Source organism: Humulus lupulus, chromosome 1, assembly GCF_963169125.1.
Source record: "Humulus lupulus chromosome 1, drHumLupu1.1, whole genome shotgun sequence".
Taxonomy (NCBI): domain Eukaryota; kingdom Viridiplantae; phylum Streptophyta; class Magnoliopsida; order Rosales; family Cannabaceae; genus Humulus; species Humulus lupulus.
In genome coordinates, this window is record NC_084793.1 from 75,645,562 (window position 1) to 75,717,650 (window position 72,089).

Here is a 72,089-nt window from a genome sequence, read left to right on the forward strand (position 1 = left end):
TGTAGATGGTTCCTCAAATGAGCACAACTCTGGAGGACATCGCATTCATTGTGCATTAAGATTTGAATTTAATGCCTCAAATAATGAACTGTAATATGAGGCCCTGCTCGATGGACTTCGACTTGCTAGAGACGTAAAAGCTTTATCAGTGGATATTTATAGTGATTCACAGTTAGTCGTGAACCAAATCATGGGGGAGTACCAAGCTCGAGGAATGAAGATTGTTGCCTACCTAAGCAAGGCTAAAGACATTCTTGCACAGTTTAAAAAGTACACCATACCGCAGGTATCACACGACCATAATTCAAACACTGACGCTTTATCCAAACTAGCAAGCACTAAGGATGCAAACACTCTTAACATAATACCAGTTGAGCACCTTTCCCAATCGAGTATTAATGAAACAAAGACACGTTGTTGTTGGACGATTCCCCATCTTGGATGACCCTGATTGCTACTTATCTAAAGCAGGGGATTTTGCCCCAAGACAGAAATGAAGCGTGAAAGATATCACGACAGACTGCTAGATACGTAATTATTGATGGAGTGATGTATAGACGGGGGTACTCAACGCCTCTACTATTAGGATTAATGCCCTAAAATCATGTAAGTACATTTTATTGATTTAAATAAAAGTACATTTTTTATTATGTGTGAATATTATAATTATTGTTTGGATTAATTATATAATAATATCAAGAAAATTTCTTATTTATTCATGAGAATGTGATCTTGTATTAGTACGAGAGAATTAAGATCATATATAATGAATAAAATAGTAAGTAACGTATTAAAGTAAGGAATCTTTAATGAATGATTACTAGTAAGGTTTACTAAGCATACTGGATGCAAAGTAAAGGTGTTGTATATAATAGAGATTATATGTGACAGGACCGATGAGGATTAATTATCTTTATAAACTTACTGTTTGACATTAGATGATTATTTGTAGATCAGTCTAACTCCTTAGTATTCATGAGCTCATGTTTGTGTTTATTGGATCTTTTGATTCACTCATTTGTGCTAGACTGACAGGAGTTCATGAATACTCAGGAGTTAATGAATCAAAAGATCCAATAAACACAAACAAGAGTTCATGAATACTCATGAGTATTCATGAACTCTTGAGTATTCATGAGCTCCTGTCAGTCTAACACAAACGAGTGAATCAAAAGATCTAATAAACACAAACAGAAGTTCATCAATACTCAGGAGTTAGACTGATCTACAAATGATCATCTATTATGATAAGAATTAAATATTTATGTCAAACGGTAAGATTAGAAAGATAATTAATTCTCATCGGTCTTGTCATATATAATCTCTATTATATATAGCACCTTTACTAAGATATCTATCCACATCAGCAATCCAAATCTAGATCACTTGCATCCAGTATGCTTAGTAAACCGTACTAGTAACCATTCATTAAATATTTCTACTTTAATTTGTTACTGACTATTTTATTCATGATATATGATATTAATTCTCTCGTACTAAAACAAGATCATAATCTCATGAATAAATAAGGAATTTTTTTGATATTTTTATATGACTAATTCAAAAAATAATTATAACATTTAAATATAATAAAATTGTACTTTTATTTAAATCAATAAAATGTCTTTACATGCTTTTAGGGCATTAATCCTAACAGGGTATTTTTGGCCAACAATGAATAAAGATTGATTGGAATACATGCGAAAATGTGACAAGTGCCAAAGATTCTCCAAGATACCTCAAGTAGCTCATAATGAGCTTAAACAAATGCAAAGTCCATGGCCTTTTTCTGTATGGGGGATAGATTTGATCGTGCAACTACCTACAAGAAAAGGAGGAGTCAAATTCGCAGTTGTTGCAGTGGATTACTTTACTAGGTGGATTGAGGTGGAACCACTGGCAACTATAATTTCGAAGAAAGTACTTGACTTCGTAGTAAAGAATATTATATGTATATATGGTCTACCAAAAAATATTACTTCAGACAATGGTACTCAATTTGACAGTGATCTATTTACGGACTTTTGTGCAAGACATGGTATCCCGAAAAAAAATTATGCAGTTGCTCATCCTCAAGCAAATGGACAAGTTGAAGCTGTCAATAAAACTTTGAAAGATACAATGAAGAAGTGACTCAAGCAAGCTAAAAGCAATTGGTCAGACATTTTTCCAGAAGTACTATGGTCATACCGTACAACTGCTTGTACATCAACTGGTCATACACCATTTTCATTGGCATGTGGGTATGAAGCAATGATGTCAGTCGAGTTGACCCCCCCCCCCCCCCCCCCCCCACCCCCCATCACATAGACGAAGTACATATGGCCAAGCTCAAAATCATCAATTGTTAGCTGAGACTCTTGATCTGATCAAATAACGATGAGAGCAAACACAGTTGCGGGTAGTTGCTTACCAGCAAAAAGTTGCTCGATATTTTAACTCTCAAGTCAAGGATAGAAAGTTTGTCACAGGAGATCTAGTCTTGCGACTTCCGAAACACAAAGGATCCTGCAGCAAGAGTTTTGGGGCCTAACTGGGAAGGAGCGTATCAGATTGTAGATGTTTTATAGCCAAGCACATACAAACTTGCTCGATTAAACAGTGAACTGTGTAAGGACCAATATTTTCAGTATTACAAATTAGGTCCAGTCGTGTCTGGAATGGTCTTATGTTGTGTCTGGAGTTTATTCATTTTAGTAAGTGTCCACGTCAGCCTGTGTGTACAACAAGGTTGTTAGTGATTAACAATTGTTGGTTGTTTCTGGTTTATACCTCATTGTAGCTAAGTATATATACTGGCCTAGTTAATTAGTTACAACTAACTTCTCAGATCGGATTGTTGGATAATGTGCTTTGTATTACTCTTTTCTTTGTTCTGCATGATGATTCAAGGTTTTTGTGCAAGCTCTGAAGTCAAGTTGTGACTGCTGAAGGGATTTCAGCTGAGTCTTGACGCTATAGATCTGAAGGTGTTCAGATCTGAAATATTGTTGAAGGGAGTTCAACATTGAAGCAAGGGGATCTTGCATCTATAACCAAGGGATTTGGTTATTTAGGGTAAAAAGCTTCACTGTATATTGAGAAAGATTGTATATTTTATAGGTTTAATCTTGAACTGGTTATTTTAAAATTACATCTTGATATAGTGAGAGTTATTACCCTGGTTCAGGGAACCCAAGCACTAGTCGGCTGGAATGTGTTTTCAATGCAGATGAAGCTTGTAATTTCATGTGTTGATTCCTATGATTTAGTTTTTAATGTTCAAGCATAAATCAAGATAAAATCAATATGAATATTGTAAAATTGGAAAGATAGGTAAAAACTTAGGTTTTTCAAACTGGTCGCAAGATATTGGAATGGCGGACATCTAAGAAAGTATTATCAATGACATTGGTCGCTAGGCACGTATTTGCCCATTTCGTTCAACCAGTGTATTTCTTGTTTTTGTTATTTTTGGTTGTAAAGGCATGAATTTTCCATTTTTGTAATAACCAATTACTTTCTAGACTATTTGTTTGTACCTGGTCGTACGGCACGTTTATGCCCTTTTCAAATGACCAGTCATTTAATAATATTCAATTCAAGATGTTTTCATTCAAAAGCATTTTATTGCTCGTACAAATTTTTTAATTCAATAGACACGATTTTGTCTGTTTTATTACAAATTATTTACAAGGGAGTGTGCATGAAACATTCAAATTTTGCCAATTTTTGTTATTTTAACAAGTATTGCTTAATATGTGTGGTTTTTCTTAAAAAGTATAATGCTTTATGAATATTATTGCAAGAAACAGGTTTAGCTTGAACAGGCCTGGTTATTTGGCAAGTGACCAAGGACTTACCTCCTCAATCACTTGGGGGCATATAGGGTATACATAACCTCACATAAGCAAAAGAGTAAAAAGCATAACAAGTAATACTTTAAAAAAATTATGATTTATATAGTATTGTGCTTTGTTCAAAAAGAAGATAGAAATTGAAAACATTGCTTGTTCACACGAGCAGGAAAGTTAGAAAACTTATATAGCAATTAAGTGTTATATCTAGTCAAAATTAAACGAGCAGCATAGTGTATGTAATGCAAGAAAAACATTACACAAAATACCCGAGGTTTAAAGTTGCTCAGACAGCCAATGTTTTTACACCATGAACATTATTGCTCGGGTGATCCAAAGTAAAAATAAATAAATAAAAAAAGGCAACATCATTGGTCAACCACATCCTCCTCGACCTCGTCACGAGACTGGTCTCCATCTGGATTCAAGGAGATTTCTTGCCCAGGGGTCTCAGGAGTAGCAGCCTCAACAGCTTCAGCAGCCTCGCGAGCAGCACACTTCAAGGTCTCCTTCTCTTGGAGTCCAGCAAGCAAGTATTCAAAATTTTCCTCCGTATTGTTTTTACAAATCATGAAAAAACAATTGAAGGCAGAATTTTTAAATCTAGACATATCTGAGTACTTCTCTTTTTGCTGAGAAAGTTCCTCCTCGAGCCTCTTTATTTGCTCCTCGTGGTCCTTCTGCCTCTGCTCATGCTCCTCGAGGAGGCGAGTTTGCTTTTTCTCCTTCTCTTGGAGTGCCTTAACGACTTTTCTTTTCCCCTTGATCTCAGTGATCATCTCCTTTAGATCCTTCTCAACCTCCTTAGCCGCCTCCTAATTTTTTTTATTGGCCTATTTGAATTTCCCCAAAGTGGCCTTGGTCTTCTTTAGCTTGTTGGCAGCCCCTTTTGCTCGAGGTCGAGTGTGGGTAAGCGTCATAACACCCTGCAAGATTAAAAAAGTCAGATTCGAGCAAAAAACTTAGATAACATATACAAATAAAAAAATGTGCTAACCGATAGAATATCTTAAATGGCCCGACCAAAGGCCTTGTCTACAAAGACCTCCTCGAGGGTGGAAAAATCCTCAGCACTAAGGCGGTGCTGAGCAAGCTTGAGCATGTGAGTGCAGATCACCTCAACTGGGGTTTTGAGGCGCTGAACTATTTCTGGAGGGGTAGTGGGGTCAACCACCGAGGCTACTTGAGAGCTGCTCGCCAGAGGAGGAGTTTGATTCCTTGGAGAAAATTGGTCTGCAGGAGAGGTTGTCTCTACTAGAGGATTCTCTTGCCTGGGTTGTTTTGTTGCAGGCTTCTTGCTCGACCCAGCACCAACAGTGGTCTTTCTTTTTGGTGACTTCTTGCTCGGGGGAAGGAGGAGAGGTTGAAGCGTATAGCTTGAAGATCTTATAGTCTTACATGACTGTAATCAAGAGTAGATATGTTAGAAAAATTCAATAAAATATAAAAGAAACTTGAGCAACACAGTTAGAAAAAAGATGGTACCCATACCTACACTACTATTTGACAAAGGTAAATTAAAAAGTCTACGTCTACACTTAGCTACAGGAGAAGTAATGCAATTTTTAAATTATTACCTGGGGGTCGTCCTCGTCATCATTAGAGGAAAAAGACATGTCTAGGGGATCTTTGACCAGAACTTGTTTCCCGTTTCCTCTAACTTCAGGGGGTGATGTAGCCCTAGAAAGATGAGCATCCTCCTACTCCCTGATGCTCTCCTTGTTGGAGTAGGGGCCAACTGGTGCTGCTCGTTCTGCTCCGTTTCTTCACCTGCTTCCTGCTCGACAACCTTTCCACAAGTAGCACTTTCTGTGGTGGCGTCTTTGTTGGTCTGATGGGACTCGAGCAGGCCAGCCAGCCTAAGGTTTGCATTATTTACTAACAGCCTACAATTTTTCTCGTCTTGCGTAAGGCTGTCTAGCAGAACTGCTCGAGTGAGCATGCCCAAATTCAGAGGAGGTCGTTCCCATAAGCCTGAAACAATGAAGGGAAATTAAGCTAAGTATCAACTTATAAAAGAAAAACAAAAAGGAGAAATAAGAAAAGTTCATTACCTCCTTGTTGAATGGATAGATTTTTTGTGACCAGGTTAGTCGTCAGAAATTACTCTGTGAAGTATGCGCCCACATTACTCCTAAATGTTGGCTCAATCAGGAACACATTGGTTGTGTCCCTGTGGCAAAGATAGAAAAATCCAGTATCATGCTGACTCGGATTGGATTTAAGATCAGACAGGTAATGGACTTCGTGGGGAGTTGGAGGATCCCATTAACAGAGGTGGTAGAGGATATATAATGTTGAAAGCATTAGGTATCTGTTTGGAGTAATTTAGAAAGGCGCAGTACCAAAGTACTCAGATATGCCCCTGAAGTACTCGTGGAGTGACAGTGTGGCGCCAACTTGTATGTGGAAACGCGACCAAGCGCTAAAGGCTCCACCAGGCAAGTTAGCACGTTGGCTGGCCTGAGGAGTCACCATGTTAATCCCTTGGATATCGTACCTCTCAAGGTTACCTTCAATAACACAAATCGAAAGAGTACTTGCTGGGACAACATGTCATGCCACGTTTTTCTTCTTCCGAGGCTTGATCTTTGCCCAGATTCTGATGATGTTGGTTACCTCCACAGCTGGTGCAGCCCTTTCAGGCTGCTCGTTCTGCCCTTGTTGCTGGGCATTATTCCCACTGGTCGCTTGCCTTGCGACGTGGGGGTCTGTCCTGGTCGGGGACAAATTAAAAATCATATTGGTAGGATTGCTCCCCAAGTTGAGCAGTAGTTTCAAGAGTATCACTCTTGAGATCAATATCTGGTCAATTCTGATCCACATCATTGACCAACATTTGGAGTAAATCTGGGTCAATTGAATAATCACTTCCCCAGTGATCGCATGCATACATCTAGTAGCAATGAAAGGGAAAGTGAATTATTCGATCAGCATATGTGTGCCTAAACAGAGTGTGCTACTCGAATAAACACAATTCGTATTCGACCAGGTGTGAAAATGGATCCAAAAGGCAGTTTAAAAGGTTTTTCTAAAAATTTGCCACTTACTTTTTGGAGGGAAAATTCCCACTATTTTTCAAAAATCAAAAATAAAAAATTTCCTTCAATTCTACAAATTTTCCTAGCATCAAACATACAATCATACAAGCCTAAAGCCTGTAGTTTATTTTCCTACTTCCCAAAACCCATTTTCCTAGACAATCAGCAATTTTTCAAGAAAAAATTTAAGGTTCTCACGGTTTGCTCAAGAACACCAAGAACTCAAAAGTGAAAATTTCAAAATAACCACAGAATTCACAGAAAATTACAACAAAAAAAAACTATGAGAGAGTGATCTGAAACCTTACTTGTTCGATGATCTTGAAGAAAAACTTAATGCGAAGTCGAATTGAAGAACCAAAAATTGGGAAACAAAATTTTCGGGTTTCAGAGAGTTTTTGAGAGAGAGAGAAAGTCTGGAAATTTTGAAGAAGGTGCAAAGAATGAAGGAGCAAGGCTATATATAGCCCCTGCCCGCATGCGAGCAACTGACGTCATCAAGGAGAAATTCATCGTGGATTTTTTAGAAGATGTGATGTCAGTTCCATGGAAAAGTGAACCATTGCCTCTTTTTATTAAAAGGAAATCATCATTTCCCTATTTGATTTGACTACTATATGCATTGGAAAAGAAAAACCGCAACTTTATCAAAAGGTATCATCATTGCTTGCAAAAGTGGTACTTCATTTTTTGGTGTGTTAGAATTCAAAAAAGCACCAGCCTAGTTAAAACATGCAAATTTATCTAGTGTTGGTCTCACTAAGATAAACTTTGGGGGGGAACATGATGACATGTCATATGAGGAGGACATGTGGCAATAGAAAGCATTAAAATTTCTAAGAGCTGGTCGAGATGAATGGGCTGCTGGAGTGTGCTCAATTAGCATGAAGGAAGCTATTCGTCGTGCAGAGATTGAGGTTACACAAAGCTTGTTGTTCGAATAGCAAGGAGCTGGTCGAATGCACAACAACTTCATAAAGTTGCTCGAAGGGAGACCTACTCGAAGTACAAACCATTCAACCAGAATAATCCAGATTTCATGAGATATTTATGTAACTGATATTTGAATGTAGTTTTTGTATTATTTTAAATATGTAATCAGTTGTAATAATCCTACACTACACATGTAGGGCCTAGATCATTTTTTAAGGCCCCTGGCCCACTAGGAGACTCTATAAATAGAGATGTCTTATAGTCATAATTTTCCTATGCGCACTTTATATACTAAATCCATATCAAATTGTATTCTTTCTCAGGCTTAGGAAATTCAATTAAACCTTGTCTTTCTTGATCTTGAGCCTGAGACCTTCTTGTATAATAAAAGTGCAAGTGGACGTATGTCATTACCAACTCTTGGGGTCAAACCACTATAAATTATTTGTGTTGTTTTACTTGAATTCGACTCTATAAATTATTTACTATCATTCAAATTGACTCACTGTCGTTGACCAAAACGCTGGTCAACAGTATCATTTCAAAGAGTTGTCATTCAGTGGTTTATGTGTGAATTTTAGATTCACTGTATTACAAGTTTTATTATTGATTAATTTATTTTTATTTATTTTTATTTTATTTATAGAATTCAAGGAAGACGCTTTCTTTTTGTATGCATTTCTTTCTCCTTATACTTTTTTTAAGGGTCCTTGGACTTGGGTATATGTGTGTTTAATGTTATTTTTTTGCTAAAGTCAAGTATTATTTGCACATGCATGCTAATATTTATAATTTTGGTTCATTCTTTGAAAATAGTAACACAAGAAATTTTGAAAAACGTGACTTATCATCATCGATATATATAAATTAATTAATTAAAACCAAATCTCTTAAATTGTGTAATTATACTCTAACATTCTCTCCTTTTTTTCCTATTTTTAATTCATTCTTTAGAAACATTTCATACTTATGATATTAATTAATTAATTTAAACCAATTAAAATCAAATAAATTATTGTCTGGTTATATATGATCATGTGCTTAAACAATTGAGAGAAAAACTTTTTTCTGTTTTTATTCTATTTTTTATAATTTATGGTTGATAATAATAATAATAATAAATATAATAATAAATGTTTATTCAAATTTTTATGCTTTTTTATTTAAACATGAATAGTTTTACAAAAATATATTTTAACTACATATATAATTTAAATTTGAATTCTAATTTGATTTATTTAAACGATATATAATTTGAATTCAAATTTGATTAGATATTTAATTACGAAAACTATTTAATAACATCATTTTTTCACATTTTTTTATTATACTTTTCTAATATATGGTTATTAATTAATTAAGGGAAAATGTTTCTTTTTTTATTTTAATAATTATTTTTATAGATGTAATTAAAAATATCTATATATTATCATAATAAATAAATAATCTATCTATTTATATTTTAACCTTTTGACAAAATACAGGATCCAAAAGTCAGCTTTTAATAATAAAGGTTTTAATAATAAAGGGTCCAAACAGGTAATCAACCAAAATACATGTGGTTCAAATAATCTATCTATATATACTTATTTTTAACATTTTGACAAAACACAAGGTCCACAAATTAATTTTTAAAAATAAAGGGTCCAAACAGTAATCGGCTAAAATACAAAATTCAAAATGGTGTGAACCCTTACAATTAAACATAAATTATATAAATATATATAAAAATTCTTTTTTATAAAAAAAATAATTAAGCTTTTGAATAAATACATGGTTCAAAGGTTAATTTTTAAAAATAAATTGTCAAAACAGGTAATCGGCCAAAATACAGTGTTCAAACAATCGATCTATCTATTCATATTTTTTACCTTTTGACAAAACATGAGGTCTAAAAGTTAATTTTTAAAAATAAAGGGTCCAAACGGGTAATCGGTCAAAATAACTCTTACACAAAACATAAATTTTCTTATATATTATTTAAACTTTTTATAAAAAAAAAAATCACGCAAAGCGTATAATAATAATAAATAAATAAATAAAAGCATGTGTACAACAAGTAGTTTGAACTTTATTTTCGATACTTTGATTATTTAGAATTTCTCGAAAACCTACAGGAGGTTTGCTATACAATAAACACTATCATGAAGAAAAAAATTGTGTTGAAGACACCCTCACGTGTCCATATAAGGAGCATGTTGTGCGGGTAGGGTGAAAAGGAATCTCTATCCCACAATCTCCCAAAAAATATATATATTATATTTTTTTAATCAATACAAAAGACTGCACGAAACGCAGTTATGTTTTTTAGTATTTATATAAAGGAAAGTCTCAAAGAGGTGATGTGTCACTCTAAAATCTCTTCGTAGCACTCTATCTATTTTTTTATTTATTTTTTTCTTATTTTTTTTATAAGAGGTCCCCAAGGAAGTGATGTGGCACTCTAAAATCTCTCCAAAATACTTTATCTATTTTTTCATTTTCTTCTTATTTTTTTATTCTATTTTTATTTATTTCTGTGTGTGTTTATTTTAGATATTCGTACTCTGTCGTATATTATATTTATTTCATTCAAAAGGTGTCGTATATTGTACATACGACCGTTGGCTAATTTCACAGGTCAGCATTTTTGTGGTTTCATTGAGCGTGTGAAATCAAGAAACACACTTTCATCAGTTTTATGATGCCACCAAAACCCAGTAAGAGAAAGAAGACGGCTCCCAGGGATTCCACCACTCAGGATCCCATCGATCCCGTTAACAAACCTCAGGTGGAGGTTGGAGATCAAACTGATGCGGAAGATCCACAAGATGGTCACCAGGAGGAGATGGCGCAATTTTTGGCGAGGCAGGAGGCCTTTGCTGTAGAAATAGCCCTCGGGCGTCTATGGAACGACAACAGCGGGAGATAGATGAGCAGGTCCAAAGGATGATCCAGAGGGAGCAAGAAGCCGACAGAAGGCACCAGGAGGCTGATGTGGCCCTAGAGGCGGCTACCCAGTTAGCTCAAGCTAATGCTGAAGTTGTTGCTTAGGAGATGAGGGAGGCTCAGACCAAAGCAATAGGGATGCAAGACAACAATAACAGGGAGTCCCAAGGGAGGATTCGAACCCCAAGGACGCTCTCAGAGCCAATTTCCCAGAGACAGGATGAAGAGGCGCAGTCCAAGACTGGCTCCTCCATGACTAAGAAGAATAACACTTCCTCTCGGAGTAAGATTTTTACCAACCCGAAGGCCCCCTCTCAGGGGGACAGACAAAACAGTACAGGAGAGGAAGGTCATACATTTGAGAGGCGTGACAAGAACAGAAATGGTCGCTCAAAGTCTCAGAGTCATGTAGGAGGAGAGGCTCGGGGACAGGATCGCACCGGCAAGAGCAAGGCGGACCTACCACCCCTACACCCTCAGTCTCACAAGGGAAAGGAATCGATGAACAACACCAATACCGTATTCGATAGGCTTAGAAAAGATGCACAACCTCAGGATCTGAGGGAGGCCATCAACCGGAGGACCAGCGCTCAAGAGAGGGTACCAGGGACGTCTACCCCACCTGGAGCAGCGATCCCACCAGCAGTGCAAGCTCAAATAGATGCACTCACCATGGTTGTTCAGGGCCTGACAAAGAAACCTTTTGACATCGAGTTGGCTCATAGAAGTGGGAGTCCCTTCAGTACCAAGATCCAAGCAGCTCAACCACCACCGAAATACAAGACCCTGAAACTTCCAACATACACTGGGAAAGAGGACCCAGTACGATACATTGGAAAGTTTGAGGATCAAATGGAGTTACTCGGTGTGAAGCATGATTATAGGTGCAGGGTATTCCCTACCACTCTCTCTGACTCAGCTCAATAATGGTATTGGAAATTCAAACCTGGATCCATCACTTTCTGGGAGTAGTTCAAGATGGAATTTTTCAAGGTCTTCAGTGTCGGACAAATTCAACCAGTTTATGTCAATCAGCTAGCTGACATCAAGCAAGGGAAGAATGAATCCCTGAAGGACTACATCCAAAGATTCATGTGGAAGGAAAGCCGAGTATCCACAGTAGGAGATGAAGGGAAGTTCGTTTCCATCTCGGCAGAAATAATTTATCGTAGTCCCTTGTGGGATAGCATACACAGGAACCCCATCAACACCTTGCAGGAGTTCTTGGATCGAGTAGACAAATACATGAAGCTAGATGACGCTGTCATGAAGGAAGAAAAAGGCATAAACCATCCGACCACTATCAAGGCAGGCAAGAACAATGCAAACCCTCAGGGCGGTAGTGGGGGCAACAGTAAAAAGAAGAGTACCTCAGGGGTCGAGCAGAGTGGAGAAAAGAAGGCTAAGTCAGCACCAACCGACAAACAGCCTAAGCATCATCCCTACCAGCCCAGGTTCACCAACTATACAGTTCACGCAGCAATGTCTATCTGGCATCTGTCTTTGAAGTTCCCCACAAGCGCATGGCAAGGATGCGTACAGGGTAACCAAAGGGAGGTATGGGAATGCTATAATATGACAGTAGTCAAGGCAAAGAAAGGATCGTGTGTAAACAACATGGTAGTAACCTGCTGCGAAGGGAATGAAGGAACCGATGAGGTTGTCAACATGGAAGTTAACGTTGAAAGAAACACTCTTTTGGAGTCGAGGACTCCTTTTAACGAAGATTTGTTATTATAGCAAGTTTCCCAAAGCTAGGGAAACGACATCGATCCTCGCTTTGGGGATGAAATCATGGGGGTAGGACCAGTTTAAGATCTTGACAAAGTCCTACTAGATGAGGAGGACCCGACTAAAGTAATCAAAGTCGAGAAGGAGCTAAAGGTGGAAATTAAGGCACGGTTGGTAGAATTTTTGAAGAAGAACCAGGAAGTCTTTGCTTGGTCACATAAGGACATGGTTGGAATTTCTCTGTCCGTAATAAGCCATGTCCTCAATGTGGACAAAAACTACCCACCGGTGCAACAAAAAAGGAGACTGCTTGACAAAGACCGATCTCAAGCCCTGAAGGAGGAGGTCAAGCGGCTTAATGAAAACGGTTTTATAAGGCAGGCCTACTACCCAGATTTGGTATCAAACCCCGTGCTGGTCCCAAAACTAAACAGGAAGTGGAGGACATGCGTGAACTTCACAGATCTGAACAAGGCCTGCCCCAAAAACTGCTTCCCACTACCCAGAATAGACCAACTGGTCGATGCAACTGCAGGACATGAAATACTCTCATTCATGGATGCATATTCTGGGTATAATCAAATAAGTATGCACCCTCCTAACGAGGAACATACCAGCTTCCAGACAGACAAGGGATTGTACTGTTATAAGGTAATGTCATTCGGCTTGAAGAACGCAAGAGCCACCTACTAGCGTTTAATGAATGGCATGTTCCGAGATTTGATCAGCAAAAATATGGAGGTATATGTCGATGACATGTTGGTCAAGTCCAAAGAAGTTTTAGGGCTTGTTCAAGACTTGGAGGAATGCTTTGCAATACTTAGAAAGTATCTCATGAAGTTAAATTCTCTCAAGTGCTCATTTGGAGTTGGTTCTGGTAAGTTTCTCGAATACATAGTCAATTCACGTGGAATCGAGGCTAACCCCGAGAAGAAAAAAGCATTGATTGACATGAAGTCACCTACCACAATCAAAGAAGTACAAAGCTTAACAGGGAGAGTACTTGCCCTCAGTAGGTTCATATCAAAGTCTACGGATAAGTGTGTCCCCTTCTTTAACTTACTGAGGGGCAGCAAGAAGATTCAATGGACCGAGGAATGTGAGAAAGCCTTCCAAGCCTTGAAGGAGCATCTCACTCAACCTCATGTCCTATCGAAGCCAATAGATGGTGAAGTACTATTCATCTATTTGGCAATCACCGAGCATGCAATCAGCGGTGCTTTGGTGAAAGAAGAGAATAGGGTACAACACCATGTGTACTATATCAGTAAAAGGCTAGTAGGTGCAAAGTCTAGGTATCCCCCCTTTAAAAGCTAGCCTATTGTTTAGTAATCGCCTCTCGAAAGTTGCGCCCATACTTCCAAGCTCACTCGATCTGAGTCCTCACCAATCAATCGCTACGACAAGTTCTTTAGAAACCAGAGGCCTCGGGACGATTACTCAAATGGGCGGTGGAGTTAGGACAGTTTTATATCACTTATCATTCGAGGGCGGTGATAAAAGGACAAGCATTGGCGGACTTCATAGTCGAAGGCACCAACCTTGAAAACCCTTTCTACCAATCGGAGAATGGAGATACCGAGAACGAAGGAGATACTCCCGTATGGAAGCTATATGTCGTAGGAATCATATTGATTACTCCAGAGAATCATAGAATCCACTGCGCTCTCAAATTTGGATTCAACACTTCAAACAACGAGGCTGAGTACGAGGCATTGCTAGTAGGATTACGCTTATCTCTGGAGGTGCATGCACAATCTCTGAAGGTATTCAGCTATTCCCAACTAGTAGTATACCAGGTTCTAGGGGAGTATCAAGCCAAGGGACTTAGGATGGTGCAATACCTGAACAAGGTGAAGGACTAGTTGGCACAATTCAGGAGATACTCGATTACACAAGTCCCGAGGGAGTAGAATGCCAATGCTGATGCCTTGGCCAAGCTTGTCAGTGCCAAAGACGCAGACACCATGAATGCCGTTCCCGTCGAATACTTGGCGGAAAAAAGCATAGCCGAACAGGAGGCAAATGTATTATTTTTAATTATCTATGTAACAATCATTGTGCTTCAATGAAGGAATGAATTTAATTTCTTAAGTTTCACTTAATTCTTTAAATTTCTTTCAATGAGGGACTTGTCACTTTAGACTTGCCAACCCCATCGTGTCATGTTCAATTCTGGTCCTTGATGGACCTATCGATCCATACAATCCAAAAGAAAGACAGGTTCTAGGACCTTGTCATCAAATTATCGGATCATGTTCAATTCTGGTCCTTGAGGGACCTATCAACCCATACGATCCAAAAGAGAGACAGGACCTAGGACCTTGTCATCAAATAATCGGATCATGTTCGATTCTGGTCCTTGAGGGACCTATTGACCCATAAGATCCAAACAAGAGACTGGTCCGAGGACGTGTCGCCATTATGGATCATGTTCGATCCTGGTCTTTGAGGGACCTATCAACCCATAAGATCCAAACAAGAGACTGATCCAAGGACCTGTCGCCATTATGGATCATCTTCAATCCTGGTCCTTGAGGGACCTATCAACCCATAAGACCCAAACAATAAATTGATCCGAGGACCTGTCACCATTATGGATCATGTTCGATCTTGGTTCTTAAGGAGCCTATTGACCCATACGATCCAAAAAAAAGACTGGGCCTAGAACCTTGTCACCAAATTATTTGATCATGTTCGATCCTGGTTCTTGAGGAACCTATCGACCCATACGATCAACAAAAGAGACTGGTCCGAGGACCTATCACCATTATGGATCATGTTCGATCTTGGCTCTTGAGGAACCTATCGACCCATACGATCAAAAAAAAGAGACCAGTCCTAGACCTTGTCTCCAAATTATTTGATCATGTTCGATCCTAGTTCTTGAGGAACCAATCGACTCATATGATCAACAAAAGAGACTGATCTGAGGACCAGTCGCCATTATTTGATCATGTTCAATCCTGGTTCTTGAGGAACCTATCGACCCATACGATCAACAAAAGAGACTGGTCCAAGGACCAGTCGCCATCATCATATCATAATCGAATCTAGTCATTGAGGGATCGATCGATAATTTGATCTAAGACTCGTTACAGGCTCGATTAGCCCATCTAGACCCAGTTGGTCCAACTTAGACACTTCTGTCTACAATCATTATAACGAGTACACAAGAGATTGCATAGATCGTGATTGACACTTGCTACACAATCTACATCTATGTATAGGTATCATTGCTACTGAGTATGAAACCATCACCCGACTACCAATGAGGGACAAGCATTTGTTGCTTGCATCATTGGGTGAAAATGATAGTACTATGTGTCTAAACGCTCGAAGCAAGGCATGGTCAAGTAGCAAGTGACCAAGGCTTTTAAACCCATGATCAATTTGTGGGGCATATAGTACATACCGATCGGGGTATACTCAAGCAATGAGGACGTGACCTTAAGTACTAAGCAAGCTCAAGTTTTTCTAGGACATTTGTTCAACATATGATCCGAAAGTGCAAAAAACAAAAAGAAAAAGGCATTGGTAGGGAGACTCCTAGCCATGTCCCTTATAGGGTGGTCAGCCTATCACCCATGGGGTGGTCGACCTGACTGTTTTGTTCATGGTACTTGGTGAAGTATCGTACTACTCACATTACCATGGTGGTTAGCATGAAAAACGTAAAGGAGTAAGGTTAGTATGGCACGTGAAATACATGTGTTCAGAGTATACTGATACCTGAACCAATGAGGGTTGTGAGTTGATATACTTAGTAAGCATTGGAAATAAAAAAAAAAATTCAATCAATACACTGAGTACTCATAACAAAAAAGAATAAAGGCATAAAATGTCATATGTAAAAATTGTCAAGTACAAGGTGTCCCACCAATGGCACGAAAGGAAAGATAGAGTAAGAGACCAAAAGAAGACTAACTAGGGCGAGGAGTATCATCTGAAAGACCACCCTGAGCCTCGGCAGTCTCACAAGCCAGACACTCCTTAAACTCTTTCGCTCGTGTCTTCTTGGGAAGGAAATCCAAGTTCAGATCTTTGTTGGACTTCCAGATCAAGTAGAAGCAAGAGAAAGCAGTCTCTAAATACTCCTCTCGAGCCTTGTCCCGGGCAGCCTTGACCTCTTGCTCCTTCTCGATAAGAACATCCTTCTCCAGTTGGTCCATGTCAGCAATCAGCTTCTCTTTCTTAGATTCAGACTGTTTGAGCTGATTGGCAAGTTTCCCCTCCATCTGGGTTACCCTGAGGGTCAACTCGGTTACTTCCTGCTGTTTGAGCTCCATGGTACTGCAGAGAGTGCTGATCTCTTCATCTTTTAAAGCAATGTTCGCATCCCTAGATCCAAGAACGTGCCTAAGGTCCAGCACCTCATGGCAGACAGCTTCAAGCTTAGAACGAAGATTGGAAAATGTAGAGGTATACTCTACAGACCTATCACGGACATGGGAGACCAACATCAATGCCTACAAAAAACATATAAGTGTTAGATAACATCGGCACACAAGCTAACCAGACAAAAAGAAAACTGTAGAGGACTTACACTCTGAATGTCAAGGAGTGACTTCGTGAGGATGGTGCTCAAGTCCTCATTCTTAATCCCATTAAAATCTGTTGTCGTCTGCTCTAGATGGGACGCTCGGTCCATGATGGCACCTAAATTCTGTATGGCCGACTGGTGTGGCTCAGATAAGGGAGTAGGCGCAGAAGAGGAGGCACCCGCATCAATGATACTGGGAGGAACCGGCGTAGGCAAGAATGGCTCTACCTCTGTAACAGGACTAGACGCCAAAGGAGTCGGAGGAGACACCTCGGGAAGAACCTCCGTTATCGACTTAGGCTCAACCCTGGCCCTCTTAGCCACTTGGAAGGAAGGGCTAGTCTCGGTTGGTGTTGACCTTTGCGGGGTATGAACAAAACCGAACATATCTGAACCTGCAAAAGAAGATCAAATATTAGTCGAATATCAAATACAAATGAAACATAAAGTAAAGGTGATAAAAGTGTCGGACCTTCTGAATGAGATTCGGGTTCGAACGTGGCTTCATCAAAATCATTCGAAGCAAGCAGCGAGTGTGCGAATGCACCCACCTCATCACCCTCCTATCCAGCCAGCATGGGCGAAGAGGGTACCTCCTCGACATGAATAGGTCCCAGGGAGTCTATGGCGTTCACGGGCTCAGGACCATCTTCATTCAGAACATCAGCGATAGTAGAAGGAAATAGCCCGACCTTCCTAAGGTTCTCTGAAGTAACGAGAGTCTTGACATTCTTCTCCTCATGGGTCATGGCAATCAACGCCTTATCCCTAGCAGTCATAGCCTGGGTCGGGAGCAGTCTGTAAAAAGGCCCGACATGCTTAAACTTGGAATAGTTGGCATCTGCATCCTTAGTGAAGAAATAGTTGTCGGCATATCTAAACGCCTTGCTGTTTCTAGAGATCTCTTCCAAGAAGGTGTCAATACCCTCTCTCGTATAATGGTAGAAATGGAAGTACCCTGAGTTGCACTGAGAGGGGTTCATCTTCAGATCAAATAAGTAATGGATCTCATGAGGTACTGGAGCAGCCCATTTTCTACGATGATAAATAATGTACAACGGAGATAACACCAAGATCGTGTTGGGAGCCAGTTGAGAGGGACTAATACCAAAATAATCAGCCACGCTCCAGAAGTATGGATGAAGAGGAAGTAGGGCACTAGACTTGATGGCAGAGCGTGTCCAGACACATATACCCAAAGGGGGGTCCTCAGCTCTGTCATTTGAACCATGGATAGTACTAGAAACGTCGGAGAGGTCAGAGGTCTTCCTTAAGTTCTTTACCTTCTCTTCAGTCATGTCAGAGGTAGCCCCCTTGAACCAAGCAACCACATAATCAGCAGGGCGAGGCTTCTCAACCGATTTTCATATGATATCACTGGCAAAAGTGGCCCCAGAATCTGATAATGGGAATTATTTTTGTTGTCTTTTCTTCTGCTGCGCAGCTGGCGAGACTGTCTTGCTCTTGGGAGAAAGGTGAACCACCTTCGGCCGGAACCTATGAATAGAATGCTCCTAAGGATGAGTAGCCTGGCGATGAGAGCCCTCGGTATGTTCTCGCTGAAAAGAAGAGTGATGGGGAACCTGACTGGTATCCTGATGCAAGGAGTGTTACAGGGAGTCTCGCTGACCGGATAGACTCCGCTGAGAAGAATGACTTCACTGAGATGTGCCCTGAGAGCCACGGGGAGTACTATACTGAGAAGAGATCTAAGAAGAGCCAGACGAAGAGCCCTATGTGATGTGCCTAGCAATATGAAGATTATTTTGGAGGGCTACCAAGTATTCTGTTTTACTCTCACCATTGGGCTACATTTTCAAGAAATCTTCCTCACTGAACAAATATAAAGCGGAGCGAGGGAAAATCCTTTTCACCCTTTCCAAGAACTCCTGTGGAGTACGCTCGCTTACAGACTTATCTGACGAAGAGAAGCTGGAGATCTGCAACAAAGGAAAATAAAGAGTAAAGTTAGTACATCGACACAATGAAGCTCCCTGCCACGGACCAAATAGGCCAGTAGCTGGGGGCATGTCCATTACTAAGGAGAAAATTGAAGAAATCAAGGGAAAAATCTATATAGGGGATCGGCCTAGTGAGACTAAGCTTAGGCCGACCACCATAGGACTCCTCTAGACTTGGAAAAATTGATTGAAGTCTCAAAGTAGGGGTCGGCCTAGTGGAACTAAGCCTAGGTCGACCACCGTGAGTCCCTGAGCTTACAAAATGCAAAAGAAAAGACCTGGGTGGTTGGCCTAGACCTAGGTCGACCACCCTAGGATATTGGAGACCCAATAACGTGCAAAAAATAAGACTAGGTGGTCGGCCTAGGCTTAGGCTGACCACCCTAGGGATTGAAGAACACTTTGGCGCATCAAGGAGACAAAGAGGAGCTAAGGTGGTCGGCCTACCACCTTAGGTCGACTACCCTGAGGATTTAAACTCCAGAAAATCGTAAAATGGCTAGGGTTCAAGTCTCCAAAAAATTGTGCAACACAAGGAGGATCTAGGGTCAACCAAAAATGACGATTTGAAACCCTGGAAATCGCCTATGCTACGGTTTGGAACCCTAGAAATCGCCCAGTTCATGAGGAATTTGGCCTAGGCTTGGATTTTGAGCCCTGGAAGTCACCTATGCTAGGGTTTGGAACCCTAGAAATCGTCCAGGCTAGGGAAATCATAGGGTGGTCGGCCTATAGGCATCTAAAAGCATCACGCAAAAAGAGGCAAGGAACAAGCCAATTTTTTTATTAAGAACAGTTTTTTATTCAAGCAAGTCAATTATTTTGGATCAAAATAAAACAAAACAAGGAGATTCAGACACATTCATCAAAGATTCAAAGTATTTCTTCTAAATCTAAGCACATTTAAATTAAATGATGTGAAGATTAGGAGAAAATACTTGCCCAAGTGAAGATCTACAGAGTTTGATGAATAATTGGGGAAGTCACGCTTGGAGATCCCTACAGCTTAGGTGCATAGAGCAGGGAACTGAGAAGTGAGTCCCCTACTTATAGCCTCTCATGCTAACCATATTTTTAGAAATTCAAAATCCTTGAAAAATATCTAGTACTATTAAAAATTCAAATTCCTTGAAAAATATCTTATATTTTTAGGAATTCAAATTCCTTGAAAAATATTTTGTATTTTTAGGAATTAATATCCTTGAAAAATCTATGTTCTCTTTTGGTGATTTGGAGGCTGCGGTTAAGAACAGCAAGCTTAATCTGAGACTTCTCTATACTAAGCTGTTGAATAAGGAGAGGGTTCACTTTGCTAATGTAGTCTGGTGTAAGCTGGCTTTGCCCAAACACAGATTTATATTATCGCAAGCTATTCTTGGTCACTTACTCACTCGAGACAATCTTGTTCATTGCCATATCAAGCTTGATGCTTTATTGTGTCCGGTCTGTGAGCTGGAGCAGGAAAATCATGATCATCTATTTTTTGCATGTATCTTTTCTCATCAAGTTAGATTAAAAGTGGCTTCTTGGCTGGGAGATGACATTTGGCCGACCAAGTTTGAGGACTAGTCCAATTGGATGGTAGGGAGACCGAAAGGTCTCAAGCAAAATCTTGCAGCAGCAGCTCTTGCGACTATAGTCTATGTGATTTGGTGTAATCGTAATGCTTGTATTTTTAGATTTACTGCTATGACAGTAGCTAGTGCAGATCATTTAATTAAATCTTGGTTGAAAGCTAGAATTTTAAGTCTTCCTAGGAAAAAGCTTGGGAAAAAAGATCAGGCTGTTGTAGAGATGATTGACCAGTTATAATGGTTCTGTCTGTTAGTGCTCCATTTGAGCTTGTGTTGTAACTGTTTTATTGTGATTCAATATATTCCCTTTTCATCACAAAAAAAAAATCCTTGAAAAATATACTAGATTTTTAGGAAATTAATTTTTCTTGAAAAATATAATTATTTTTAGGAATTACAATTATCCATGAAAAATATGTGTCGAGAAAATTATCGATAGTTGATAAAAATAGGGTAGGTAACCATTTGGTACCCTGTGTTTTCAATAATGCTCATATGGTACCCTGTATTTTAAAATCGTACATATCTGGTACCCTAAACTCAAATTTAATTAATAAAATTTTACCAATTTAATCAAACTACTGTCAATTATGTAATATCCAAATTTAAATTTAATTACTTAATTACATATAACTGATGACAGTTTGATCATATTGACAAAATTTTATCTATCAAATCTGAGTCTAGGGTATCAAATATGTATAATTTTAAAATACAGGGTACCATATAAGCATTATTGAAAACAGAGGGTACCAAAATGATACTTTGTAAAAACATAGGGTACCAATTGAGTAAATTCCCATAAAAATACTACGTAATGTCTCGAGGGACTTTGCTTTTAAAATATTGTTATGATATGTTTCTCAGACCAGATCAAGTTTAGCGTAATGTTGAACACATTACGATAAACTTGGGGGGCAAATGTTATCCCTCAAAATTCAAGAGATGACGTGGCGAACGAGAAAGTGGCACGTGGCGAACGAGAAAGTGGCACGTGGCATCACAAGTCAGGGAAAAGCAACAAAGTATTGAAAAAAAACTGATGAACAAAAAAGATAGGTCTAGGACCTATAGGGAGGTCGACCAAGCCTAAACCCCCGAGGGGTAGGTCCAAGACCTATAGGGAAGTCGACCAGGCCTAAACCCCCGATGGGTGGTCGGCCTGGCCCTAACCCCTAGGGGTGGTCGGCCTGACCCCAACCCTTAGGGGTGGTCGGCCTGACATGCTCAAGAACCACATGAGTGGTCGGTCCACCCTATTCTTCATAGGGTGGTCGGCCTAAACTCCCAAATACATTTTGCTGGATGAAGTTCGCACTCGTTCAAGCTGAAATCAACAGGCCTAGCACCCAGAGGGTCATCAAGCCTAGCACCCAAACTCTGAAGGGTCATCGAGCCTAGCACCTAAGTCTCATGGACCAACCTAGACTTAGCATTTTCCCAGAGGTTTCAATCGTGCATTGTTTACCACAATCCAGAGAAACAACGAGAAGACCCACGATCTCATAATCATGGGGCGGTGGACACGTATCTCCACTACCCAATAATCGTGTACCAAACCACGATCTCAGTATTACTAATCATGTAACAGCCCCTGGGTACTATAAATAAAGGACCCAGGGCTTCATTGGAGGGGATCTAACGAATATTTTGGGAGAAACTCTGAGCAAATTGGTAACGAGTGAATACTTCTATTCATCTGTGTAATTGTTTATCGATTGATTCAATACTATAGAATAAGTGGATTAAGTTATTACTGTTCAACAAAACAGAGCTGAACCACTATAAAATCTGTGTGTTTATTTTAGATATTCGTACAAAAAGTGTCGTATATTGTACATACGACCATTGGTCAATTTCACAGGTCAACAGGTTAATTTTTAAACACAAAAGGTCAAAATAGGTAATTGACCAAAATAAAATATTCAAATAATCGATCTATTTATTCCTATTTTTAACATTTTGACAAAACATGAGGTCTAAAAGTTAATTTTAAAAAATAAATGATCCAAACAAGTAATCGGTCAAAATAAACTTTTCCACAAAACATATATTTATGTATACATAATTTAGACTTTTTATAAAAAAAAATTACACAGTGTATAATTAATAATAATAACAATAAATAAATGAAACCAAGCGTATAACAAGTTGTTTGAATTTTATTTTCATTACTTTAATTATTTAGAATTTCTTAGAAAAAAAAATTAAAAAAAATATAATTTTAATCATTATAAAACACTTGCACGATGTGCAGTATTGGTACTCAGATTTCCACACTCAAAAATATAACTTTAACAATAATAACAACAAAATCTTATACTTGCTTTCTACACTCAAAAATATAACTTTAACAATAATAACAACAAAATCTTATCCTTGCTTTCTACACTCAAAAATATAACTTTAACAATAATAACAACAAAATCTTATCCTTGCTTAATGAAGGACTTAAAAAAAAGTATAACTAAATTATAACTGTTACGCAGTAACAGCTAATCAGCCAGATTCAACCTTTTCTTTTGGTTAAATGTCATATGATGGGGTGGCTGAATGAAAGAAAAGCCATTCTAATGGACAACTCGAATTAAATTTTGTTTCATTCCTCATTACTGATAATTAAAGAAAGACGTGATACAGTTCAGTCACCCAATGAACCCATTTTTTATTTTGAAAAGAGTCACTCCAGTTAACTCAAACACTCACACTAAAAACTTCAAAAGAAGTCTTGAAACAATGAATGAAATTATAGACACCGTCCCCAAACTTCAGAAGAAAAATACAATATACAAAGACCAAAAAAGAAATAAGATTCTTATTCATTGATAGATTAATTTCGGTATATGTACAGGCAAAAAGGCCCAGGACCAAGTTTACTCCTTCGGGGAAAGAAAAAGATTTCTAACATTAATTTTTTTAAAATAATAAAAAAAAAAAAAGTAAACGACTTTGGATTTTAGAATCTGTAAAATTTCTAACATTAATTTTTTTAAATAAATAAATTTCGGGGAGGAAAAAATATTAAACAAGAAGAAAGGCCTATATATATTATACAAATGAGAAGAGGACCTACAATTGGCATTTCCATTGATAAATAGGCCCCAAACACCACCTCCTCTGCCACGCTTCTACCATGACAAAGAAAGAACCAAGAATAACACTGCAGCAGCCCTATACATGAATAAAGTAACTCTTCATCTTCCTCTACATGAAATAGCTTAGAGATTTCTTCTTTCTCGACCCGCCTTCTCCGTAAAGGTCATTCCATTGGAGAAGCTCACTCATGTTTGTCGACTCAGATGAGACACTTGCACATACCTTCGCATTCAAAGCAACAAAAAATCATTAAAAAAGAACACCTCACCCAAAGAACACCATTGCAGCTCAGATAAGTTCACAAGCAAAAATCTCACTATTAGCAATATAGTTCTTCTATACCTGCTCATGGGCACATTTGAAATCCTCCATCTTCAGCGAACGAACATCGGAGCTACAATATAATGCAGGCAAAGGTCTGTTCTCCAACAAAGCCGATGCTCTCTCCTGAATTATGCAACAAAGATAAAAATCACCATATGCACAACATCCAACTTCCACTTGTGAGATAATAAGTTAGAGACACAATCAAAATACGCTATATTCCTTCATTCACAGAAAGCAATCCAAACCAGGCTTACTTATTTTGTTAGGTGAAAATACCATACCAAAACAGCAGTAACAATGTGATTTTTAAAAAAGAGTTCAAAACTGAAACGATATAAACTACACATGCATACAGCTTAGATACTTCGTGCAAACAGTGTATAATTGTAAAACTAACCTTCTTCTCCTTTTCTAATATTTCCCGAATGGGACGATGAGCTGCTGTCACGCATAAATTCTGCAATCGAAAAGACAATTAATTAGATGGCTCCTACTATTCTCTAACAAGGCAAACGGGGAATGACAAAGTAGATAATATTAGATAAAATCAATAGGAAACCTTTAGATCACTTCCAGAATATCCATCAGTCATATTAGCAACTCCTTCCAACTCAACATCTGGTGCTAATTCTTCTTTTGCTAATATAACTTTAATAATCTTTTCTCTGTTGGGAGCATCTGGCAAACCAACCATCAACCTGCAAACAAATAAGTATAAATTCATAAATTAATGCTTAAATAACAATGGCCAACAAATCAATTAGAAGAAAAAGAAAGGATCTTTTTACCTCCTAGGAAGCCTCCTAATAACGGCCTCATCAAGGTCAAAAGGCCTATTGGTAGCAGCAAGTACCAGTACACGTTCTTTGTCCTTTGTACGTAGACCATCCCAATTCACCATGAACTCATTTTTCATTTTGCGCATAGCCTCATGTTCTCCTGGGTTTTCACGTCTCCCTAACATGCTATCAACCTACAACGACCATCAATTATTTTGTGGGCAGTGACATGATTAGGCAAGTAAAATCCTGAAAAAAACTAAAATGGGAGCAATGAGAGAATAAATAGATACAAATGAATTCAACTGACCTCATCAACAAATATCACACTAGGAGCGATTTTACTAGCTAAAGAGAACACAGCCTTTACATATTTCTCTCCTTCACCAAACCACTGCAAAACATAAATAGACTTGTCATATAACTTTCCAAGTACAAACTTGCACAAGAAAAAAAAAACTTTTGATGCATGTTAATTACCTTTGAGGTGATACTGGACATTGATATGTTGATAAAGTTAGCACCAGCTTCAGTTGCAACAGCCTTTGCAAGCATTGTTTTTCCAGTACCAGGGGGTCCAAAAAGCAATATTCCTTTGCAAGGCTGCGGGATGACGAGGCATATCAAATAACCATAATGTAATAAGATTATCACCAAAAAAAATATTTGCCAACCACAATTCAAGGGAGAACAAACCAGAGTGCATATCAGAACATAGTTTGTATATATAAAAAAAATGGGTATGAACAAGCTACCTTAGTTAACTGTCCTTTGCCAAATAATTCAGGCCTTTGAAGAGGCAGCATCACCAATTCCTTCAATGTGTCCTTTACATTTTCCAATGCCCCGATGTCGTCAAAAGTCACACCGATGTCACTTGGTGGAATAACATCGGCCAATAGTTTCTTCTCAAATTCATTCTCTGTGACTACATCCTGAAAACATTTAAAAGTTCACAATCCAAAAGGCATAATATAATAAAACAGTCAAAACAGAAAGAGGGTGGGGGCAGGAGGTGTGAAGAAAGAACATTCCGCCTGCCTTCAAGAGGCTGGAAAGTAGCAATAAATCTCAGAAGCACACAAAACAATATTGAGCTAACCTTCAGTGATTTTTTAACACTCTTGCTTTCACTTTGAATTCCCTGCAGAATACTCAGTCCATTTGTAATACTGTAGTATTAAACCAAATACGGATGTTAACATGAAGAATATAGAGATGTATTTGAACTTCAATATTCAATATGAATCAATAAAAATCATTAAATAGGATAATTGCGAAAAAAAATTGACAACCTTTCAGTCGATATTACAAGTTTCTCATCTTTAACTGAAGCTTCAGAACAATGCATGAAGTGATAACTCAAAGCCCAACCTATAACTTTCTCCACACCTAAAAATAGCATAGGAAAGTAAGTAACATGAACGAAAACTGGCAATAACACAACCAGCATAAAAATAGCAGTGCAAGATTGGATTCAAGAATACAAACTTTCAACAGTAAGGGCTTGATCTTTGATGCAAAGAGTCTCAATGTCGGGGCAATCCAAGCCAACCCGATCAAGAACCTGCAAGGCATCAGTTCATAAAGATCCAAAAGACACCAACAAGAAATACAATGCTATTGAGTAAATATTCCACAACATAGCAAATTGAATTGAGAATTTGAAGGATTGTTGTTTTGTAAACATCCTTGGTATAACAGCAGCAAGAGTGCAACACTTTTGGCTCTCCAATAAAATCACATCTCCAAGGTCAATAATAAAGAAATTAATAACGGTATCATAAATCTAGAAATATTGATTTTTTGAAAAAAAAGGGAAGGCAACCAAAAAAAACTATATGATGAATAAATACATCAACCTGTACTATACTAAAAAATCTCAATAATCCAACCTGCTTTAAAGTCCAGGTAGTGACTTGATGAATACTACTAAATTTAATCCTCTTCGATGCACAATATATACTTATAATCAATGATTAAAAAATATACTTATAATCAAGGATTAAAATATCGGTGTCGGCACTATAATTGTATGGAAATTTAGGAGAAATTTTCGATATCGATGATATCATATATATATTTGTCTAACAATATTAAAATTCTTGATAAAACTCTCTAATTACATATAAAAATTAAAAACATACCTTAATGTTTTTGATATAAATGAAGCAGAAGAATCAAGCTAAATAAAAATAAACAAGAAATATAGTATAATAATAATACAGATTATAATAATTAAAAAGAAAAAGAGAGAGAATAAATCGAGCACCTATAACTATATATGTATACCACTATCTTACGGATACTGAATGACTCACAATTTTTAATAAAAAAAATAGTTAGAATCATTCTTTAGAGTGATACTGAATACATGCTTTTTCTTTTTTAATCCAGAGATAAAGCTGAACATAAGCAGTTGATTCACGTGAGTATATTTTTTTAATTTATTTTAATAATTCATAATATGTAAATAACTTAAAAAATAGGCAGTTACCGATATATCTTTCTTTCTTTTGAGAGAGAAAACATGTTGTCATATTAATCATCAAAAACATGAAATACTACAGACATAATTGAAGATGAAATATCCTCCAATTAAACAAATCTAAATCCACCGTTGGAGCAAATCAGGCCACAAAATAAGTCGCAATAAGAGCAGACCTATTTACAAGGAAGATCCGTGCACCAGGGAAATTGGATACAAGAATTCTATTAGCAGATAAAAGATAATGAAACTCATCGAGATGCGTAAAGCCTTGAATGACCCTATTTGCAACTAATGAAAAGATCAGTTTCAAGTAGTTAAGTGTTTGTTGCAATTCAAGGAGCAAGGCTACAGCTTCCATATCTTCTATCTTAAAACAAACAGGAGTGGCCTTGGACATAACTGCGAAGTACAACCCTTGCAGAGTCCTCTAAAGCAGCCCCAAGAACCCTGTCATTTGAGGAGTCAAAAGCCGCATCAATGTAGAGCTTCAGCCGTCTTGTAGGAGTGAACCACTTCGTCAATGGTAATCGGGGCTGAGAAAAAACAATAAAGTGGCATGGTGCTCTCAACAAATTTCGTTTCTTGTCACTCAGAAAAAGAAGCCTATGCACTGGAATCCAAAATGTAGTAAAAGCATCTGTTAACAGTTGGTGAGTAGCACAACTGGTGGTTATTAAAGTACCCTGATTCTCCCCACAGCTCGTTTCTTATCCCCAACACAGCCAGAAAAGATGAGAAAGGCAGACCCCTAAAACTCAGAAATTTCATTAGTAAACAAACCTTCATAGAATGGCCATTGTTCGTTGGAAGTCTTGTTTGGCAACATGGAAAAGTTTCAAAGACTGAGAAAGGCAGGTTGAATCGGACAAAAGGAGGGTGTCGACTATCTTCTCCTTGTCTGTGATAGAAAGGGATGAATTCATGGTGGAGATCAAAGCAAGCTAGGGAGGATATGGAGAACAACAATGAACCCAATAAGGAAAAGTTCCAAAGACTGAGAAAGGCGGGGTTGAAGGTAGAATCGGACAAAAGGAGGGTGTCGACTATCTTCTTCTTATCTGTGATAGAACGGGATGAATTCATGGTGGAGAACAAAGCAAGCTAGGGAGGATATGGAGAACAACAGAGAACCCAATGTGCATATAAAAACTGCAAATCCAGAAAAGAAGTGGACATCATGGTTATGAAGGGTTGGAAATCAACGAACGTGGAGGGAAGCAAGTGAGTCAGCAACAATGTACTAGGTGAAGGATACCGGTGGATGGGAGACGAAGAGGAGAAAAAAACTACTTAAAACTGAAAATTTGCTTGAAGAGAAATGAGTGTTGATATAATCATTTTCACTCGGTTTATGAAGGGAGGAATAAAGAGGACACTGAAAATGATAAAGAAATGGAAGAAAGATACCAAGTTGTGGAAGAAGGGTAGTGGTGGTGACGGTGGAAGGAGAAAACTGACAAAAAGACTTAAAACCTTTAACTGCCAAAGAGCACTAAAAATGAGCAAACTGACAAAAAGACTTAAAACCTTTAACTGCCAAAGAGCACTAAAAATGAGCAGACACTGACTATGTTACCGATATATCCTTGAAATAGCCAAATATTTCGTGGATAATAATGACTCATCAAACCAACTTTTACCGCTATTCATATAATATCGATATTAATTGATATTTCAATAGAAAATTGTGGATAAACAGAAAGAAATAGTTTACAGGCAGCAAAACTATGGAGACCAATTTTCCGATAAATCCCCGACATATAGATCGATTTTATTGATATTTTCTTCCTTGCTTATAATTTTCAAGTTCTTTGACCTTTCTCCTTGATAAAATAATTTATGAGGAGCCATTTGAAATGGGGTAATGTTAACATGAGAAGGGAGTATTGATGCATTCCCTAGTACGTTACTAGTTTTTGACTTAAAATAAGCATGTGCAACTAAACACAATTATCTAATATTATCATAAATCTGACAAGATACTCACTGATCGAATGCTAACAATGTTTGACTGTGCTTTCAAGGTTTCAACATCGCGTTCCAACTGCTGCTTCCAGTCTGAAAGGACTTCTTCATCCTGTAAGTATCACAGATGTAAAAAAACTCCATTCGAGTCCATAAAAATACAATTCAGCACCATAGTTGGCTATGTTTATCCTGGGATATGGATGATTAACCATACCTGGGGCAGTTGTATTGCCACTTTGTTAGGGAAAAGTCGAGTGAGTTGTTTTGTTGTTTTGGGAGTTTCTTTGCTCCTATCATGCAGCCTACCAAAATTGTCCTGCACAAGAGGCAGTAAAACACATGTCAATGTTTTTGAAATAAATTAATAATAATAATCCATAAGCTACAAATGATCCAGGAAAATCTAATTAGCATAGCACAAGGGTCCAACTTAGATATTATTTACATTTCTGGTAATATGTCAACATTTCAGGAAAAAACTATGTTATGCAGCACGTAAAACTTCACCAGTATTACTACCAACATGTCAGGAGAAAATACAATAATAAATACAAGACAAAATGTAAGCAAAATGTAAAAAAGAAACTTGCTATATGGATTGCATACCGGGAAAGCAAGATCAAGCAAAGCAGTTTGATTGCTTCCAAATTTTGTAAACAAAAGACCACCAGGATGTGACTGGAAAAATCAACGAGCCATGTCAAACATTCAACAATGTATCATTAAGCTTCCAATGCTATTATAAACAAGCTAACAGAATGGCACTCTTAACACATACCTTTTCCTTACGATTGTCCAACTGGGTATGAGAACCAATGACAACAACGTTCTCTGGCAAATTTTCAAGCTTATTCTTTAAAATTGTATAGGCATCCGAGTTGCCCACCATAGCCTTTTCAATGTCTTTGACAAACAAAATTAAGGGAATGTTTTTACTCTCATTGGATGCAACCTGTACATGAGACACCTTCAATCTTAACAAATGCAACTAAAAACAGCAGAAATTTTGGGCGAAAAGAAAGCAAAATATACCTCAAATAGTTCACTGATAGCAAGCTTGTCAACATCATCACCTCCAGAACCATCCAAACGAAGTAAATGATTAGCTGCAAAGTAAATATAAATAAAATAAGTCTAAGCTAAAACCATACTTACAGCAGACAAAAGAACACATTAAAGTGTAAGCTATAAAAAAATCTGTGTCAAAAGAAATCACCAGAACAGAAAAAGCCATGATCCTCCTCACAAAGGCCACCAAGATCATTGCCTTCTGGAATTGATTTCTCAAATCTAACCCCAATTTTTGAGGACCCATTTCCCTCAAAAGCAAGAAGAACTTTTCCTCGACAACCATATGAAGGACCACTGAGAAACAATGTAAAGGACAAATTATATAACTTCAAGAGAAAAAAATATAACAGATTCATATATCAGAAAATAAATCCACCAACAGTTTAGATGGTTTCACATTTGTTAAAAAAAAAGACATAATTAATAAATTAATCTCTTTAACATACAAAAAACTACAATCATTTATAACCACTGTAAGAACAGTAAATAGAAGCTAAAATTTAGAGTTGATTAGAGAAAATAACGTCAAACAATTAGCAGATGAAGAATCAAGAGAGGCATTCCAAATTACATTTAGGGTATGCTTGGTTGGGGAAAAAGAAAAGAACGTAAAGAAATCCATTTCAATTCCATCGCTTTATTTGGTTACAATCTAAAGCATTAGAATGCGATTCCAATCCACCATTATGGTGGAATAGCTATTTCTCTAAAAAAAAATGGGAGGAAAGGCCATTCCTATGCACAATAATTTCAAAAAAATTATTGATTTTCTTTCACTTGTATTATATATTATTTCATTCCTATTCTCATTCCCATTCCACTGCTTTCATTAATCCCAACAAAACATACCCTTAAATAGAACAAACAAGTACAACACAAATTGAAGGAAGCATCACTAAGAGCCTGATGAAATTTCACAGCATACCTTATTAGTTTAGCACATATATAGCTAAAAATCATCATTTTATACAGAAACCTTTCTGTGGAAAAAAAATAATAAGAAAACATTTCTAGGCACAAGTTTGTCACTGAAGTACCTGAGGGGACAACTCTGCAAAGAAGAAAGTCCAGAGGGACCCACAAATTTTACTTTATCACCTGAGTATATATTGCAAGGGTTAATAGAAGTGCGTAAAACAAATTGAATTTATGAACTAAAAAATAAATAAATAAAAATCATGCCTTTTTTAAATGTATTGCCTCTTGACGACGCTGTAGAAGACTCTTGTTTTGGTGGAACCTGTGAGCTTACAGTGGATCCACCTGTAATATCAGCCTCAACACTTGAGGCTGGTTTCTTATGTGATAGTCCAGCAGCCTGCACAGTCCGTTTGGTGAATAACAATCTTTCAGGTCTTGGTCCTTCCTTAACATTATCAAGATCCTTTGGCGTTGGTCCCTATTTCAAGTTTAACATGAGAACATTTAAATATGTCCATACAAATATGCATTCAAATAAAACAAATCGACCCTTGATAAGTAATATGTTCTAAGAATAATTACCTACTAAATTTATATTCATTTCCTTCTTTTATGAGAGGATATTTTCTTAGTAAGCTAAATAACAACACTCAAAAAAATGAAGAAGAAAAAAACAACCACCAAAAAATGGTATTGAATAAAGAATAAATAACTTACACCAGGCAAGATAAGAGATTCAACAATTAGCAGTCTAGCCCCAAAATATTTGGCAAGTGCCTTTATCAAAGTTTCTTGATATATCTCCGAGCCTACATGTAAGGGCAGGGGGGGTTCAACATAAGAAATATCACCAAAGGTCACAAATTATAAACTTTACAAACCAATGTCTTGCCAGTACATCTACGTACCAGCTGGGCCTGATAATAGTACACGGGGGCTCACTGAAGGGAGGTCCAAAGCATACTTTGCAAATTTGTTGCACTTCAAATGTATATATGTTGAAGCAATCAAAATGTTTTTTGTTGTATCACTGTAACAGTGCAAAACTTGTCATCAATCCCACAAGTAAACGAGTATGTATAAAATAATCAATAAATCAATCATAGCCTAAGATGAAAAAGAACAGGGAACGCTTACTAATTTAGTATAGTTTTACATATAATTGAAACAGATGAATGCAAACAAAAAAATGAGTAACGAGGAAAACTAACTGCCATATATATTTTATCTAGAAAAAGGGAAGAGAAAAAAACAGCACCTTAGATAATAGGGAAAAGTCTCAAATGAGACTTCAATATCATCAGAATTTAAAATTCCTTGTAGCAATTTATCTTTGAAAGCCTGTCGCCTATTTGATATCCAAAGTGGACGATCAATATCCTTGAGGAGTTCTCTGATCTCCCTTGGCCCATCAAATAATTTGGAAATGCTTCCCCCTAAATCAAAGTCAGAAGAAGATGAACCAGCAAGCATCCTCAAAAGTGGCCTTAATTCATAAGATGCCCCAGAGACCTTTCCCACCTCAGCATCTATTGAAGCATCCAGTCCAATGCCATCAAGGTTGGGGTTTGCATTGCCAGCATCAGGGGATGGAGTGATATCTTTTTCCCTTGATAAACCATTCTGATCATTATTATTAGAACAGTCTTTCATGTCAACATCCGCAGTAAGATCCCCTGATCCCACACAGCCAGAAGGTATTGAGGATATTTCTGCATCTTGCTGCATTTCCTCCCCAGCTTTAGCAGGGGGGGGAAGTAGGGTTAAGTCTTTCCTATAATTTGACAAAGATGCTAATATTGATGCTCCAGCAACTGCAGAGGGATCCCCAGACCTCGCCTCAATATGTATTCCTTTAACAGGAGCACTCTGTGCTTCTAATATGCTTACTGAAGCAAAGTTATCATTCACGAGCTGCTGGAAAATCTTAAGTAATGTCAAGGATTACATTGCAAATCATAAGAGATAAGAAACGTAGTCATGCAGCATGCTTAATTTTGATAAACATAACAAAACCACCAAGTCTACAAGAGAAGATAGTATAAAGACACTATCACAAAACGCTAAATTAATATAAATAACAAGCTGCATTGCTCTAGGCAATATGGGCAAAGTTTATAAAAAGGATACATATGAATGCTTGAGGGACGCACTAAACACAACCTCGTCACCTCCGGTTAGAATCACACTAGAACTTTTCCGGTAACTTTTTCCATTCACTTTAACATCACCTTTGCCCCCAATGATCTCCAGCAATGCAACAGATGAAGTACCACGCTATAAAGATTTACAATTAATAGTAAACATATGTCAGTACCAATATATTATTGAAGAACACAGCAAATCAAATCAAGAAATATACTTCCCACTATGAGATATTTAAATATTAAACTAATCTTGTTTTTCATACCAATAGGCATACCTGTATGTGCCTCAGTTTACACAAAGTATTACTGATTGATGGATCTTTAATCGCTAAGTTGCATAGAGGGCTTTGACCAATGGTGAAATTAGAATCACGAATCAACAAGTGAGGATTCTGGCAGGACATCCAAAATCATGAGATAATATTTAGAAAAAGCACACGAAACAATTATATCTTATTTATGCCTTTCTCAATCTCACTAGATTAAAAGATTCAACAAGCAGCATTAGGTTATCAATCAGCTGTAACAACAACAAAAAGGAAAAAAAAGGGGGAAATAACATTTTGACATTCAGTTTACTGAAGAGAGAAAGAGAGAGAGAGTATATTATCAAGGGAAGCTAAACCAAAGAAAACTGTTCATAAAAGCATCCTTCAGATGCCAATTAGAATTTCAATCACCCACAACATTGTAAATCCTATGGCCAATGAACCATCAAACAGGCTGTAAAGATATAAATGAACATTAGTTTCTGGAGATGAAAGAATATTAATCATGAAGAACTCAGTACAATCTTATATGATCACTATTAGTTAAAATCTACTAACCTCTCATAAATGGGGACAACACAAACTGGGAAACTGATCATAAGCAAAGACATTGATAGTTCTCACTCATTTCCCTCTTAGTAAAAAACCATCAACACAATCATTCCTAAGTACCAAGTAAAACATTGTCAAGCTGAGGCCTCAGTATGCAGCACACAGTGCCTCATGGAACAAGCTTGGCAATTATCCTGTCAACTTTCAAGACTCCAACAAGTCCCAGATTATCTCTCAAGTCCAACATGTTCCAGACTAGCTCTAAAGAAACACAGGCATTTCTCACCTGCATCAAATTTACTCCAATTACGAAACAATGCTGGTCCAATCCATTCTCGTGAGAGAAGTTTTCACAGTTCCCGAAAGTTACTCTTCTTAGCTATGCTGTTACGCTGTTTACATTTAAATCTTACAACTAATATTACATCACTCACCTAAACTAAATATCTAAATCTCCAATTCAACCCACTATCCTTGATTAGTACCATTAACCACACTTCACAAAACGGTTCTTTATAATAACCAACATAATACCTAAGCCTAAAGCAAGAGTGTGCATTGCTACAGCAGTAAATAGTTTCCCAGACAAAACAAAGCAGCATTTCACCATTGAAATCAGAGAAGAACAATCAAGAAAAGTCATAAGAAGATCAGCGACCAGGTATACAATCATATCGACTACAAGACAATATTGCCAAGGCATGACAGACTTTCCAACGTAGAGATTACCAAACAGGTTAAAATCATGATCAGCTTTCAGAAAGAACATTTTAAACAAGCTAACTGTGCAAAGCAAACGCAAAAATCCACCTGAGAGAACTGGGAAAGAAGCTTTCCCCATGCAACCTTCGGATTTGACTTTGGCAGCTTGTTTGGACGCTTCTTCGACCGAGTCATGGTCGGGCCAAGTGCCTTCGATTTATCCATATCCACATCCACAGCAGGTTCCCCTAAACCACCAAATATAAAACGAAAAACCCAAAACCAATGTCTCAAAAAAAAAAAAAAAAAAACACCCAAAACTCAAAAACTTCGTGGCCGCAAGAACAATTCATTTACAAAAGATCGCACCTAAAGATTGCGGCGAAACCAAAGCCAGACCTTCAGCCCCAATCTCAGCTGACTTCTCCGGCAAGGCCTCATCAAAAGCGCTTACAGTCTTTAAATGATCGTGGGTCGCCAGATCAGATGAACGGAGCTCCAAACCTGCCGATTCAGACACAGCTTCTTTAACGGGAGCCAACAGCTCCACTGGTTCCGAAACCTGGACCTCATTGGTAGACGAAGAAGCCTCCGCAGCCTAGGGTTTCAAAACAAAAATCGATTAGCGATCAGAAACCCACATGCAAAATCCAAAAAATTCACAAAATAAAAAAGAACCACAAACAAACATGCATAGCCCAGAACAAGAGCTAAAGATAACACAATTACCTTCGATCGTTTGGGGTTATGCGGAGGAGAAGAAGAAATGGCTCGTTTGGAAGAAGAGCTGCGCCTGGTTTCAACCATGGTGTCGTTTCTTGTCTCTTAGGTCCCTTAAGCTGTCGTTTCAGATGAGCAGTACCTCCTCGCCTCTGATCCAAGCAAGTTCCGGTCACCGTGAGAGAGAGTAAGAACCGAATATGAAGAGAGAGAGTCGGGTGAATGATTGAGGGAAGACCAGCCAGAACAGAGCAGACCAGTTTATCGAAATTTCTGTATCTCTCTTCACAATTTTTTTTTCTTTCTCCTTTTTATATGAAAAAAATAAATAAATATTTTTAATATCTCAATATTAATGTATTTGTATTTATATTTATATAAATATAAATTGGGAGGTCATGAGGCGGTGGGGAAGGAAAAGAGATTTTTGGCTTTTTTTTTTTTTTTTTTTTTAATCTTGTGGAATTCTTTAACAAGAATCTTGTCTATAATATATATTTTCTGTAAAAACCGAAAAGATATGATTAAAAAAATCTTACTAAAAAAATCAGAAAAATAAAAACATTTAATACCTTTGATTAAATAAAGGTAGGAGAAAGAGGTGTTGGTGTGCTCCTAACCTATTTTCATATTTATTATTGAAAATCCAATATAGATATTTGCTACTTTAACAACTATATGTTAGGAAGAGTTTTCTTTAATTTTTTATTTTTATTATATAATATTAAAAAAAAGACTTTTAAACATCACAGTATGTTTTAACAATAGCAAGGTTAACAATTTTTTTTAACCATGTCAGCTCAATGCTTCGTTTAACGCACATTGTTTAGTCTTAAAATTGTAAATATTATTTATAATTTGAATAAAAACTAGTTTACTATTTTATTTTAAATATATATATAATAATATAAATTATAGTTTTATAATATATATAAATATTTATATCAATAATCTCTACTTATATGATATATTAATTTTTAATATATCTCGCAATGTCTAATAGTGAATTTGATGAATAAAATAAACTTTAATTACTTGATAAAAATCAAACTATAATACAAATTTATAAGATAAAAAAACGATATGTATGTATTTATTATTTTTAAATAAATATGATTTAATTATTTAAATTATCATAAAATATCTTAAAAATATTTTATTTTAATTAATTAATTTTTGCTTAAGTTTATGTTTGTTCTAATTTTTTAATTTAACAATAACAATAAAAAATTATATATTATATGTTTAATATAATATTAAGTTTAATTAAATTTTATTTAAGTTATAATTGTATAGTTTTATTACTTTTATATAATTATTATTGTAAAATATTTCAAAAATATCGTATTTTAATTCATTTAATTATTTATTTATTTAAATTTGAGTTATGTTTATAATTTATTGTTAAATATTTTATTATGTTAAAATTATCGAAAAAAATAAAAATCTATTAAAATAAAAATTTTCTGTTATAAATTATAAACGAGTCCACGTGTCAATGATGATAGAGAATACTAAAAAGTAATATAAAAAGTGATCATATCTATCTAAGCCAAAGTCAGTCTGCATAATTATAAATATTTTTTTTATCAAATATAAAGATCAGATATATTAAAAATCATTATATTATGCATTTCTTTTTATTTTGGAAATAATCATTATATTAAAAATCTACATCAGTATAATCTTTTATAAAAATAAACTACAATAAAATTTATACAGGTTTTTTTTTTATATTCTTATAATTTTGGTACATGTATAATAAATGTTTGGTAGATTTTAAATAGGAATTTTATATAAGTATTTTGTAATATTTGTTACTGACTTATTAAATACGGAATAGTATTTTGGTACTTACTGGACAAAAATAATGTAAGTTACTATATATATAATAAATGTTTGGTAGATTTTAAATAGGAATTTTATATAAGTATTTTGTAATATTTTTTACTTATTAAATGCACAATTTTGGTATTAAATTATGCAAGTTACTACTGAAGCAAATAAGAGAATATTATAGTAATATAATTTTCTTTAAATATATGTATATGCTAAGTGCTTATTTGGCATAGTTACCAACTTCAAATATTTATTTATATGGTATATAAAATTAATTATGTTACAACTAATTGATTTAAATACATTTAAGATATCAAAGTCAATATTTTATTTATTAGCAAATATTCTAATTAATAGTCAACATTATTTGTTACTCGATATTTCATATCACAACTCTCAATTTGTGGCACAGACTCTCATGAAATGTCTCACTGTATATATATAGAGTACCGGTCCCCAAACTCACTGCTCACTTTCAGTAACTTCATCTAAAGAATTAATGAGTGTTTGGAAGCTCGTGTACTCGTTATAATTTATCTTCTTTTCTTTTGTAGATCTAAACCTTATAGATCGAGATGATCAATAACAATTGATGGATGTACACATATTCGATCCTATTAATTTATATATAACAATCTGTTTATTTTGCATTAAGATTATTATACATCTAGATTAATTTTTAATCTAACAATATTTACAAAAAAAAAATTAAATTAAATTAATCATTTCAAAAATTCAAATTATAACTCATAACTACACAATTATGTTAGAGAATAGGCAAGGATAAAAAAAAGAAAACTAGCATATATACGGCAATTCTAAAAGTTTTTCCATATTTACGGTTTTTATATTTGTATTTCAATTTTATATGTTGTTTTTTTCATTTTTATATTACAGTAGAATTTTAATATCCATTTATACGGTAAGTACCCTTGGCTCTCTCTTTTATTTCATTTGAACTATCTCCTCCTTATTTCAACATCTCTTCTCTCTGGTTTCTTCGACAAAGTTGATTTCTACACTCTCTTCTCTGATTTCTTCTCTTATTAGAGTATTAATAAGTCAGTTAAAATAACTATATTAGGTTCTTGATTAGTTAGTAACTAATTTCTGTTTTAGCCTTGGTGCTTCAATTGTTTGTATGTTTCCAGGTGCCTCTATATAAATGCAGCCTTTTTTTGTATATCAAAGCAACACAGATTAATAAAAGAGATTTCTTCAGTTTTTTCCTCTGTTTTCACTAATATGGTATCAGTGCACATCTAATATCTTATTCTCCAAATATTTGTATCAATGGCACGCACACAACGATCTTCAAACCCAAGAGCTGCTGACCACGTCCATACTCATGATCTCCCAATCAACGGCGATCTCCATTCGACCATGGCAGACGACTCCACCATCCTCCGGCAATCCGATCAACCAGCTCACGAAGACGTCTCCAGTCCATACTTTCTGAGCTCCGGAGATCACCCCGGCCTTCTTCTCGTTTCAGAACTTCTCAATGGCCCAAACTTTCAGTCTTGGAAGAGAGCCATTTCCATGGCTCTTGCTGCCAAAAACAAAACAGTGTTTGTTGATGGTACTCTCTCTAAACCTAATTCTTCTAATCCCATTTTCAGTTCTTGGACCAGGTGCAATAACATGGTCATGTCCTGGTTGCTACACTCTATCTCTTCCGACATTGCCCAAAGCATCATGTTCTTTGATCTTGCTTCTGATATGTGGACTGATCTTGCCGACCGATTCAACCAAGGGAATGGACCCAGAATTTTCCAATTGAAGACCAATCTTCAAGGACTTCATCAGGGTGATCACTCAGTCACATCTTACTTCACTAAACTCAAATCCATGTGGGATGAATTGAAGGAGTTCCAACCAGCCCCTCATTGTTCTTGTGGTGCCTTGAAAAAATTCAGTGATTACTTCAACCAAGAACAAGTTCTCCAATTCTTGACTGGCCTAAATGAAAGCTACAACTCGGTAAGGGCTCAAATTCTTCTCCTTGATCCTCTTCCCTCTCTTTCCAAGGTTTTTGCAATGGTTGTTCAAGAAGAAAGACAGAGAACCCTTGGTCCTTCACAAACCATAACTCTTGCTTCAGCTGTCTCCAATCCATCATATACTTCAAAAAATAAGAAACCAAGACCCACTTGCTCTCATTGCAACAAACCAGGTCACTTGGTGGACAAATGTTTCTTTTTACATGGATTTCCTCCTGGCCATGGTGACAAAAAGAAAACGGATAGATCAACCTCTGCTACCTTTCCCGCAAGCACAAACGAGATTCGGTCTGCCCCTTTAAACTCTACACCTAACCAAGCTTTGAACAATCACTGCCAGCAACTCATTTCATTACTGAGTCAACAACTTCAGAGCAATGCCCCTCGGACTGAACCCAATCAAGTCTTAGAGACTCACCAAGATGAAGCAGCTCCTGCACAAGCTGCATCAAATTTTTCTAGTAACCCTTCTCTAAACTCTTATGCTTATTGGGTTATTGACAGTGGGGCTACTCACCATATATGCCATGATTCTTCATTGTTTCACTCTTTTAATAACTCTTCTTTTCCTCCAAATGTTATTTTGCCTAATGGAGAAATCATTGATGTCCATAATATTGGAGTTGTTCATATTAACAAACATATCATTCTCACTAATGTTCTATATGTTCCAAACTTCAGCCTTAATATTTTTTCTGTCAATGATTTTCTCCGAGCCACATCTAACATAATATCTTTTACTGCTACATCATGTATAATCCAGGCACCAACCCAGAAATTGGAGATTGGGACTGCTGACAAACTCTACAATCTTTACATACTCAAGCAAGATGTTACCCATGTACCTTGCACATATTTTTCTATTACTTGTACTACTTCTAATGGTGTAAACCTTTGGCATACACGCCTAGGACACCCATCCATGTACATTTCGAAATCAATCAATAAAAATCTTGCTTTTTCTTCTCTAAAAGCTCACAATTCACATTGTCAAATATGTCATTTGGCAAAGCTAAAAAGGTTGCATTTTCCATCAAATAATCATTTTGCTGAAAAAATCTTTGATTTAATACATATGGATATTTGGGGACCTATTCCAATCATAAGTATTGAGGGCTTCAAGTACTTCTTAACTATTGTTGATGATAAGTCAAGGTTTACTTGGACTTATCTTCTCAAAGCCAAATCTGATGTCAAAGACATCATTCCCTCTTTCTTCCAAATGGTTAACACCCAATTTTCTATCAATATCAAAGCAATAAGAACTGGCAATGCAAAAGAGTTCAATTTAACATCTTTTTATGCCACTAAAGGGATCATACACTACCATTCATGTGTTGATACCCCACAACAAAATTCAGTAGTTAAAAGAAAACACCAACACATTTTGAATGTTGGTGGAGCACTATTCTTTCAATCCCACATACCATTAGTTTATTGGTCATATATCATTCGAACATCAACATACCTCATTAATAGAACCCCTTCAGCTCTATTAAAAGGTCAAACCTCTTTTGAAATCCTTTATCAAAAGCAACCTCTGTATGATCATATTCGAAATTTTGGTTGTCTTACTTATGGATCCACACTCACTAGCTTAAGGCATAAATTCTCTCCTAGATCTCGGGCCTCTGTTTTCCTTGGGTACCCCAAAGGCATGAAGGCTTATTACTTATTAGATATAGAAACAAACCAAATATTTATCTCAAGGGACACTCAATTTCATGAAACCATATATCCTTTTCAAGGTCAACTACAACATACAGACATTGATGATTTTTTTTCAGCCAGTATCATCCCATCAATGATACTTCCTAAATCTACTCAATTGACCTTGAAAAAAACCACAAAGTCCCGCAAAGGACGCACTATCACCAAACCACTCCACCTTACTGATTTTGTGTGCAATTATTCTCATGCTTCCGCATCAACCTCACATCCTATATCTAATTTCCTAAATTACAACAAGCTTACCCCTCTTTTTCGAGTTGTTGTCTTAAATACTCATACTATGTTGACCCTGATTTTGGCCAACTGACACGGAGTCAAATTTGCTTGATGCGGAAAGACACGTTGGAAAGAATGTGATGACGAAATGATAAAGAATACAAGAGTTTATAATGGTTCGGCCCCAGAATCTGGTAATAACCTACGTCCACTTGAATTGTTATTGATATATGATTCAAATGAGTGATCAAAGAACTAGTGGTTCAATGAGTTTCACCAACCTCTGAAGAACAAGACAATATCTCAAATAGAATCACTCTAGTCTCAAATAATTCAAAAGCCAAAAGTCCCTTCCTTGAGCTATCTTTCTCTATTTATAGGCTCAAGGGGGATTATATGAATTTGTTACAAATATTCTTTCCTAAATAATCGAATACTCAGGAAATCGTGGGAGTCAATTTCGGGATTGATAAAGATCTTTATAAAAATATCATGAGGCATGCGGAACCTGCGACCAGTACCTGCGACCATACTGGTCGCAGGTAAGTTTCGGCTGCATACTGCTTGTAATTTGTCGTCTGGTCGATACCCTAGCAGAATTCCGCCAAGTGTCAGCCACGTGTCCGGGAATCACTTACCACGTCATTCGTGCCTGTTTTTTAGATAACATTTTTCCCCCAAGTTTATTTATTACGAGCAATAAATAAACTTTTGAGGAAACGACCCTTCGGTTACCCCACCATACCTGTTAGAACCCTTCGTGTGTTCTTGGAAAAAGCAACCTACTCTTGTCTAATCACGGCTTTTCGCTTCCCCAGCAACGTTTCGACGGCTATCACTCTTCCCCGTACTTCGAAAAAGGGGAAGCTGATGATTACTCCCTTTTAATGCCACAGACAAAAATATATATATAGCATCTCTGAAGTCTTCCTTTTCTTTTTACGCAAGCCATTACTCTTTCAAGAAACCCTAAAACCAGAGCTTCCATTTTCTTCTGGAGACCGTCTTTTAGCGTTTCAAGACTCAGTACGTGAGTTCCTTGATCTCCGAAAACTCTCTCCAATCTCCACGATCTTTTTCTGGTAAGTCTTGGAACTTTTATGCTTTATATTTTTGCAGTGCATGCTTCTGTAGACTGACTGTTGAGTTCATCTATTTCTGGGTTGAGATGCATGTCAGTAGAGGGTTTTGTGGGTGAAAAAAGTTACGAGTTAGTCTGATAGTCGAGATCATATTTTATAGGACGTAAAACCGAAGTAAAGGTTCGATTTTTATGCCAGCTGAAAAACTAGGTTTTTCCCGCCCTAAGAGGAGTTGAAAAAGCTTTTTCAAAAAACTTTTTGCTTTCACTTCTGGTATGTTTCTCAAACTGTTCGTGTGAAAAAATTTAGTTTTTTGTTAGAATGTTGTTGTATAAAAGTTTAACTTTTATACTCGACCACCGTTATTCTAAAAACTTTCAAAATTCTCTATCCTCACCTCCCCATTCTTCTGTTTGCAAACTTTAATGCCAGATTTGTGGGGAGGTGAACGGCCCATCGATGACGATCTTCTTGCCTAGCTGCTCGAAGGCGAAGAACAACCGACCGACCGAGTTCACGAGATTCCATTTTCACGATCTTCTTCTAGACCTCGTCCATCACCACCTCAAATGGCCCGCTCTAAGTCCTTAGGCAAGAAAAGACCTGATTCCGAAAATAGCCCAAACTCTCCTGCCCAGCCTGATTCACAGGCTAGGGTTCCCTCGACCAGTGGTCGAGAAAATGCCGCCCCAGACCCTCGTATCCAAGTCAGGGCCCGCCCTCGGCATCAAAACCTTCCTAATGTCGAGTGGTATCTCTCCCCGACCAGCCAAGTGACTCCTCGGATGCTTGCCAACTACCGCAAGAAGTATCCTTTTACAGGGGTTAATCTCAAAATTCCAGCTGCAGACCAAAGGGCTAACCTTCCCGGAGGTGTATACAGTGCTTGGTCTAGATATCACATAGAGGCGGGGGCTATCCTCCCTCTACATCCTTTCTATTAGGGGGTGGCCAACTATTTGGTGTCGCCCCCTTTCAAATTACTCCAAATGGATATAGAATGCTGGCCGCACTCTATATCATGTATAAACTTAAAAAATGGCCAGAACCTACCCCTCATGAGGTCAATTTCTTTTTCGACCTTAAGCCCAACCCTCAACAGTACGAGACGAGCTTTTTCCATCTTTGTCACCAGGAGACGAGCCGAACGTTCCTGAGTGACACTACTCATATCTCCAACGTGGGGCAGTACAGTAGGGAGTACTTCCTCACACCGGACATGACCACCAACAACCTGGCCTTCTCTCGAGGAGGTAAATGCTACTTTTTCTGGTCGATACTTTTCCTTAGCAAACTTTTCTGCATTTTTCTTAAAGTACACTTTGCCTTTCAGGACCATGGCTACGTCCGACCCCAACACCAGACATGGTGTTAAGGTCCAACGCACTGGCCGGGATGACAGACGCAGAAAAAAGCGTCAAGTCCCTGGTTACTGAGGAAAATCTGAGGCTATCTGGCCTCCTGGCTCCTTGCCATGAAACAAGAGGACCTATGGTAGCAGATGCCACGGCCGAGGGGGATCCCGAGCAGCAACCCCTAGTGTCTCCTCCCCGAAGGAGGCCGACGGGGGTTACAATCAGGGAACCCACTGGCGATCCTTCTGCAGAGAGGCCTTCTGCGCCCCAAGGCAAGGGGAAACAAAAGGCAACAGAGTCTGTTATAGACCTGGATGAATCCTCCGATGAAAACGGTACTGTTATTTCGCTTTTAAATAGCTTGCCAATTCCATGTCACTTGTTTGACGGAGATGGCAATTTTACGTATACTCCAAATCTAGGGCCAGACTTCTTCGTGCCAGATAGTGAGTGTATGACTAATAGATTCAGTAGTATAGCGAACAGTAGTTGTAGCTCGGGTATTAAACTTTGTGACATCTTTTCTGTTTTATCAAGAGTTTTCATCCTCCTTTATCTTATCATCTGCATATTTTCCTTTGTACACAGAGATGGCCACTCCCAGCGTCTTTGATTTGTACCAGACTGAAGAGGAGGTAGAAGTCCCCCTGGTTTGGCGAAAGACCTCCAGGAGGCATAATGGCGAATCGAGACAAGGACCTCCTGCCAAGAAGGGTCAAATAGAAGATCCTTCCAAGGATGCACCAACTGGGCAAGCTTCTGCTCAGCCTTCGGCTCCTGTTGAAAAGGGAACCCCGCCCACTGCTACAAATCCCAGACCTGCAGCCACGAAAGAACAATCCCAGCCAGCTGAAGTTCCTGGGGTCAAACTTTCACACCGCACCTTGCGAGCAGCAAAGGACCGCCTTGCACACATCGTGAGGTACGACCGCTGCAAGGAGGCGATGGCTGAGGCGGAGAATATGGGGGTCGACCAAATCCTGAACAAGGCCCTAAACGAAATTGCCAGTGTAAGCATTTTTTCTCTTGAATTTTACTTCTCCTTTTTGTAGTGTAGCCTAACTTTATCTGTTATCCAGATTTCCGGATAGCGTTTAAATGGATAGCCTCGGGGAAGCAGAATTATCAAAGTCTTTCACGAAAGGTGACCAGAGCTCGCGGATGGACAGAAAGGCTTCGCCTCTCCCGTTTAGTATCCAGCATACTCTTTCAAGCAACCGCGACGCGGAAGCTCGTCAATTCTCCCGGACTCCCAAAGGGATATCCTTCGGGGAAGGTCCTTCCAGGAGAAGCTCTTCAGGTTACCTTCGCGGATACAGTTCCGTGTCTCGCACGGAAGAAGACCAAGCGGTCGAGTCATGGAGGAGGCATAGTTGGAATGATATCCACCTGACACAGGATCCCGCCTGACACGCCCGACAGGTCGAGGCCGCACACATCCCAGCACGCCTAAAAGTACCATTTCGCCTACTGTTCCGCTGACAGCCTGGAAAAGACAGCTGCCTTTGTGCATTCCCCATACTTTCACGTAAATATACCCACATAGAGGCTGGTAGCCAGGCGACTACGGTAATTGTATCCCCTATTTATGGCTGGTGTAATTAAGACTCATGGGGGCAGAGTAAAACCCTAATCAAAAACTCTAGCTATAAAGACCTCCTCATTTTGCAATAGAAGGGGGGGGGGGGGGGGGGAGAACACATTACATAGCAAGAACTCTGCCAAAATCTCTCTAGCTTCGTCTTCTTCTAAAGAACTCGAGAGAAACACTGTGAGTTTGTGAGTTTCTTTTACACCAGCCATTTTACTGTAATTCTCTACAAGTATAATAACATCGACTCGTGGACTAGGGCTCGTTAACGCCTGAACCACGTAAAAAACCTATTTTGTCTATTTATATTTCTGCACTTCTACAGTTCTTATCTTTTTATTATTTTGTTTGTATTCGTTTCCGAAAAACTCGGTAAACATTTTGGTGCTTTCATTGAGAGCTGTAGGGAGTTGTTAGTCAGCTCTTTTTCTGTGTACTGAAAAGATGGTGACTACGAGAAAATCCGCGGTTGACAAAAATGCTAAGGTCAACCCCGATACTATGATGGAAGATGCGGTACAAAATGAACCCTCGGCAGCCCAGACCGAAGGAGAAAGTACCCACGACTCGGACTACCAAGGTGAAGACCCGACATCCCGCCAGGATCGGGTCAGTACTGAAGATACGACATACTTAGAAAACGAAGAAGAGTATGTCCGAGACGGTTACTACAAAGACGGCTACTACTACGAGAAGGATCCAGAACTGGTCCAAGTAGCCGAAGAACTGGTGGCCACTAAGGCCAAGCTCGCTGAGCAGGAGCGCGTCTCCGGAAAAATGCAGCGCATGATGGAGCGCCTCCAAAGTAAGTTTGGAGATCTAGACGACTCGGACGAGGACGCCTCTGTTTTAGGTGGTGCTGATGCCACCATGCCGGATCCCGCCACTGCTGGACCATCCAAAGCCGCCCCTAACAAGGGCAAAGAAAAAGTTGGGGAGCCTGTGCGCACTAACGCCCCTGCACCTCCTAAAGGCGTGAATCACCAGGCCGACTGCCCCCCCCCCCCCCCCGCGCGCAGAAGGTCTCTGGCGCTTCTAAGCCCAGACGTCCTTCAGCCCCAAGGGGGCACTCTGTGCCTAAAGGGCCCGGTGCTAAGGCACCCAGGCCTAGGGGAAGGAACAACCGCCCCAGTGATTCCATCAACCAGGACGGTCGGGCTGCGGACACGCACTCCGAAGATAGCTGGTCCACGGTGGACCTAAGGAAAAGGTTGGAGGCCAAGTACGAAAAGGCCAAAGGAGAAAAGGCCCGGCCTCGCGGAGATGACCTGCGAAATCATCTCAACGACAAGCTCCAGGGACGTGACCTCCCGGAGAGCGATACAAAGAGGCTCGAGGAACAGATCGCTGCCTTGACCAAGCTGGTCCGGAAGCAAAGTGGGGCCCTGTCAGACTCTGAGGAAGAAGACCCGGAACCATGTATTCGGAGGATCGCGGAAACGCCCCTCCCGGAGAACTTCAAAATGCCTCACATAAAATTATATGAGGGGAGGACAGACCCGCGCACCCATCTAGCTAAATACAACAAGATGATGCAAGTGGCGCGCGTCAGTGAGGATGCCAAATGCATGTGCTTCTCACTCACCCTTACCAAGTCCGCGGAAGACTGGTGGAAAAGATTAGCTCCCGGATCCATCCACAGTTGGAAGGAGCTACAGTCCGCATTCAGGAGGCAGTTCATTGCTGCCCGGGACCACGACATGGAGGTTGGTTCTTTAACCAACATCAAGTAGCTACCCAATGAGAGCCTCAAAGCTTTCATTCAAAGAATGATGGAAGCTGCTGCTAAGACCAAGGTCAGCGATGACATGAAGCTGATCGCCCTTCAATCGGGGCTTACCGTCGGCTCCCTGCTATGGGGAGTGCAAAGGAGGCGAGCAGAAACTCTGTCCGAATTCATATCAAAAGCTCAAGGAATCATCAACCTTGAAGATGCCTACCAACAGGCCTTTGGAGTTCCCCCAGCTCCAACGCCCTCCGTGATTGCACCGAGCTTTGCTTCGCAAGCTCTCGCGCCAGCCCTCACGCTTCCAGGAGCCCAGTTCACTCCAAGTGTGTATGGACCTTCCGCATCTGCTCAGACGCCGAGTCAAACCCATTTCTCTGGGTACGGAGCTGTACCAACCGGATATAGTATCGCTCCCGGCCCGTCGCAACCGCAAGCGGAAGGCCCAGAACAAAATCTGAGCCAATCGCGGAATAAACGAGGCGGAAAAAACTCCAACCGGGGGGACCATTCAAAGAAACCCCGGAAGAACTATGAGCCCAAGTTCACGGATTACACCAGTTTGATAGACTCGCGAGAGAACGTCTATCGGGCGACCTGTAATATGGTCAACTACCGGAAGCCCCCGAAAGTGTCTCACGGAGGAAGGCGTCCGCGAGACTCCAATAAGAGGTGTGAGTTCCACAGAGACGTGGGGCACACCACAAACGAATGCCTTCAGCTGAAGGATGAGATCGAGTCCCTGGCAAGAGCGGGACACCTCGGTCAGTGGGTGAGGATACCCATAATCTATCCCGGACAGGGAGTAGTTCACGGAGCTGCGTACTCTCCGGGACAGAGGGGGACCGCTAGCGCTCCTGGAGCCGGTCACCCCCAAGCTCCTGGATCTCAGTTCCCAGCGCTTCCTGCTCCGACCTCTCCGGCACCCATTGCCGTGTTGACTCCAGGACCCGGAAAGCCATATCCGCCTGGCCTTGCTCCGCCACCCGTTGACGGACACGTGGCCACCATTTCTGGAGGACCGCACCTTGCCGGAAGCACCCGCAACTCCCAGAAAAGGTACTTGAGGGAATTAGAACACACCGGGGAGATGTGCGCCTTGGTTCAGTCACCTGCTCAGCGTCCCTGAATGATGGATCTTCCCATCACCTTCACGGAAGACGACGCCCGACATGTGCACGTCCCCCACAACGATCCCCTCGTCGTGGAAGCCCAGATCGCCAATAAGAAGGTGTCACGGATCCTAGTCAATAATGGAAGCTTCGTCAACATCCTCTTCAAAGCTGCCTTCCACGCGATCGGATTAACCAAAACAGATCTGATCCCATGCCCCATCCAGCTTCAGGGGTTCAATGGGGATGCACTCATGCCCTTAGGCAAAATTCAACTTCCAGTCACCCTCAGAGGAGACAGCGACGCTTGTGCCTTCAAGCACTGCACATTCGTGGTGGTCGACTGCCCCACGGCGTATAATGCCATCCTAGGCCGACCGGTCCTAATCGAGGTTGGGGCCATAACCTCGATACGCCACTTATGCTTGAAGTTTCCATGCGACGACGGGCGCATCGGCACCCTCAGGGGAGACCAACGAAGTGCACGAAGCTGTTATAACGTCTCCGTCCGATCCGTCTACACAGTCCAGGAGGCGATTGTTGCCACACCTTTGGCAGAGGATTTACCAGAAACTGGGGGTGCCCAAGGGGCATACGTTGACGAACTCGACCCTAGAGTGGGGGTCGAGAAGGCGATAGAGCCGATGGAGGAAGTCGAAGAGGTGATCCTCAACTCGGAAGATCCCACCAAAGTCATTCAGGTGGGGAAAAACCTTCCATCGGCCATTCGAGAAAAGATCGTGGCCACTGTGAAGAATAATCAGGATATCCTGGCATGGTGCCACGCTGATATGATGGGGATTAATCCTAATGTTGCGTGCCACACACTCAACATAGACCCATCTGCAACTCCAGTTCGCCAAAAGAGGAGGCCGTTAGACCCAGTAAGGGCCGAAGCAGTCAAAGCCGAAGTGGACAAGCTGATGTCCATAGGCTTTCTCCAGGAGTCACTCTATCCCGTGTGGTTGGCCAACCCGGTTCTGGTCCCAAAACCCGATGGATCCTGGAGAATGTGTATCGACTTCACGGACCTAAACAAAGCCTGCCCAAAAGACTGTTTCCCTCTTCCGCGAATCGATCAGATGGTAGACGCTACTTCCGGGTATGAACTCTTATCCTTCATGGATGCATACTCCGGATACAACCAGATCAAGATGCATGTCGCGGACCAGGAACACACCAGCTTCCTCACGGATAAGGGTGTCTACTGTTACGTGGTCATGCCATTCGGTTTGAAGAATGCTGGGGCGACATACCAGCGTCTAGTAAACAAAATGTTCAAGGATCAGCTGGGGAGGAACATGGAGGTGTATGTAGACGACATGTTGGTGAAATCCAAGACCTCCGAGGACCACAGTGACGACCTTGAGGAAGCTTTCGCCGTGATCCGAAAGTACGGAATGAAATTGAATCCGAAGAAATGTACTTTCGGGGTCTCGTCTGGGAAGTTCCTCGGTTTCATTGTCAGCTCCCGCGGAGTGGAGGCCAACCCTGAGAAAATTAAAGCGTTCATAGATATGCTTTCTCCCCGAAAGCATAGGGATGTCCAAAGCGTTACCGGAAGGATAGCTGCTCTCAGCCGCTTCGTATCTAAGGCCAGTGACAAATGTGTCCCCTTCTTCAATGTGTTGCGAGGAAACAAGAAGTTCGAGTGGACCCCCGAATGCGAAGCAGCTTTCCAACACCTCAAGGAACATCTAACTCGAGCTCCCATTCTGTCCAAACCTGTCGAAGGAGAGGCGTTGTTCTTGTACTTAGCTGTGACAAAGCATGCCGTAAGTGCCGCTCTCGTCCGGGAAGACGGCCGTCTCCAACTCCCTGTGTATTACGTGAGCAAGAGGTTACTGAACGCCGAGTCCAGATATACAATGATCGAAAAACTCTCCCTCTGCTTGCTAATCGCTTCGCGGAAGCTAAGGCCCTATTTCCAAGCGCACACCATCAGAGTACTCACCAACCACCCTCTCCGGCAAGTCCTGCAGAAGCCCGAGTCTTCTGGAAGATTACTTAAATGGGCCATGGAACTGAGCTAGTTTGACATCCACTACCAGCCACGGGTTTCCATAAAAGGTCAAGCTCTCGCGGACTTCATTGTGGAATGCTCAGGAATGAATGACCTTCCGGAAGATCCTGTCACAGAACTTCCCACATGGAAGGTCTATGTAGACGGAGCCTCAAATGAAAAAGGAGCTGGGGCAGGTGTTATCCTAATTTCTCCCCAAGGACATCAGCTCCAGAGCGCCATCCGATTCGCGTTCCCAGCATCCAACAACGAGGCAGAACACGAAGCCATGCTAGCTGGATTACAACTGGCCAGAGAAGTCGGAGCCCAAAAAATCGAAGTATACAGCGACTCCCTACTTGTGGTAAACCAAATATCCGGAGAATACCAGATGAAAGGCGAAAAAATGGCTGCTTACGTGTCTCTCTCCCGCGGCCTCCTGCAGCATTTCAAAGGCTACCAAATCCGCCAGGTCCCCCGGGACCAGAATTCACTCGCGGACACACTGGCCAAGCTTGCAACAGACCCGGAGATTGAACAATATGGCCTAGTGCCCATCGGGCACTTAGAAGCACCTAGTACTGAGACACAGAGGGTAAATGCCATCATCGACCATTCCCATTCCTAGATAGGACCCATCCTCAGATTTCTCACCACCGGAGAGCTCCCCACTGATAAAGCTGACGCAAGAAAGCTCCAATATCAAGCTCCCCGATACGTGGTTATGGATGGAAAGCTTTACCGCAGGGGGTTGTCCATACCCTTCCTTAGGTGTGTTGCCGGAACCGAAATCAGCTCCATCATCCATGAGATTCACGGAGGCTTCTGTGGTGACCATACCTCCGGGCTGAGCCTCTCCAAAAAGATCCTTCGTCATGGATACTTCTGGCCCACCATGAAGAAGGATTGTGTGGATTATGTCAGAAAATGTGAGCAGTGCCAGAGGTACGCCAAGGTTCCGCGAGCGCCGCCTACAGAAATTACCTTAATGACCAGCCCATGGCCGTTCGCCGTTTGGGGCATTGACCTAGTAGGTTCCCTTCCAACTGGAAAGGGTGGAGTGAAGTATGCCATAGTCGCGGTAGACTACTTCACCAAATGGGCTGAAGCAGAACCTATGAACACGGTCACGTCTAAGAAAGCACTGGACTTTGTCATCAAGAATATAGTGTGCCGTTTCGGGCTTCCACGTAAAATTGTGTCCAACAACGGGAAGCAATTTGATAGTGAACATTTCACGAACTTCTGTGCTTCGCATGGAATCATCAAAAGCTTTTCCGCAGTCGCCAGACCTCAAGCTAATGGACAAGTGGAGGCAGTGAACAAAATTTTAAAGACCACGTTGAAGAAAAAACTCCAAGCATGCAAGGCTCACTGGCCGGAAGAGCTCCCGCGAGTACTTTGGGCCTATCGCACAACAGAGAGAACTTCGACAGGGCACACACCTTACTCCATGACCTTCGGTTGTGAGGCCGTCATCCCAGTAGAAACTATGATCACCTCTCACAGGCAGGACACCTACGACCCTACCCGGAACCACGCCCTTCTCCAGGAGTCCCTGGACATGATCGAAGAGCTCCGGGAGCAGTCACAGGTCCAACTCAAAATGTACCAAGGCAAGATAGCCCGACACTTCAACTCAAGAGTCAAGAGCCGTACATTCGAAGTTGGGGACCTTGTCCTACGGAGAGTATTTCCTGCAACGCAGGATCCGGGAGTGGGAGTCCTCGGACCCAACTGGGAAGGCCCCTATGAAGTCCAAGAAAAAGTGTGCCATGGGACGTATCACTTAAAGAGACTCGACGGATCTAAAGTCCCGCGCGCCTGGAACGCGGAGCACCTCCGCCGTTACTATCAGTAAGCCCCGGACTATTTAGTCGAAAGTCCTTGGTGGACGTAGCAAAAATGTAAAATATGGAGATAGTCCTCCCAGCTGTAAAACACATGCCTAACAGGCTAATTTAATAAAACACGGAGAGTTTCACTCCGCTTTTACTGCATTTTTTATCCCTTTGTTCCAAGCTGCGTTTTAACAAGTGACCACGCGGTCCGGAGACGTCCGGTCCCCACAATCACTTGGGGGGGTATACATGGCTAAGGCATAGCCATACGCCCCTTGAACAAAACATAAAGAGAACACCACTTATGTGCTAGCATTGTGTTTGAAATTTTTAAAATTGATTAAGCTTAGGTTGATTTGTTACCATGAACATATTTGCATTACGTGTCATTTGTGCATTATGTGGTTATGTGAAAATTGCCATGAAAATATCTGCCATTATGCATCATGAAAGTTATCTCCTGTGTAGCCCAGCGATGAGCAGGACTGGAGGTTGGGGCACATTCAGAGAGCCATGCCGAAACACCCCCAACTCCCTGGCAAGTCCTTCGTAGAATACTACGCGTCCGCTGCAAGCTTTGCTACGCAAGCTTCAGCTCCGAGACTCATAAAGTAATGCATGGCAAGATCCGCGACCGCTGAGAGCTTTACTTCGCAAGCTCCAGCTCCGGGCCCCGCAAGGCAAAAGAGGGCAAGATCCGCGACCGCTGTAAGCTTTGCTTCGCAGGCTTCAGCTCCGGGTCTCACAAAAAAAAATGCATGACCAGCTCCTCGACCGCAACGAGCTTGGCCTCGCAAGGCTTCATGCCAAATCCCTGAAGTCGGCCACCGTGAGGTCCACAACGACAGTTAGTTTTGCTTCGCAAAGATCTAGCCCTAAGTCTAGCAACGCCCACCAAAAGATCTCCCGTTCCGGCACCATCCCACGGAATCGTATTAAGTGTTGGCCTCGCAAGCTTTGTAAAGATCACGATGGGAAGATGCAACGGGTCACCTTAGCCATCCCAGCGAACGGTATAACTACAAGTCCCGGGATTGGCTATTTACCTTAGGAAAGCTGAGTACGATGAAAGAGGGAGTCTGGCCGTTGGAACCAAGAACCCTCCGTAACCTAGAAACTACGTGGGAAAAGACATAAGCCGTTGGAGCTTCAAGTTAGAAATGCATAGGTTCTGGCCGTTGGAACCTAAACCTCATGCGCCCCTACAGCAATTTCTATCGTATAAAAGTCTCTACCCTAAGCACAAAATTAAACAAGGAACTCAGCAGGAAAGGAAAGAAGAAGTCTACAATTATGACAATGAAGGCCCTGCAGACCGAACATCTGTAATGTTCCCGCAATCAAAGAAAAATAAAAAAAAATAAATTTTTTTTTTTTTTTTTTATTATTACACAAAGAATAAGACCCCTTCAAGCACTGGGGGTGGCAGCGGCTTCCACGACTGGGGTCTCGGAGACAGCGGTTTCAACTGGGGCTGGCGGAGTCAGCTCATTGGAAGATGGAACGTCATCAATGGCAAGTTCAGAGGTCCCCGCCTCTTCGGGATCTTCTGCCTCAGGGACTCCAGCAGGCTCGTCGATGTTATAAGTCTGGACGTACACCTCTGGGCTTTGATCCCACGCCTGTTTCTTTTCCCTCATGGCGGCGGCGTCTTCTCCCAGGTAGCCTACTACCTCCGGGTTTATTTTCCAAAGTTGGTGCATGAGGACCACGTGGGATAGATTAATCGTTCTATTCAGCACCACCTCGGCATCTTCCTTCTCCTTCAAGCGCTCCGCCTCAGAGGTTGCCAGCTTTGCTTCCGCGACAGCCAATTGAGCCCTCAGTTTTTCCAGCTCGGCCTTGGATGCATCCCGCTCTCCCTTAAGGGAATCAATCTCCTTGCGCTGCACCTTATTTTGATCCAGCAAGGATTGCTTCTCAGTCACATGCCCCCTGACAGTGAATTGCAAGGCTCCAATCTATTTATCCTTCTCAGCGAGCCCCAACTCCAGCATAGACGCAAGATCCTTGCTCCTCTTGTGATCTTGCTCCTCCTCGTGCAGCTTATTCTGAAGAATGGCGTATTCCTCGTTCTGCTTAAGGAGGAGATCGTTTTTCGATTGCAAGCGGGCATCCAGGGTGTCCTTCTCCCCCCTGGCCTGGGATAGCTCTTCTTGGAGCTTGGAATTCTGGGCCTTCAAGTCATCCGACCGCTGCTTGAACTCATTCTCCGCGCGGGCCCGGTACTCTCGATATTTGGCAAGGTATTTCTTGTCCGCCTCTTCTTCAGCCGTGCGCTGGGCCTGGTTAATCTTCTCCACAGTCTCCCCCTTTATGCTCTCGACCTGTTGGGTCAGTTTCTGCTTCTCCGCCTCCAAGGCCTGGCGAGCCACCTGGCTCTCCTCCAGCTGAACCAGAACTGCACTCACCTCCCGGAACGAGCGTTCCGCGATGAGAGAGGCCTGCGAGGAAAGACAACAGAATGAGTTAAGCAGAACCAAATGTACTAAGACAATTGATCCCGGAACACAACAACTGACAGCTTACCCCCGAAAGTTGCTGCTTTACGGCATGTGTCAGCAACAGCGGGTCCTTACTGCTACTGATGGCCCATTTCTCAGAATTGAGTTCGCACAAGCTCAGGGCCATGTCCTCCATCATCTCCGCTCCAAACGGCGCCAATGAACGTCCGAGCCTAGGCACCAGCCTCTTCTCCAAGGCTGGGCCATCCAAAACCGCTCCAGCCAGGTGAAGGGATCTCACCCCCTCGGCCAGCTCAGCTCTCTTCACGGCAGACAAGTTGTCTGCCCTTCCCTGAGTAACAGCCTTCTCGGCCTCCAACCGCCTCTTCAAAAAATTATCAGCCCGTCTTACACCCTCCAGGAGGGCAGCGGGAAAACGGGTTGGTTTCTGAGGGAAGTGGAACTTCAGGCCAGGCCGAGGAAGGCTTGTTTGTTGAGAAAGTGGAAGAGAAGAAGAAGAAGGAGACCCCAAAAGGGTTGACTCCCTTTGGACTGGAGGAGGAAGTAGACAGGGTATTGGGGATGGTAGCGAAGACACTACCGCCCCGCTTTGTGGTTGTTGCTGATGTTGTTGTTGCTTTTGCTGCTGCTGTGGCGGTGTTGATTGTCTTTGTGGTTGTTGTTGTTGTTGCTGTTGCTTTTGCTGTTGGAGTTGTGTTTGCTGCTGGGTGGGGGTAATCTGGTGGGGACTGCACGCAGCCCGGAGGTCTCCATCACCTCCGGGAGAAGAGTGTCTAAGGCGTTTCTTCTTGTCGCCCTCAGCCTCTCCTCCGGAGCGCTTGCTCACCCCGGCCCTCTTCGCGGGGAACACAAGACCTTCCCCATCGCTGCTACTGCTCGAGACCACCATGTTCTCGGAAGGCCCCTTGATAGGAGGCTTCTCCACCACGGGCACGATTGACCTCTCCACCACCGGAGACCCTTGCGCCTCACCACTTGTCTTCTTGGGTGTGGCAGCTTTACCTCCCCTACCAGCTCCGGCCTTTCGTCTTTTCCCCTTGGACGGGTCTTGGCTGGTGGCGGCCTTCTTGATAAGAGAGGTAGCTCTCCCCAACATCTTTGCTTCAGGATGTTCTGCAAGAAATGTGCGAAGCAAGGTTAACCAACCAGCAAGCAATGTGAAAAAAGATAAGCAGAAAACAAAACAAGCAACAACATAAAAGCACAAATAAGTCCCCCAGCAGGGAACAAGAAACAAAAAAAAAAGGGAAAAGTTTGAAAGGGACGACCATGCACGAGAAACGTGGATGGCCTTCCCCGAGCAAAACAAAACACCGCTTCCTGCTCCAGGAAGCTCCCGTACTCCTTGAAGTCCGGGAATGACATGCTGAGGGAAGAAGGGTCAACCATGGTGACACCTTCTGGCAGACTACCGTCACTCAAACACCCGAGGAGCCCATCTACCCTATCGCAATATCTGTAAAAGGGTATCCTACGCGGATCTAGCCTAAGGAAGCGGGGATCGAACCCCGCCTGAGAAGTCCGGGAGACCTCAGACAGGCTGGGGGTGTGGATCAATCGAAAACTAGTCTTACCTCTCCCGGAGGTACCAGCTCCCGGAGTCCCTTCATTGGGGTAAGCTGCGGCGTGGCGAGCCTCGATCTCTTCTTCCTCTGGCTGGGGGTCGGGGAACCTCTCCGCCCAACTAGGAGATAAATTATTCTCGTCCCGGGCCGCTTGGCAGATCACCTTGGACAGCTCCAGGGCAATCTGCTCACGGATGTCAGCTGACACCTGACTTTGCCCCCTGCCGCTCACTGGCTCAATATTTTGGAAAGAGGCGAGTAGCCCATACCCCCTCAAAGATTCGGTGGTCACAAGTCCCTCCACCTTCAGCTCTTCCTCCGAGAGCCCCTCGTAGAAGTTTGACCTCCTTATCATCTCCGCACAGCGAGGTGTCCGCGGGACGGCTTCTGCAAAATCCAAACACGAGTGTTAGAGATCCTCCCGGAAGGCAGACCAAACTTAAAGAAACAAAGTTAAAGAAGAGAGGAAGGAGCACTTACCAGGAACTTTGAAGTCCAAAGATAGGGCTGGCACCCTCTTCAATGGGAAGCCAGTCGTCAGGAACCAGTACTCCCGGAGATCTGGAACCCTCGCGGTATGACATGTGGGGCACATCACGTCCGGATATCTCTCCAGCCTATAAAACCCCACCTTGTCTGCATGACCTCTCATGGGCTGGGAATTCAGCCCATAGAAGTATAGCACCTCCTCCGGGGTAGGGGCTTCCAGATTCCTGGATTTGCAAAAGATGTACCACCCCGCTAGAAGCTTGTAGCTGGGGGGAATCAACTGGAAGGGGGCAATCCCCGCCTTCACGCAGAAGTTGGCAAAATAACTTCTTAGGGGCAAGTGTGCCCCACACACTATGTGTGCCCAGCTCCAGGCACCAAAACCCTCGTGACTCTGACTGGCAGACTCACCCAGCACCGACAGGCGGTGCCACATCAGGCCTGGGATGTTCTTCAAGCCTGCCTCTGAGGAATACAGCTCCAGCATGCCGTAGTTCCTGAGCAGGTTCGGCTTCTGGTCCATCTCCCAGATGGAGCTGTTGATAGTCGGTGGGCTAGCCGAGGCCACCTTAGTTTTTGCTTTCCCCTTCGCGCCGGCAACAGGGGAACCTTGCTCCTGGGCAGATCCAGCCTCTACCACAGCGATGACTTGTTCCTTTGAGGTGCTCGTCACTGAGCAAAAGAAACAAAGAAAAAAACACTCCAAGCAGTCAGCACCCTTGCCATACCCTAACGGTATTAAAGGCGTCGGGGAGACCCTCCCCGAAAACTGCTTGGAGAGGCTCCCACCGAGCTTGCCGAGGGACTGGCACCATGCCACTCGAAGGACAGCAAGGAACCAGATTCAAACTCCGAGCCTAAGCCCGCCGAGAGAAGTGTTTTCCCAGGGGAAAACACCCTAAAGGCGTTCATGCTTATGCCCTAAAATAACAAACCAGAATAGCACAAGCAGACGAGAAACAACTTTCCAAAAGCAAATCGTCAAAGCATGCAAAGAAATGACTTATTGATCCGCATCAGTCACATGCCTATCAAAGCCCTATTCACGCATGCATAAAGATGACACCGGCAGAAAACTCAACCCTAACAACTACCAACAAACTGAGGTTTAGAAGGGGAAAGCAAAGTCAAAATACTTACTGGTATTCGAGTAGTTGAAGATTGAGGGAGTAACCGGGTCACTACACTGCACGAACGTGTGAAGTAAAGGCTGCAAAGACAAGTAACGATTCAAACCTAGAACTTCGGCGATCAAACCTACTGCCTAATCGAAAGAAAAGTTCCTGGATTCCTTACCAAAAGAAGTGGCGAATTCGAAGGAAAGGAAGCTTGGAAGCTTGAGAGTTCGAAGATTTGGGAATCTGAGAATCTGAAAGACTCGAGAATTTGAAAGCGTAAAGAGGAAGAAAGGTCTGTTCCCTCGTTTTTATAGCAGGAACAAAATCGTTTCGAATTCCACAAATGGACGGTCTTGATCTTCCCATACCGCATGCATCAAATCCAACGGTTGGGGATGAAGTGCCGGTCCCATTTAAGACTCCTCGGATGGGAATAAAGTATTTATTTCCCATCATTATACCATCTCGGGCCCAGTGCACCATTAAATACCGTCAAATCACTACTCAGCCAGTCGCCTCACGCACTCGTCTTGGTCACAGAGCCATTCCCTGCATGACGCGTGGCCCTTGCCACACTTGAGTGCTTGAGTTCAAACAGAAGAAATTTCCTTTTTTTTTTTGTACTGACACTCAGGCGGGAAAAAGGAACTCTTCCAGGAACACAGGAGGTGACCCCTCGCCTAATCTAGAGACCAGAGCACCCGGAGGACTGTACAAGCTCCCGGACCTCTCAAGCCCCGTGACCTTGGGGGGCAAATGTTATCCAGATTTCCGGATAGCGTTTAAATGGATAGCCTCGGGGAAGCAGAATTATCAAAGTCTTTCACGAAAGGTGACCAGAGCTCACGGATGGACAGAAAGGCTTTGCCTCTCCCGTTTAGTATCCAGCATACTCTTTCAAGCAACCGCGACGCGGAAGCTCGTCAATTCTCCAGGACTCCCGAAGGGATATCCTTCGGGGAAGGTCCTTCCAGGAGAAGCTCTTCAGGTTACCTTCGCGGATACAGTTCCGTGTCTCGCACGGAAGAAGACCAAGCGGTCGAGTCATGGAGGAGGCATAGTTGGAATGATATCCACCTGACACAGGATCCTGCTTGACACGCCCGACAGGTCGAGGCCGCACACATCCCAGCACGCCTAAAAGTACCATTTCGCCTACTGTTCCGCTGACAGCCTGGAAAAGACAGCTGCCTTTGTGCATTCCCCATACTTTCACGTAAATATACCCACATAGAGGCTGGTAGCCAGGCGACTACGGTAATTGTATCCCCTATTTATGGCTGGTGTAATTAAGACTCATGGGGGCAGAGTAAAACCCTAATAAAAAACTCTAGCTATAAAGACCTCCTCATTTTGCAATAGAAGGGGGGGGGGGGGGAGAACACATTACATAGCAAGAACTCTGCCAAAATCTCTCTAGCTTCGTCTTCTTCTAAAGAACTCGAGAGAAACACTGTGAGTTTGTGAGTTTCTTTTACACCAGCCATTTTACTGTAATTCTCTACAAGTATAATAACATCGACTCGTGGACTAGGGCTCGTTAACGCCTGAACCACGTAAAAAACCTATTTTGTCTATTTATATTTCTGCACTTCTACAGTTCTTATCTTTTTATTATTTTGTTTGTATTCGTTTCCGAAAAACTCGGTAAACATTATCCTTTAACCATAGGCCATGCTAACTGCAACGGCCGCTCGCACCCGTGCCCAGGCTGCCATCGACCAGGCTCGGGCAAAGGCCATTGAGAGGTACCAGGTGAAGGCCAACGAGGAGCTTCAAGCTGCAGAGGCCAGGCACGCTGGGGAGTTGGAGGTGGTCACCCAGCAGAAGGATGCTGCGGTGGCAAAGCTGGCAGAGGCTGAGTCTTCTCAGGCTGCTTTGAAAAAGCAGAAAGATGACTTCCAGGAGTCCAGTCGGATCCAATACCGTGAAGTCAAGAGGCTTAAGGAGGAGCTTCTTGCTAAGGACAAGGCCATAGCTGTTCTTGAGAGCCAAGTAGAGTAGCTGAAGCTTACCAATGCCAAAGATCTGGAAAGGTACAAGAATGCGACGCTTCGGTGTTTCTACGACTTTTGGAAACACAACCGGGGTGCCAATTTTAACTACCTTCCAGAAGACGCCAGGAACGCTGAGTTGGCCCGCTATACTACTCGATTGGCTGAAGAAGAAGAAAGAGCAAGGATCCTCGCTTCCCCAAGCATCCAGCCGGCCGCAGTCGAAGAGGAAGGAGGAGTTGCTGATGATGCAACCAACCAAAATGTTGAGCAAGATCCTCCTGCTCCTTAAACTTATTTTTTTCTTTTTGATTTTTCTTCGATTACACAACCCACGGGTCGTACTGTAAAGACAATTTTTACTTTTAAATTTAAATTTGCTGCACGGGCAGCAAACTTTCCGTTTACTTTGAACAATTACATCCAAGCAGTGATGCTCGCGGTGTAAAAGACTGCCTCTTGACATTATAATATTTTCATTTACTATAGCATATGTCCGTATGACCGAACTTAGCATAGTACTTTGATTTGATTTAACAAAATATAGATTTTGAAAAATACTCTACGTACCGTAGCATGCTTTCACTCATTTTGTTCATGTGTTTACATACCTTTTGGTATGCTTTGCTATCGATGTACCTTATATGCCCCCCCAAGTGATCGAGGAGCTTTAGGTCCTTGGTCACTTGCCTTGACCACGACCTGTGCGAACATAACTGCTCAATAGTAAACATAACATAATACAGCAAAGCAACACACGTAATGAACAAATACTTGTAAAAATAAATTCACAAAGGTTGGCAAGAACGACTAGCTGCGCACAGTCCCTTATAATCTCATATTAAAAATGGACTAATCATGTCTTTACGAGTGATCTTAGAAAAGACCTTACACTTATAAGCGATTAGCCATATGACGTGGCTAACCCTTTTTCAAAACTTGTAAAAAGTAAAAATTAATACAAGTCAATCCTTTAAAAAGGATTGTTTATTGATAATACTTGCGCAGGTGTTCACCGTTCCAATAGCGTGGAACGAGATCTCCATTTAAGCGTGCAAGTTTGTAGGTGCCCGGATGAAAGACTTCTTCAATCTGGTAAGGTCCTTCCCAATTAGGTCCGAGTACTCCAGCAGTGGGGTCGCGGGTATTTAAGAAAACTCATCGTAGCACCAGGTCACCGACGTTGAATTTCCTTTCTTTTACCTTTGAGTTAAAGTACTGGGCGACCTTTTGCTGGTACGCAGCAACTCGGAGTTGGGCTTTTTCTTGTATTTCGTCAATTGAGTCTAGGGATTCCATCATTAGTTGGCTCTTCTGGCCCTGGTCGTATGTAATGCGTCGATGTGAGGGGGGATCTAATTCGACAGGTAACATGGCTTCATATCCGTAAGCTAAGGAAAACGGGGTATGACCTGTCACTGTTCAGTGAGAAGTTCTATACGACCAGAGGACTTCAGGCAGCTATTCTAGCCATGCTCCTTTAGCGTCTTTGTACGCCCTGGTTTTCCCACGGGCTGATTAGCAGGTCGAGCCTCGGACTAATCATGGTTTAGTCCGAGGACTCCCCTAGGCCGGAGATCCTGTTTCCAAATCGTACCTTCTTAGCTCGAGGGATCCTCAAAGGCTCGCCAAGGGCCCCCAAGACTGGAGGAAGGCATCAGAAGGCCTGAAGGCTGAAGGTCGGTTCAGGGAAGCAGCTCGTGGTACGAGCTGGCCATGGATATCTGACCCTTTGTAAAGTCAACACACGCAAGATAAACGTGCATATATCTGACATCACGTGTCCGATATCCCCCTGACTTCTCGGACACGCAGCAAGAACGTGCGCATTCAGACACCCACGGCTGGGTTGGGCCGTGCGGCCCATTACCTCCTTACATACTGATTAGACCACACTTATGTGTCAGGTTTAGGAATTAATCATAAATGTCACAGAGTTGATATGACAAATGGTAAGGTCACGGGATGACCTCCCTACCAACTTCCAGGTGCCTTCTTCTATAAATATGGGGACCCTGGGAGTTGATAGGGGTTGGAAAAAATAGTCTCTGAAGAACCATATACTTTGTAAACCAAATACCCTCAATATATGAATAATATTGACTAGTGGAGTAGAAGGATTTTTAACCTTTGAACCACTTAAAAAACGTGTCTTGAGTCACCTAGTTCATTCTCTAAGATTTCATATCTGTGACGGTTCTACTTTCAGTACTAATCCCTTTCTCTTCTTCTCTTAATTACCTGTTGGCGAAGAACCGCGTCAACAGTTTGGTGCTTTCATTGAGAGATAGTTTGATTAGTACTACCACAAACATCCAACTATGGTGACCACTCGATCCAGACATGGCAACGAAACAGAACAGCATGATGGGCAGGAGGCCCACCATGTTGCCATCCCTGATGAACAAATTCCTGAAGTCCAGTAAAGGCCAGGAAAGCAGCTGGCGGGCCAAGACGACACTGGTAATTCAGCGCCCCGGCCACCTAATCCGAATCCGTGTTATTATACTGCGGTGGAGATGGAGAATGCTCAGCTGAGGAGCCAGTTAGCAGCAGCTGGTCAGCAAATCCAGGATATTCTGGACCGACTACCCCCTCTCACAACCAACGTTAACGTTGGAGAGAGGCAAGGTGAGGCTCCTAAGTCTCGCCGGAGTAATCGGTCCAGACATAGCCGTTCGGATAGACTTCCTGTAGCCAACTCTACCCCTTCATCACACCACCAAGAGGAAAACTTCAGGGAAATGCCTAGAACCAGACAACAGCAATACAGCCGTTCGGTTAGGACATCAACCCCTAGCTCTCAACCTTCCTTGAGGGCGCCCAGGAGAGATCGAGGAAATTCCCGAAGAAGATCCGGGGAGGGCCAGAGACGTCAGCCCGTCCCCGAAGACCATCCTGCGCCTCGTCCAGCTCGCCCAGCGCGGGACCAGCAGGCTGGCAGGGCCGAAAGGCCCCCACCGAATTTGATTCGTTCGGACGGAACTAGGATCACCTCCCCAGTCAGGCATCCTCCTTCTCCAATCAGATACCCGTCTCCTCAGCCCGTCCGAGACATCCCGGCCTACGGGAGTAGTAGGAGAGACCCGCCGTCGGCTGGGCCTTCCTGGCGCAGCAGGGTGCCAGGGGAAGGATCAGATCGTAACCGCCGAAGACGCACTCCAAGCCTATCTAGTAGGAGCCACTGGACCGGTAGTCGCCGGAGTGATCTCTCGGGAGGAGACCTGCGTCAGCGACTAAGCTCGGCACAAAGTCACCAGACTACACAGGGAGGCGACCTCCGAGATCGCCTCAACTCTCACAGAGGTGATCGAACCGGAGATGGTAGCCAGGCCCGTTCAGTGGGAGTCCGATCTGAAGTACGTAACAGAGGGAATGTCCCAAATAACCTATCTCAAGATAGGGGGGCAACAACCCACCTAATATGTACAACGGGTCCGGAGCTGTTGAACAGCCCCGGAATAACCCAGGATCTCAGGACAAAACCCTCGAGTGCCTAACTCAGATGGAGGAACTGATGAGAAAGCTCCTATCAGAAAAAGAAAAAGACGAATATGATTCGGGTGACGAAATGGAGCTCTTCGCCCCCAACATAGCAACTACGGCATACTCGTCTGGCTTCCGTATGCCTCACTTGTCAAAGTTCAACGGGGACGGGGACCCGTCAGACCATTTAGGGATGTTCAACACCCTAATGATGGCCCATAACATCGGCCCAGAGCTGCGTTGCTTAATCTTTCCTTCCACACTGACTGGACCTGCCAGGCAGTGGTTCAAGCAGAGTAAAAGGCAGTCAATCAGCTCCTGGAAGACCTTTTCGGCTGACTTCAAAAGGGCATTCCGCGCCTCCCAGGCCGCTCGAGTCCAGGCCGACTCCCTAGCTAACGTGAGACAGCAGCCCGGTGAGACGCTGAAAGCCTACTTGAGTAGATTCGCGAATGTCGCTGCTCGAGCCAAAAACGCTGATGATAGCTCCAAGCTCATGGCCATGAGGACCGGAATCCTGGTCGGTGGAGACCTGTGGAAAGATATTCAAAGGAGGGGAGTCAGCTCGGTTGGCGAATTCCTTAACAGAGCCCAAGAGTGGATAAACTTAGAAGAAGTTGAAGCTTCCGCCGCGGGGACCAGCTAGATTCCCGAGAAGCCCGCTGGAACGGAGACAGAGATCGTAGTGGCGATTCCCGACGTCGCGCAGAACAACCAGCACGGTGGTGGCAAAAGAAAGGGGAATGGTGAAAACAGCCATCACGTTCAAAAGAAGAATAAATCTGTGGATAAATTCAAGCCCGTGTTCATAACATATACCGAGCTCACCCAGTCCAGGGAAAATATTTTCCTGGCCAACGCTGCTCGGATCCCTTGGAAAAGGCCAGAGCCATTAAAGCACCACAAGGGAAAGAGAGATACTTCAAAATTCTGCCGTTTCCATAACGACGTCGGCCACAATAGCGACGACTGCAGGCATCTCAAAGATGAAATCGAAACTCTCATCCGAGCAGGCCCATTGGCGCAATACTCGCGAAACAGGGTCCCAGCAAGTCGACCCGTTCCAGAGGTCCCAGCCAGCCAACCCGGGCCTCGGATAGATCAGGACGTCCCTCCCCCCGCAGTCGAGGGAGAGATATCCACCATCTCTGGAGGACCGCATATGGCTGGCACGAGTAGAGGCGCCCAGAAGAGATATGTGAATGAATTAAAGGCTCACAACGGAGTGGAGTTCGTCCCGGAGCAACGTCAGTCAAAACAGCAACGGTTAGAGAAACAACCGATAACTTTCACGGAGGAAGACGCAGGCCATGTCCAATTCCCTCATAACGATCCCTTGGTCGTAGCAGTCCAGCTCGCCAACCGGAAAGTAAGGAGAGTGTTGGTGGACAATGGGAGCTCGGTGAACCTCCTATTCCGATCCACCTTAGAAAAGATGGGTCTGACCGTCGCCGAGCTAAAGGCAACCTCGATGATGCTATATGGCTTTTCGGGAGAAGGATCAGCAGCAATAGGGATGATCGAGCTGGTGATCACCCTAGGAGAAGAATCTCGGACAGTATCCAAACTACTCGAGTTCGTGGTCATTGACTGCTCCGCTGCCTACAATGCCATTTTGGGCCAACCTACCCTCATAGCTTCCGAGGCTATCACTTCCATCCGACACCTCACCATGAAGTTCCCTACTTCAACAGGAGTCTGTACTATCAAGGGTGACCAGCTCGCTGCCAGGGAATGCTACAACATTTCCACAAAGGGAAAATCTAAACCCGGGCAGCTGACAATGGCCATTCAAGGCGAAGAGGAATCTCAGGGACCCAAGGCGGCTCCTGAGATTGAAAAACCTCAGATTTCCGAAGAAGAAAAGCTTGCCTTAAGTGAGGACATTGACCCCCGTGTAGGCGAGGATAGATCCGAGCTCCAGGCTATTGAAGAGCTCGAGGAGGTGAACATTGATAAACAAAACCCATCACGGACGGTTAAGCTTGGGAAGAACCTCTGTGACCAAAGAAAAGCGGAGCTGACTACGTTTCTGCAGAAAAACCTGGACGTGTTCGCGTGGTCGCACGAGGACATGATAGGGATCAGCCCGAGTGTCATCATGCACACACTCCACCTGGATAAAAGTGTTCCTGCCAAATCCCAAAAGCAGAGGCGTTTAGAAATGACCCGAGCCGAAGCCCTTGAAGAAGAGGTGACCCGGCTCAAAAAGTGTGGCTTTATCTGCGAAGCCAAATTTCCAATTTGGGTCGCTAATCCCGTGCTGGTTCCAAAGCCCAACGGGAAGTGGCGGACCTGTATTGACTTCTCCGACCTGAATAAAGCCTGCCCCATGGATTGCTTTCCATTGCCAAGGATCGATCAGCTGGTGGATGCCACGGCGGGGCACGAGCTCATGTCCTTCATGGACGCGTACTCAGGCTACAATCAGATCGCGATGAATCCGGCAGACCAGGAACATACCAGCTTCATGACCCCGACTAATGTCTATTGCTATAAGGTCATGCCATTTGGCCTGAAGAATGCCGGAGCTACCTACCAAAGGCTTGTAAACAGAATGTTCAAGGACCAGATCGGAAAAAACATGGAAGTGTACGTCGATGACATGCTGGTCAAGTCAAAGACTGCCGACAACCACGTTTCCGACCTGGAAGAGTGTTTTAACATACTGCGAGAGTATGGCATGAGGCTTAATCCTCAGAAGTGCACTTTCGGTGTCGCATCGGGGAAATTCCTGGGTTTCATAGTCAATACCCGAGGAATCGAGGCAAACCCCGACAAGATCAGGTCACTACTCGAGCTTCCTTCCCCTAGGTCGCGAAAGGATGTCCAAGGCCTCACAGGAAGGGTGGCAGCGCTCAACCGGTTCATTTCCAAATCAACCGACAAGTGTTTGCCCTTCTACAACCTGCTCCGGGGAAACAAGAAGTTTGAGTGGACAGTAGAATGCGAAAGCGCATTCCTCGACCTGAAGGCGCATCTGGCTGAACCGCCTGTGCTATCCAAGCCCAAGGCGGGAGAACCTCTTCTCCTCTACATGGCCGTCACTGAGGATGCAGCTAGCGCTGTGCTAGTACGAGAAGAGGACCAAGTTCAAAAGCCAGTCTACTACATCAGCAAGAGACTCCTCGGAGCAGAATCAAGATACCCAATGATGGAAAAACTAGCGTTTTGCCTAATCACGGCCTCGCGAAAGCTTAGGCCGTACTTCCAGTCCCACTCTGTACACGTCATGACCGATCAACCTTTAAGGAAGGTTTTGCAAAAGCCTGAAGCATCGGGACGTTTGTTAAAGTGGGCGGTCGAACTCAGTCAGTTCGAGATTTTCTATACTCCACGAACTGCCATAAAAAGTCAGGCCTTGGCCGACTTCATGGCGGAGTGCACGGGATTCCAGGAGAATCCATCAGAAGGCTTGCCTCAGGTCGCCTCCCCACATTCGTCGTGGAAGATCTTCGTTGATGGTTCATCTAACGAGAACGGCTCCGGGGCCGGAATCATCCTGATATCCCCCGAGGGACATAGATTCCACTCGGCGCTAATGTTTGGGTTCAAGGCGTCTAACAACGAGGCAGAGTGCGAGGCTTTGTTGGCTGGGCTGAGGGTAGCTAGTGAGCTAAAGGCGAGCTCCGTCCAGTGCTTCAGTGACTCCCAGCTCGTGGTGAACCAAGTTCTGGGAGAATATCAGGCGTGGGGACCCAAGATGGCCGCCTATTTGGAAAAAGTAAAAGCCGAGCTGTCTGCATTTGGGCGAGGGTCGATCGAATAGATACATCGGGAGCAGAACGCCAACGCAGATGCTCTCGCCAAACTCGCCACCTCGGGAGAGACAGAAACCCTGGGGTTGGTGCCAATAGAATTCTTGGAAAAACCAAGTATAGAAGGAGATCGGGCAGAGATCGAGATGATTGATATTAGGCCGACCTGGATGACTCCCATTCTTGAGTATCTCATCGAGGGCAGGTTACCCGAAGAACGTAACGATGCACGGCGAGTCCTTTATCAAGCTCCTAGATATACGCTAGTCGAAGGAGTGTTATACCGACGTGGGCACTCCCTACCTCTCCTCCGGTGCGTTCTTCCAAGTGAAGCGAAGGCCATCCTGCAGGAAGTTCACGAAGGATTCTGCGGAGACCACACTGGGGGGCAAAACCTGGCCTTAAAGGTTCTCAGGCAAGGTTATTATTGGCCGACTCTGTCCAAAGATTCGATCTCGTATGTGAAAAGGTGCGACAAGTGCCAGCGATTCGCTGTGGTTGCCCGAGCTCCTCCGGTCGAGCTAAAAATGATCCCGGCTCCTTGGCCATTTGTCGTTTGGGGAATAGATCTAGTGGGCGCCCTGCCCACCGGAAAGGGTTGGGTCCGTTACGCCGTGGTAGCCATTGACTACTTCACCAAGTGGGCCGAAGCAGAGCCGTTGGCGACAATAACATCGAAGAAGGTACTCGACTTTGTGGTGAAAAGCATCATCTGTCGATTTGACCTACCTAAGAAGATCGTCTCCGACAACGGCACTCAATTTGACAGCGATCTGTTCACCGAATTTTGTGAAAGGCACGGAATTGTGAAAAGCTTCTCGTCTGTGGCCTATCCCCAGGCGAACGACCAGGTCGAGGCTGTGAACAAAACTCTAAAGGCAAGCCTCAAGAAGAGGCTAGATGAGGCAAAGGGGGTCTGGCCAGAACAGCTCCCCCAGGTCCTGTGGGCATACCGGACCTCGCATCGGACTCCCACGGGTCACACTCCTTTCTCCCTAACCTTTGGGAGTGAAGCAGTCCTCCCTGTGGAGGTTACAGTTCTGTCGCATAGAGTCCAGTCCTATGACCAAGATCGGAACCACGAACTTCTATGCCATTCCCTAGACCTAGTTGATGAAAGGCGAGAGGATTCGCAACTCCAGCTCGCCCATTATCAGCAAAAGATCACTTGCTACTTCAACACTAAGGTCAAAAAACGTGCCTTTAGCGTTGGCGATTTGGTCCTAAGGAGAGTTTTCCTGGCCGGAAAAGATCCCAAAGATGGGGTTTTGGGACCAAACTGGGAAGGACCATACCAGGTCATCGAAGTCATCAAGGAGGGAACTTATAAGTTAGCTCGACTTGATGGAGGGGCGATCCCGCGGACTTGGAATGCCATCCACTTAAAGAAATACTATCAATGATCCACTTGTAAGGCCTGGAAGGCCACTTTCTATGTATAAATAAAAATCAAATGTTTCTTTTTATTTGCAAGTGTGATTTTGAAGTAACCACGAAAGACCCTTTCCCAGTTACTTGGGGGGCATATGGTACCTGGATATAACCAGGTCTCCTTAACGACTTAGATGTTGACTCTTATCTATGGATAAGGGTTAACATGAACTAAGTCCTATCCTGGATTTAACCGGGTCATAAAACTTAGAAGTTAACTTAAATTTATTGATCGTGGTTCTTCTTAAAGAGCTTGGGATATGGATAAAAGTTAACACGAACTAAGTTTTTAAAATAAGTTCTTGGTTTTAACCGGGTCATAAAACTTAGAAGTTAACTTAAATTTATTGATCGTGGTTCTTCTTAAAGAGCTCGGGATATGGATAAAAGTTAACACGAACTAAGTTTTCAAAATAAGTTCCTGGTTTTAACCGGGTCATAAAACTTAGAAGTTAACTTAAATTTATTGATCGTGGTTCTTCTTAAAGAGCTCGGGATATGGATAAAAGTTAACACGAACTAAGTTTTCAAAATAAGTTCCTGGTTTTAACCGGGTCATAAAACTTAGAAGTTAACTTAAATTTATTAATCGTGGTTCTTCTTAAAGAGCTCGGGATATGGATAAAAGTTAACACGAACTAAGTTTTCAAAATAAGTTCCTAGTTTTAACCGGGTCATAAAACTTGGAAGTTAACTTAAGTTTATTGGTCGTGGCTCTTTCTTAAAGAGCTCGGGATATAAATAACGGTTAGCATGAACTAAGCTTATATAAAAAAATATATATATAAGTTAAGATTGCCAAGTAAATCGTCTCGAGGTGAAAACACCTCATGAAAAGGTTACAAAGACAAAATAAAATAATTAAAAATGCATAAGGAGAAGTGCCCTAAGCCCCATCAGCTGGTCCTTTGGAGGTCGCGGTCTCGCCCTGCTCCGCCGCGCCAGAGGCTTCCCCAGTCTCCGAGGGCGGTACCTCTTTGTTTAGGCGGGCTTGGAGCTTCGGCAGCAAAAAAGCCCAGAGGTCCGGCGGCATAAAAGAGAAGTCAGCATCCGGGTTATGGGCCCAGCAGTGATAGAACAGGTCCTGCATGGACTGCTCCGAGATGGCCCGCTCGGCTTCCAAGGCGGCCTCTAGGGCGGCCTGGGCCTCGGTCTTCGCTGCCTCGAGATCTGTTCGCCAAGTGGCAAGGGAGGTTTCAAGTTCTCGGTTCTTTGAGCAGATCCTCTCTAGCTTGGCCTTCGAAGCCGCCAGCGCATCTTTCGCCGCCTGAGCTTCCTGAAGGGCGGCCTGGCGCTCAGCCTCCATCTCCTCGAGCTGAGCCTTGGTCCTGGCGATACCTCGATGTACGGCAGCAATGCCCTGCAAGAAAGGAAGGATAAGTTGGCAAAATGGAAAAACAAGGCATTGTGTAAGTGTTAAAGCTTTAAAAGAAGTGGGGCAGATTACCGTTAGGTTCATGTCCATCGAAGACTCTATGACTCGGACCGGGCTCGTTGTTTCGATAGCCCGGAGATCCCTCTCTTTGAGCTTGTAGAAGCGGCTGACGGCATAGCTCGCCGATTCATACACCGTCCCCCGGAATGCTTCTGGGATCTTTTCCAGATCCTGGGGGTCGACTGGGATGCGTACGTCCGGGGCTGCCACAGCCGGAGTCCCGACCTCCAGTACCACGTCCTGGGTGGCTGATGGAGATCGCTGGGGCGGCGGGGGCATGTGTCCTGCTCCGGCAGCAGGAAGGATTGCCCCCCGACCTGGGATGGCGGGGTTTTTTCCTTCTCCTTAGCCGAGGATTTGGTGGAGGCCCCGGCCGCGCTCTTAGACTCTCGGAGCCTTTTCAACCTTGGCCTTGCTGGGGGATTCCCGCCGAAGAATGCAACCCGCAGATTACCCCCGGGCTGAGACATCTCTTCTGCCAAAAACAAAAACATGGTTATTACAAGTTAGCAAGCATGTAGAGGTTAAAAGCAAAAAGTATACGAATATTAAGGGAGCCCTACCCCCCGAGCTGGAAGAGCCTAGGACAATTATCTCACGAACTAGCGCGGGTTCTAGGTCCGGTTCTGACTCGGGGCTGGATTCTTCTACATACTGTCTAAACCCCGGGGCATAGACACCCCTCTGAAGTGATGGCCATGTGCGTAAGTTGGTCCCATACTCCTAAAAAAGGATCGACCTAAAAGCTAGGGTGTTATCTACTACTACGGTACCCCTAGGCCGGCTCTCTTGGTGATCCAGCACGAGCCGATCAACACAATGGAGCAGGAGTGTATTCAGGTCCGGGTCCCTCCCGTGACGATGGACGATCTGCCTAGGATTGAATCTAACCAGCCGGGGGTCTGCAGTGGCCCTATCTACATTCTTAAACAAATAAGGGTTACCTTGGCCGGAAGGACCCGCGGCTGCTCCGGTTTGGATCCTCTCCTCGTCCATCCCCTGAGCGACCTCCAAGGTCCTCTTTCTATTCCTCACGAGCGGAACTTCAGCCACCTCGTCCTCCTCGTCTTCCTCTGCCGCGACCTCCTCCACGGTGATAGGCTTGTTGTCACGGGCTGGGGGTGGCCCCCGAGGCCTCTTCAGGTTTAGAGTCTGGTTTGGGAAGATCAATTTGCAGAACACCATCGTCTCGTCCGTCACGAGCACGCGGCAGTCCTTTTCGCTGGGGGGCAGGCCCGCCAATGTGTCATACTGACCCCCGAGGGTCGCAGACTTTTCGGTCCTTGCGTAGATGGCTGCAAGATTGGCTGGAGTCAGGGTGGAATACGGGAGGAGCTAAAATATAAAAAAAAAACACTTAAAAGGCGAGCTAAGGTCAGGGATCACTTACGAGGGCGAATTAAATAATGGTGCTCGTAATTCCAGAACCCAGTTGACATGAAGAACTGGTCCTTGAAGTCATTTGGATGGCTTGGAAGCTCGATGACCGCCGCCGTATTAGGGAAACGGGTTAAGTAGTAGAACCCGTCACCTCGCCCTCGCTGGTCCGAGCTGGCTTTGAGGCAGAAGAAATATAGAATATCTGCAGGAGTGGGGACCTCCCACTCCTGCTTCTTGAATAAATACCTCAAACCCGCCAGCAGACGGTAGGAGTTGGGGGGGAGCTGAAATGGGGCCAACCCTACATAATTCAGGAAGTCAGCGAAGTACTGATCCAGGGGAAGGAAGGCCCCTGCCTTGAAGTGTTCACCGCTCCAGGCCACGAACGATTCGTCGAGCGGCGTGCAGCTCCGCTCGCCCTCCGCAGCAGGTCGGGCAATCACGGAGGCTTTCCCCAGTGGGATGTTGTGGGTGAGGAAGAGCTTGTTGATCTTCGCTTGGTCGGTTACCTTTGAGACGATTCTCTCCGCCTCAAAGAATGCGTCGGGGGCCACCTCGACCTGCTTCTCCACGGCCGGCCCGAAGTGGGGGATCGGCGAGCTTGACATCACCGCCTTTCCTTTCTCTTGCTGGGAGACCGAGCTTCCCACGTTCTTCTGAGGCAGATTCCTTTTTGGAGCCATCTGGTCGCCTATCGAACAAAAGAAAACACTTTAGAAAAGGCGACCCAAGCAGAAGGACGAAGCAATTATTATTTACACAAGCTGAGGTAAGCCCAGCCCGTGGAGAGTGGAACCACGCGGTTCAATGAACACGCACATATGCTCCCAACAGATCCCAGATTACTCGGAATTCGTGTGTCAGGGGGTTCATAGTAAAA

The 72,089-nt window shown here is 42.6% G+C and overlaps 2 protein-coding genes across 2 annotated transcripts; both read right to left on the reverse strand.

Moving 5' to 3' along the window:
* Positions 1-16,113: 16,113 nt before the first annotated feature.
* LOC133806801 (uncharacterized) lies at positions 16,114-18,473 on the reverse strand. Its single transcript, XM_062244910.1, has 3 exons — positions 17,485-18,473; positions 17,016-17,407; positions 16,114-16,938 (listed from the first exon to the last, which is right to left on the reverse strand). The coding sequence occupies exons 2-3, from the start codon at positions 17,397-17,399 to the stop codon at positions 16,393-16,395; spliced, it is 930 nt and encodes a 309-aa protein (XP_062100894.1). The 5' UTR covers positions 17,400-17,407; positions 17,485-18,473; the 3' UTR covers positions 16,114-16,392.
* Positions 18,474-23,340: 4,867 nt separating this feature from the next.
* LOC133794777 (uncharacterized) lies at positions 23,341-35,878 on the reverse strand. The gene is made up of 27 exons (XM_062232172.1): positions 35,600-35,878; positions 35,240-35,468; positions 34,979-35,118; positions 33,623-33,739; positions 33,331-33,477; positions 32,459-33,126; positions 32,109-32,230; positions 31,918-32,009; positions 31,462-31,678; positions 31,317-31,377; positions 30,425-30,573; positions 30,241-30,314; positions 29,987-30,160; positions 29,815-29,886; positions 29,423-29,524; positions 29,228-29,317; positions 26,241-26,316; positions 26,045-26,141; positions 25,852-25,921; positions 25,505-25,684; positions 25,230-25,352; positions 25,060-25,143; positions 24,759-24,943; positions 24,530-24,668; positions 24,368-24,427; positions 23,986-24,090; positions 23,341-23,865 (listed from the first exon to the last, which is right to left on the reverse strand). Exons 1-27 carry the CDS (start codon positions 35,675-35,677, stop codon positions 23,752-23,754), a joined length of 3,765 nt encoding a protein of 1,254 aa, XP_062088156.1. The 5' UTR covers positions 35,678-35,878; the 3' UTR covers positions 23,341-23,751.
* Between the last annotated feature and the right edge of the window lie 36,211 nt (positions 35,879-72,089).

Excerpts from the sequence above, each read along its gene's own strand:
- LOC133794777 (XM_062232172.1), bottom strand. The coding sequence starts at position 35,677 with ATGGTTGAAACCAGGCGCAGCTCTTCTTCCAAACGAGCCATTTCTTCT. Across the intron at positions 25,685-25,851 it reads GTGTTAAAAAATCACTGAAG|GATGTAGTCACAGAGAATGA; the intron begins GTTAGCTCAATA and ends AAATGTTTTCAG. Across the intron at positions 24,944-25,059 it reads GTGTGATATTTGTTGATGAG|GTTGATAGCATGTTAGGGAG; the intron begins GTCAGTTGAATT and ends TGGTCGTTGTAG.
- LOC133806801 (XM_062244910.1), bottom strand. The coding sequence starts at position 17,399 with ATGTTCGGTTTTGTTCATACCCCGCAAAGGTCAACACCAACCGAGACT. Across the intron at positions 16,939-17,015 it reads CACTCCTTGACATTCAGAGT|GCATTGATGTTGGTCTCCCA; the intron begins GTAAGTCCTCTA and ends TGTTTTTTGTAG.